Genomic DNA, 59,758 nt, shown 5'->3' with positions numbered 1-59,758 from the left:
GGGGTCTACTCTGCTGCCCCTCCTGGTGACCGACGTTTGGGATGACTTAATCCTGCTTCCCAATGTGGCTGCTCTATGGCCATCTGGAGGATGGCTGAACAAGAGTTACCAGCTCCCTTCTCCTTTCCCCTGTGGCCTCTACCCTCTCAAATCTTAAGTTCAAGATTGTTTTGCTCCTGTTTGTGAATGCCCTTGGTGGGCCAACCACTGGTACCCCTTGGGACTGTTCAAGAAGGGGTGGCAGCCTCTCTTGTCTGCCCCCTCACATCCAATGTGTACACAAACTCCTGCACACGCTTGTGCATCCTCACCTATATGCCTCATCTGTACCTATATCCATACCCATATCCCATTTGTGCACACACCTGCCTTTGGCCTGATTCCTCCCTACACAGATACACACTCACACCTCTGACATACACACACACCATGTACACCTGCACTTTCCCACTGAGGTAAGCTTTGGAGTGATCTTTTGACTCTAATTGTCCCAAAGGCTGAGGCCTTTCAGAGCTCTTACAGCTCAGGCAAAGGACTTGATACCAACAAGTTAGGAACAGCCAACTACGGAAAACTCAACCACACTTAGGGCTGAGGGGAGAACCAGAAGGTGGGCAGTTGCCTCCGTGTCCCATCTGCATAAACTCTGAGGTGCCTTGAGATGAATTTAGAAGATGAGGGGTCAATGGATAGCCATGAACCAGAGACCAGCTGGGCCTGCCCTATATACTGGCAAGGCACCTGTGAGGGACACAGAGGCTGATAGGCTACCTGTCCTGGCTGCATGCTAGCTATTGGGCACGTGGAGGCTGCAGGGTACCTGGCCAGGCCAGTAGGCCTATGTGCAGCTCATGTGACTTGGGGCTCACAGGAGCAGTGAGCAGAGCATGTCCACAGATCATGGGCAACACCTCAACTGACCCAGGGTCAACCTTGTCTGTCCAAGACTTTTGGAAGTGACCTTTGTGGAATAGTCTGCTCAAGTGACAATAGTCGCACATGAATAATTCACCATACAAACTGCAGCCATCAGACACATCATGCTTGATGCACACACCAATTCAGGACTAAAATGAGTCGTTCTGTCATGTCAACTTCAGATTATGGTCTGTTTGTCCCAGCCCAACCTGTGATTATCACAGAGAACTCTATGGTCAGAGTGAGGGCCTGAGATGCTCCGAAAGCTGTGCTCTGACCCAGCCTAGTTTCTGTAGAGGGAAGGTTGGGGTAGACACAGAGGGCAGAGGAAGGGCACAGGCGGGGCCAGGCATGGAGCAGGTGATCACAGGCACCAACGACCAACTCACGTGCACCTCATTGGTCTGTTGTGAGGTGCAGCTTCCAACTAAAACCATGTAAGATGCGTTCACCTGGCAGCCCATTCTGCTGTTGTCTGAGCCAGCTGAGGAGCTAGAACTCACCCGCAGGTGGAAGGTATCTGGCTCCGGAAGCTGAAGGGTCACCGGAGCCCTGTGGCTTCCAGGGGAAGAAGGCCCCAGCGCAGACAAAATGAGAAGTGTCTTAAGAGCCAGGTCACCCAGCTGGAGAGGATCATGGGCCCTGTGGATGACCATGAAGCCAGACACGAGAGGGCATGGATCTTGGAAAACTAGACACCACAACTCCAGAGTCAGGGTAGACTGGTGATTATGTGCCCACAGGATTTCTCTATGGAGCGATGGACTGTTCTAAACTTACAGCTGGGCTGGCTGCACAACATTATTATAATGTGCAACTGTATACTGTAAAGTGGTCAACGGTTAGTGTTGTGTTTTACCAAAACAAAAGAGGAGTTATTATGGTTTGAAGTCAACCATGGCAGGAAAGTCTGTGAGACTATTATCTCCATTAGCTACCAAAAAGCTGGAAATGGAGTTGTGGCTCAAATGGTAGAGTGCTGGCCTTGAGCACAAAAGTACATGGATGGCATCCAGGCCCTGAATTCAAGCTCCAGGACTGGCACACAAACATAAATAGGAGTAATTTTTTGAACAGTGGAGGGAGGGCACATGGTTTCCCTCCTTCCTTTGGGGTTGGTGGCTCCTGGCATCAGGAAGGCATGTCCACAGCTCCAGTTGTACCACAGAGAAGGAAGACAGAAATTGGGATGCAACCCTCCAGATGGAGCAGGCACGCTGCAACACAGGTATGGAGTCCCTGGTAGGCCTTGACTCGTCTAACACAGGCCATGTCCGCTGTGTGCAACACTCAGAGCTACAAGCTGGTGAGTTAAAGGTGCCAGAAGAGGCTCTGCCTCTGTGAGCTCACCCTGGGTAACTGTGGCAGACATGACTGCCTATGTTCATGGAACCCAGGCTTCAGGAATCTCCCTGAGGCTGGTGGATCAGTGGAGCTCCAGCTAAGGCTGAAAGTCCAGGCATTTCTCCAGCCTTTCCTGCAGTGGGGACACAGCCCAGACCCTGGGATGTGGGAGGCACAGCTCCAAGGGTAGCCTGGGAGAGGGGAGTGGCAGCCTTGAGGCCAGGACACCCCAAGTGAGGTGTGACTCTTCCAGGTGGCTACCCCTGGCCTAGGTAAGAGTTAGCTGAAGCCATTTTTCAGGTGTTAGATGCTCTGCTCTCTACATCGTGTACTGGGCCTCGGCCAGCACCACAGCACAACCTGTTGTCATGCTTGTGCCTGGATACTGCCCACTGCCCACAGGGCCCTTCCAGCTACATTCCTCATCCCCTAGGACCGAGCTTACATCTCTATCTGGTCCCTGAAAACTTTTATACTTCCCCAAGAGGGAAAAGGGTACTCAGCAATGCAGTGGGCCAGGGAACAACCATACTAAATCCATTTTTAGAAATCTCTTTATTAGGATCTGTGTTTACAGTATTCTGCAAATACAAGCAGGTACCCAGTAAACACATCCAATTACAAAACTCTTTTCAGCTCTGAGTACTTCACAATACCTCGCAGTCCGGCTCACAGTTTCCCAGTAGAACATCACCTTCCTCAGGCTCAGCCATCATACCAGAAGAAGAAACTGCCTTACTCAGCCTGCCTGGGCTCCCCATGGGTTCCCGTGCTGATCCTCTATCGTCTGCTGAGAAACGCACTATGCTGGAGATATGTAGGACTCTGACAGAATGAAGACTGGGCCTCATCTGTGCCCCCACACCAGCAAAGAAGCCTCGATCCACATGCTGGCCCTCAGCACAGCTGTGCGATCAGCTGCAGACCCTCTATGTGGTTTTCACTGCTTGGAACTCACAGGACTAAACAGTGCAGCTGTCCCTCCGCGGCTGATATGACTGCAGACAAGCCACCAACTCCCAGGACACTGCCAAAGGCCAGAGAAGAAAGACAAAAGTTTGTCTCAGGAAGAAAAAACTACATGCAAATAAAACTCAGGAAGAAAGAAAAACCCCGGGACTACCTACAAGTTAGTTCCTCGATGAGCCTGCAGGTTCTGGAGACTGGAGGAATTCGTATGGGTCATGGGTGACATCTGGCTGTTCCCCAACACTCAGGCGAGAAGGGCTTCCTGCAGACAGAGCTGTGGTGGACCTCCTGGACAGGAGTGGCCTCACTTTACACCTGACTTTTCAATGTAAGGTGAATGGGACCAAAAACACAAGTCCTTTTGGCTCTGGCCACACCCCCGGAATGTTTTTTCTCTGGAAAAGGTCAGGATTTACTCTGCCTATAGAACGTGGTTCCGTTTTCCCGTGGGAGGTAAAGCACTGGAGACTGGTGTAGCTGGGTGGTGACTATGTGCCTCATTCACATGCATCACCAAGCGTAACAACAAAAAGACAGAATGGCAGGACCTGATGTGTTCAAGTGCCTTCAAGGAGCCAACATCTGCTGCCACACATGGCCAAAACACTCATTCAGGTTCCCGTGCTGTGATCTCTCCCTTCTTGAACATAGTCTGATTGTCCCCTAGGAATACTAAAGCATACACACTGGCTAACACACAATCTGGGACAAAAATCTGGAATGGCACAAGGCCCTGAGGGACAGATCTGGAACAGAAATAGATACTCGAGTTCCAGCTGGCTCCAAGGCATGGTTCTGTGCCAGCCAGGGGTCCTGGGGCTGGTCAAAGGCCTGCGCACAAAGCCAAGAGCTTGTAAACTCCTACACCAAGACTGCACTCCAAGACCTGTGGGCCTGACCTACCACCACTCTTGGGCTCCTACCACCAGACCCATTGGCAGCATACCTGGGGGGTGCTGATCTCTTTCAGAGGCATTGGACAGGGAGCTGAGGTTGGATGATGGCCGGGAACCTCCACGCTCCGCCTGTGCCTCATGCAGGTCCTGCAGGAGTCTCGCTGTCTCGTCCAAGTTCAAGTGACCGTCGTCATGATCCAGCTCCTTCTTTACTTTCCCTGCAAATGGGGTTGACAGGATGCTGGTGAGGCCCTGTGGGTTGGCCTGCAGCTGGATACACAGCAGAGGAGAGCGGGCTAGGGATGCAAACTTCCAGGGAGTAAGACTCAAGCAAAGTGTCCCACTGAATCACAGCCTCTTGTTACACACTAGGCTGAGATCTGAGCCAATGAAGTAACATGACACTAGCCTCCTGCCTCAAACGAGGAGAGAGCTGCAGAGCATCCAACAGGGGTCAAAGAACAGGCCTTCAACCCTGCTCATGGCTTAGAGCCAAGGAGACCCAGCAGGATGTACGTCCTCTCCATCTCAGCAAAGCAAGACCTGAGCCTGAAGGAAGGCACAACTGCCAGGGAGGTCTCCAGAGGCTGACAGATAAACAAGGAGCTCAGGGACATGTCTCTGATGCCCTGTATGCCACCAACTAGGTTTCTGGTGTCAAGCCCTTATAAAGGTACAGCCCCACCAACCCAGACTGATGACAGATCAGCAAGGTAGTAGGTCAATGTGGCCAACTTCAGCAGCCCAGGGGGTCTTACACATAGAACTGGGGTCTTAGAAAAAGAATGGGCTGTGGGTAGTAAAGAAATTACAGGTGAATTATTTCCATATTTGACCAAAGCAATGTGGATATAGGTCTAAGAATTAATTTATCTAAAGAAAAACAAACCCAAGAATATTACAAACTTCTGAAAACTATAAGATAAGAAAAACTCCTATGAGTATCAAGAAAGAGAGTAACTGGTGTGCAGCCTGGTGACTGTCCTCAGGAAAGCTGATGCCCCTGTGGGGTTCCATAACCACAGGTACAAAACTGTGTGCACAGCCTGGACCACCCAACCTTTGTCCTGGAAGGAGATGCACCAGGCACTGGAGTCTACCTGTGCAGGTACTGGACACACCCCATGTACCTACTCCCTCTGCTGATTCTACCTCTTGCTGTAACAGATCAAGCCATAAGAATGACACCTCAGGTAGGCCACAGAGAAGACCAGTACGAAGCTATAAGATTCTACACAGGATGAGCCTAAGACAGCAGAGATCTTCCCAGGTAGCCACACATTGGCTGAAGGGTGCCCGGGGCCAAATATGGTAGCATGTAATTATGATCCCACCTACTTGAGGGGCAAGATTGTGACAACTGTGGTTGGAGGCCAACCTAGACAAAAGGTTAGCAAAAATCTCAAAAAATAAGGTAGGCACGGCAGCTCAGACCTGCAATCCTAGCAACATAGGAAACACAAAGAAAGACCATGGTCTAAGGCCAGCCACAGGTCAAAACATGAGACCCTACCTGAAAAATAACTACCAACAAGGGCTTTGGGCATGGCTCAAACGATAGAGTACCTGCACGGTAACCTTGAGACTCTGAGGTCAAACTCCAGTAACCTCCCAACAACAAAAAAACCCAAACACTAATGAATTATTTCATACTGTCTCACACACTATGCTTTTTTCCTTGGTGGTACTATGGATAGAACCCAGGGCACTCTACCACTGCTGACCCCCATTCCTGGCCCACCACAGCACCTGTGATACCAGACCGAGCCCAACTTTTCAGCACATAGCTGGACATCTCTAATTCAGCACAGCTGATACTGTTTCCCTGAGACAGTGTCAACTCCCAGGCTGAGGGTTCGGTTCCAAGATGGGTCCCCCTTTCAATTCTCAAAGAGTCCCATATCACTTTTCTATGCTTCTGACGAGTGTCTGCAAATTGGAGTCCCTGTGAGTCCCATTTGCCAGGGCAGCTCTCAGAACATAGGGAAAGCAAACATTTTGCTCTTTCTACATCACACACATCAGCCACATGAGCAAGTACCCAGGCATGACTCACCCAGAGAGCTGAGCATAGAGATGTCCAGAGAGACATCAGAGTAGGATTTCATGGACATGAAATCCAGGACAGAGCCACTGCCATCTCCCAAGGCATCGCCAACCTGTAGGAGTTGAGGTAAGCATTGAGCAACAGTGAAGGTAAGCTATAAATGAAGCAAGGGATAGTTAATGATAGCTGCAGAAATGACATATAATGTACTAATTTTGAGCTCATCCCTTGTCCTTGAAGCAGCAGTCCACAAGACCCAGGATTTGAGCTCATGAATAGATGCACAAATTCACATTAAACATCAACTCAGACTAGTGTCGCCCTTGGTAACTTTGCTGTCTACTTGGAGCAAACCATCCTTTGCTAACTTTGTACAAGATTCACAAGGCATTCTGGGGCTGTGGAAGGGAGCATGCCACAGACAAACACATAGACTCTAATGGGCCCATGACCTTTTTCAGGAGTGATGAGGCATAATTCAAAACCAAGACTTTCTCTTGCCAGCAAGGACCATTCTGAGAGTGAGCCTGCATTTCTTCAGGGTTCTGGGCTGCTTCTTGCTGCCCAGCTTTTGCCCTCAATCAATGCTCAGGTCTCTAAAATTTCCCAAGGGCCCTCACCCAGTCCCCACCTGGTCAGTGGAGACACTGCAGCATGGCCCACGGCATTGCCCACCATGCCAGACTATACTTGCTACTGGCTCTGAGTAGCTCAAGGATGTGAGTGGCCCAAGGCTGGCCTCATGGGGCCACTGTTCTGAAACTCCTGGCACTGTGCTTGGATCAATGTTCTGTAGCATAGAGCTCTCCTCAGGTCACTAAAGCAGAGGTGGTTCCTAAATGGACTGACATGAGTTCATCCTGCCACTCCCTGCAAGGGCTTATGAACAAACCTCAGGTCGGGCCTCTATTTCACACTGGAGACACCCACCTTCATCTCATCCACAGGCCTCATGGGAACACTTCTCCTCTGCAAAGGAATGAGGTAAGAGAGCAGTTTTTCCAACACAGTCTTACATTTCAGGGTATTCCTTCATGCTCTGCACACACACACAGCAACACTGCCCTGTTTACCGCCTCATCACATTTTGCTACGTGCAGGGACTGACTTGGGCTCTCATGACTCTTCCAGCTGGCAGTGAGGCAGGAGAAGCATTTGCTGTGCTAGCTGAATGCCCAGAAGTGCTCCAAGGAAGGTGCCTAGGGGTAAGTGGTGTGAGCAGGAGGATGTGCAAGGCTACACCTGTAGTTGAAGGACAACTTAAGAAGAACACAGGTCCAGCAGTTCAGCTTGGACACAACATGCTGGGGCCATCTTGACAGAGATGGAAACTCCATCCCTGCTGAGGTGGTCATCATTTTCTACAGCAAGCTGGTCCTGGCTCCAACAGGCTATGACCTTAAAAGTGCTCTAGTTTTACACACATTCTGCAAAAGAATCCAAAACAGTATTTGAGATGCCTTTGTGCTGTGATTTTCACCAACTCTTGTTAGAATGTGGCTATCATTTTGTTTCCACATAAAAAAGGCTACTAATTTTACATGCTTTAATGCTGATTATCATTTAATGTTGCCATGCACTTGAAATTATTCAACTCTAGTGCAATATGATCACCTAGAACTGAAGGGTTAGCTGACAGTGCAGTGTCACTTCAGGACCACAGCTAGCAAGTTCCTTCCTGTCTCACTGACAAAGCATAGAAAGGCGTGTGCCCAGGGTGGCTTCCCATCTGTTAAGAATCTAGAGCAGGAAGATGGCAACCAGAGCGTGGACTATGCTCACACTAGTAGGAAGGGTTCTGGAGAGACTGCAGGGTCTCTATACTCATCTGTGCATGTATAAAGCAGGCTGAGGCCAGGAGAACCTTGGGAGCCATGAGCCAAATTCCTCTCCAAGCCCATGTGGACAGAGCAGAAACTTTCTAGAAAAGTTGGGCCACTCCTCAGCATTAAGACTAAATTAGCTCTGGAGTAAGGGCCATCCTTGATGCTACCTGACAGGACAAGGTGATACCTGGAAGTTTACCTTTTTGTCAAACTGAACATCGATATAATTAAAAAGAAAACAGCTGGGTGCCAGTGGCCCATGCCTATATTCTTAGTTAATCAGGAGGGTGAGATCTGAGGACTGCAGTTCGAAGCTACACGGATAGGTAAGTCCATGAGACTCTTATCTCCAATATCACAGAAAAAGCTAAAGTGGCACAGTGACTCAAGTGGTACAGCACTAGCCTTGAGCAAAAAGAGCCTAGGGACAGTACCCAGACTCAGAATTCAAGTCCCAGGACCAGCAACAAAATAAATATATGTAAATCTCTCCCACGGCATAACCCCTGTTTTCACTGTATTTGATGTTGTTATGGTTTGTGGAGGGGAAGGGAAAAAACAAATTGTTTAAATAGGGATACAGGTGGACCCATTGCAATGAGATGTACAAGACGTTAGGTCGAAAAACGAACTTTACAACTTTGGCAGGGGGGGAAGAGTAGGGGTAGATGGGAAAGGATGGTAAGGGGAAACACAGGAGGAGGCAACAATGCTTGATAAGAAATGTATTCATGGGCTGGGAAGGTGGCTCAGTGGTAGAGCACTTGCCTTGCATGCCTGAGGCCCTGGGTTCGATTCCTCAGCACCACATAAGCAAAAAGAAAAAAGCCGGAAGTGGTGCTGTGGCTCAAGTAGGTAAAGCGCTAGCCTTGAGCTGAAGAGCTGAGGGACAGCGCCCACCCAGAGTTCAGGCCCCACGACCGGACACCCCCCCCCCCCAAAAAAAAAGAAATGTATTTACCTTGCCCATGTGATTGTAACCCCTCTGTTGGTATTTTCACAATTTTAAAAAAAAAAGAGAGAAAACATAAAATCCAACCAGCTTTTACCCAATAGAAAAATACTATAAGCACACACTAAATTTGAAATTTTCTAGCAGCTACACTTAAAATTATATTTGTGTGTATGTGTGTGCGCGTGTGTGTGCATGTTGTGTGTGCCAGTATTGGGGCTTGAACAGGGGGTCTTGGGCCTTATGCTCTCAACTTTCTGCCTCATAACTGGCATTCTACCACTTGAGTCATACCTCCAGTTCCAGCTTTTTGTTGATTAAATAGAAGTCTCTCAGATTTGTCTGTCTGGGCTGACTTTGAACTGAGATTCTCAGATTTCAGCCTCCTGAATTGCTATGTATGAACACCTGGTGCCAGTCTAAAATTCTCTTAATTTGCAATTATTTGTAACAAATTTTACCCAATATATTGTGAATTTTTTATCTCCAAGTTTTAAAGTTTTATCTTTTATTTTACAGACTAATGGTTTATTTATTAGTGTATATATTTTAATTATTATTAAATATTAATTATTAGTATATATATTTTAATTATATTTACTTCCTAATACCCATGTTGAGTACATTTTAATTCTAACATATAACTCATGTAAAAAATGTATATTTCCTGTTTTGTATTTGTTTCCAAAATTCTAAATTCCAGTTTACACTTTGGTCACATCTAAACTCAGGCTAGCCACATTCACATTTCTAAGTGGCCACACATGGCTGGTGGTTGTCTCCTAGACCATCAAGGCTAGATTCCCTATGAAATAAATCCAGAACTTCTGAACATACCACAGATCAGCGGCAGGCAATGAGCCATCAACAGAGACAGTTCTATAATGTCAGAGAGATGCTGGAGTCACTGAATAAAGCCTTCAATGTTACATATGTGCTCAGGTATTCACCAAAACATGAATACAATGTGAGAGAATAGATCTAAAAAGGACCAAATGGAATCTTAGAGATGAAAGACTAGTATTTTAAATGAAAATGTCCCAGGCTGTAATTAACAACAGGGTTTAAAAAAGGTAAGAAAATGGTTCTGATGAATCTGAAGTTGAAGCCATAGCAACATAAATTATCTACACAAAAAATGCAAGACAAACAATAAAAGAGAGTAGAGCATTTGTAACACCTGAAATGGTATCAAGTGTCTAGCACACCAAAGTCCCAGAGGGCAAATGCTGGGACCACTCCATGTATACATGCTTTTCACCCTCACATCATGCAAAGCTAAGAGTTTACTGTCTGCAAATCTGTGTGGTGAGAAATACCAAAAGGAAGTCCTCAAGACAAAGTAAAATCATGGCAGATGGAAGGGATTTTGATTTATGACTGCTGATGAAAACATGGCAAGCTCTTTGGAAGATAAGCAGCTGTTATAAGCTGGTCACCTAAATACAACCCATTCTAGAAGCCCAGCTGGACTAGTTTGCACAGGAAGCAACACCAAAAATGGGGCCCAGAGCCTGTGCACAAAGACACATGGTATACACAACCCACCTGCTTTAGTTGGAAGAGCATCCTTGAATGATCTCCACCTGTGATCTGATCAAGGAGGTCATCCACCATTTTCTTGCTGTAGCTTCCAGCATCCTTCACAAATTCCTGCAGGCTAGAAGAGGATTATGTGAGAGGATGGACCTCTAATTTTGAAGTTTTGTTGCCTTCCAGTGACTGAGTTCCTGACTTCAGAGCCTCCGTCAGATAATCCTCTAGGGATTGCCCAGAAAGGGTACTTTTGAAGAACAGAGATTTCCAAAGTGGAATGGCCAAAATTTCTTTAAAAGATCCAGGGAAGTAGTCTTTCTTTTTTTTTTTTTTTTTGGTCAGTTGTGGGGCTTGAACTCTGGGCCTGGACACTGTCCCTCAGCTCTTCAGCTCAAGGCTAGCGCTCTACCACTTGAGCTACAGAGCCACTTCCAGTTTTCTGGTGGTTTATTGGAGATAAGAGTTTCTTGGCCTTTCCTGCCCGGGCTGGCTTTGAACTGTGATTCTCAGATCCTCAGCCTCCTGAGTAGTTAGGATGATAGGCATGAGCCACCGAAGGCAGGGATGGTATACATTCACCAGTACCCAATCCATTAGAGTATAACTCATGCTATCTAACTTCTGTAAGACAGATGTTCAAATACACCAGCTTCAATTTAAAAGTACTGCAGCCTGGAAGTATACAGTGGTGGGTAGGACAGAGGGAAGGGAAAGAGATTCTGTACACACTTTTTGGTACCACCTTGGTTTTCAAATCCTATGAATACATTAGCTTAAGAACAATTAAGTAAAATCTAATCTAGGTAGGGAACAAACATCTACAACGCCAGGACAAAAGCACCAAGCATAGCCTCCCATGGGCTTTCAGACACAGAACATCACAGAGGAACAAGGAGGGCTGGGCTGGTCATGAAGCCAATGGACAAAGGAAGCCATTATTGGGAACACTGTGACCAGAGGAAGGCAAGGCCCAAGTACCCATCAGTCTACCCTCACCTGGACCACCAGGCTTTGTGTTGCTTCCTGTAGCTGTCAGGTAGTGCCATGTAGATCTTGGGTTCTGGGAGCACCCACATGGGGAATGCAATGGGATGTAGATGATCTGGGGACAACTTGCCCCTGGGGTCCTAAAGGAGCTGAGCTGAGCACAAATGAAGCTTGGGGACTGCGGCCTGCTGGGCCAGTCTGGGCCCTGAATGCTGGTCCCCCAGCCCTCACTTCTCTCCAAAAGAAACTCCTCCATTCTACTTCTTTTTTATACACACACCCCAAATCTGATATTCATTTATTTGATAAAAGGCTAAATATTTGCACTCTACCTTTGAAAATGAAGTTAGACTCTATGTGCTTATACTTTATACTTATCTTTAAAATGAATTTATACTTTAGCCATAAAAATTACTAGAATTATACAAAGATGACCCCAGAAAACAAAAACTACAAACAAAAAAGTTCTATGGAAATGTATCACTACATTTCTGGCTAAGGATTATTTTAGTCTCTGTTACAAGCTGAATTTTCCACCACCCTACACAGTCTATTGGCTACAGTCCTGACCCAGCGCCTCCGAATGGGAGTGTATTTGAGATAACTCTTTTCAGTCACTAGGCTGACCTCTGATCTGGCCTGTTGCCCCCACAGTGGCGGTCAGGACAGACGGCACACAGAGGAACACCACATAAGGACAGGGGAGAAGAATGCCAAACCAGGTCCTAGAGACATGCAGCCTCCAGGCCTCCAGCAGGGAGGTCTGCTGGCCAAATCTTGCCAATGGAGCCTTTTCACAGGGGCTCCAGCTGATGAACAAGCCACTGAGAAACATTTCTCAGAGTGAAATAAAACTTAGTGAGCATACACAATTGGACTAAACATGTAAAAGCACACATTCTCTCTTCTTTTTGTGGTAATACTAGGGCTTAAATTTAGGTCTTATGCTCTTGATTGGCTTTTTCAACTCAAGGATGGCACATTTCCACTTGGGACACCTACACTTCAGGCTTTTGGCTGGTTTACTGGAGATATGAGTCTCAGATTTTTTTTCCCCAATCTGGCTTCAAACCTCAGATCTCAATCTCCTGAGCAGCTGGGGGGTTAGAACCTTTAGGTGTTGTTTTGAAAGCACTTGGGCTTGAACTCAGTTCATGCTTGCTGGGCAAGCACTCTATTGCTGAGTCCTGCCTTCAGTCTTCTTTTCACACAGGTTATTTTTTATTCACTTTTTGTTGAGGACTGTACCAGGACTACGGTTCCATTTTACTCCCTCCACATTGTTAGTTTATTCTGTTGGCAACATAATACCTTGTAAACCTTTTGTCCAGGCTGTTCTTGAATAGCCATCCTCCCAAGCTCAGGCTCCAATATCGCTGGAGACTGAGCAGAATACATCCAGCTATTGGTTGACAATCTTGCAAATGTTTTGCCCAAGTTGGCCTCAAACTATAATCTTCCTGATCTCTACCTCCTCAGTAGCTAAACACGTAATTTTTAGTACACAATGGCCTGGATCATCATAAATGAAGTCCAAGTTAGCCTGAATTACCTCAATTTTAAGACTGGCTTGCAGCCAACCAGAATGGACAGCTGGAAATAATGTGGAAATTCCTACTACACTTCTGCCCCTGCTGCCAGCATTATCTATTGCAGGGCCCTGAACTATTCACTAGGAAATAGTTCACACCACACAGCAAGCAAGGGCTCCTGGACACTGCCGTGCACCTGCCTTACCTCAGCGCACATTGCACTCCTGTCTCGTCTCCATAGGCCGAGTACAGCAGCTCCATCTCATCTGATTTCAAGTCACCAAACACGGAGTTGTTCTGCATAGAAAGTGCAGTGCTGGCACTGGAGAGGAAGGTGACTGTGAGAGAACCAGGAGGATGTCAGATCCATACAACCAAGCGGTGTCTCCTTTAGGTGGTTCCCTGGCCCTCCTTTCCTCCCTCGCTGAGTCCCTACTGCGGTCCCTGGCCCTCCTCTGTTCCAGCAAGTTTCCACTGCTGAGCTAAGTGCAGCAGTGGAAACTGGGTGACCAGTAGAACCCATTCACTCTGTGGACCAGGGCTGCAGAGCAAGGGCTGCTCATTCATGCTGTAAGGGACATGCCTCCTGGATTAACAATGGGATGAGTTCATGGGATCCTCTCTGGCAAAAGCCACGAGGAGTTGAACCTACATAGGAAGGGTCTGCTCTTGACCCAGGGGATACAACAACGAGTCACAGTCTGTCTAGGCAGAAAGAGCACCAGGCTCAGTGGCCAGAGGAAGAGGCTGGGCAGAGGAAGAACACCAGGCTTGGTGACCATGGAGGTGGCTGGGCAGGGGAACAGGTGGACTTTTCCACTTCTTCAGTAATGCCATCATGGACTGTGAGTTCTGTTGCCAGTTGTGTTCTGTACTCTGAAGCAGCATCCTTGGCCTTTCCCCATGAGATGCTATGGTTTATCCTCTCCCTCTAGGTAGCAATACAAATGTCCCCTTGGGACAGAATGGCTTCCATTTAGAAGTACATCAGAGGACAAAGACAAGGACTCAAAAGCAAAGTGAAAAGTTACCAACTGCAGTGAAGGAGAGGCTGGGAAAGCAAGGGTATGGGTGAACTGTGCATTGTGGAAGACTTGATTTAAAAGAAAGCCAAACAGAGAGGATTTTAACAGAGCGGCAGAAAAACACATTCCAGAAAGATGATACCCATAAGCCAAAGTGTGGAGGGAACATCCAGCTATCCAGCGCAAGGAGCTGGTGTTTGTGGTAAAGTCTGGAGGGAACACCCAGCTATCCAGCGCAAGAAAGACCGTTTGTGGCAAAGCTGAAACAAGGATGAGAAGCAGAAGCACTCTCCATGAAGCGGTCAGTGCAGACTCCAAGTTGACCCTCTGAGGGCACAGTGTAGGCAGGAGTCATAGAAAGCAATAGAAAAAAGTAGAAATGAGAGCAGACAGAAATATATCCTGACCTTAAGGAAGGATGTTTCTGAAAAAAGGCTTCAAACAGAAAACACAAGGAAAAATCCAAAAGATGAAAATAAATGTGTTCATCGGGATTGTAAAACACTTTGTACCTCAAAAAATTACTAAAAGTTATAGAAGCATACTGAGCAGAAACAGCTATTTGTCCCGAAAAGTAAGGAAGACAGCAGTTCTCCCTAAGGCAAATTCATAAAGGAGCACCAGCCTGCCTATCCAGTCTTAAAATACACACATATATGCAGGTACAGACATACAAACATGTACACACCAAACTAACCCTCCTCATGATATACACACATACTATGCACAAACTAAGCCTCATGCAAAAAGCACCCACATCAAAGCAAGATTTATCATGTACATGCACACACACAAAAAAACCCCACATCAAAGCAAGCCTTACAATATTCATATACATATTAAAACATTGTATGTAGAAAAGCCTTAGGATGACGTGTGCACAACATACATGCCAAGCACCCAGGGCACACGCTCCAAGTGGATGGAACATGATAGGTCTGCAGCAGGACACTGCAGCTCCTCCTCAGCAACCACCTGCAGGCTCCCACCAGGGCAAGGTGGCCAGTCTTGCCCTGAGGAGAGCCTCAGGAAGCTCAGTCAGCACAGTTGTTACCAAGTGTGACTTTACCTATTACTTTTTTGGTTGTTGGTCATGGGGCTTGAACTCTTCTGGGCTGGAGCACTGTCCCCTCAGCTCTTCAGCTCAAGGCAAGCGTTCTACCACTTAAGCCACAGTGCCACTCCCAGTTTTCTGGTGATTTACTGGAGATAAGAGTCTCGGACTTTCCTGCCTGGGCTGGCTTTGACTGCGATCCTCAGATCTCAGCCTCCTGAGTAGCTAGGATGACAGGTGTGAGCCACTGGCACCTGGCTACCTATTATTTTTAACTGGTCTTAGTTTTAAAATATAAATGTAGAAACAGCAATAAAGCTATGTGAAGAAAATCGTATAGGAAGGAGCTGTTTCACCACTCCATGATCAGCAGAGTCTTGGCTGCCTTTCAGTTTCCATGGGCTCCCTCTCTGGTTACCACACTCACCTTTATTTCTTCTTTCATCTTTGAAACCCAGCGTGGTGAAGCCTGGGAGCAGCTTACTGGAGAGTGAGCTCAGATCCACAGGGTGCGTCTCTTCCTCTGTGGGAAGATGTAGGGCGATGTGAGCAGGTGGGACCTAACCCCACTACAGCACAATGGACGAAAGGGTGGATGGGGAGAGACCTAACTCTACAGTGACCACCTAAAAATAAATTTATGAGACTGACTACGTTTCAGTTCCATCTTACAACTACCCCAGACAATACAGTGAATGAAATTAAAATTCATGTCTGTTGACCATGACACCAGAAATACTTTTAGCATTTTGAAATTGCTCACTCAGCACCTCCACGAAATCTCCCTTTCCATGTTACTATAACAAAAAAGTGGCCGCTCCACTCACTCAGCTTATGGCCCATCAACTGTACCAGACTACCATGCAAACAATACTCAAGGATCAGAACAGTTCCTCCTCACTTTAGACTAGAACATCGAACTCCTAAGTGTCGATCACCTTGTCTCATCTCTCATGGAGAACATGGCCATTCCGACAGTCAGAATTTATGCACACACATCTTAGCACACACTGAGAAAATGAAACACCCCTGCAGAGTAGAGGAACAACACTAGAACAGAGACCAATGGAGGGAGCTGATAGGAAAAACTGCATAGAGGGCACAAAGGAGGACACCAGATACGGAAGGTGTGGAAGGGACTAGCATGAGGTCTGAGTGTGCTCACACTAGGAGGTGATGGCCCAATGTGCACTCACGCTAGGAGGGGACAGCCCCATGTGCACTCACGCTAGGAGGGGACAGCCCCATGTGCACTCACACTAGGAGGATATGGCCCCATGTGCACTCACACTAGGAGGAGATGTCTCCATGTGCACTCACACTAGGAGGAGATGTCTCCATGTGCACTCACACTAGGAGGATATGGCCCCATGTGCACTCACACTAGGAGGAGATGTCTCCATGTGCACTCACACTAGGAGATGTCTCCATGTGCACTCACACTAGGAGGATATGGCCCCATGTGCACTCACACTAGGAGGAGATGTCTCCATGTGCACTCACTCTAGGAGGAGATGTCTCCATGTGCACTCACACTAGGAGGAGATGTCTCCATGTGCACTCACACTAGGAGGAGATGTCTCCATGTGGACTCACACTAGGAGGAGATGTCTCCATGTGCACTCACTCTAGGAGGATATGGCCCCATGTGCACTCACACTAGGAGGAGATGTCTCCATGTGCACTCACACTAGGGGATGTCTCCATGTGCACTCACACTAGGAGGATATGGCCCCATGTGCACTCACACTAGGAGGAGATGTCTCCATGTGCACTCACTCTAGGAGGAGATGTCTCCATGTGCACTCACACTAGGAGTAGATGTCTCCATGTGCACTCACACTAGGAGATGTCTCCATGTGCACTCACTCTAGGAGGAGATGTCTCCATGTGCACTCACACTAGGAGGAGATGTCTCCATGTGCACTCACACTAGGAGATGTCTCCATGTGCACTCACACTAGGAGGAGATGTCTCCATGTGCACTCACACTAGGAGATGTCTCCATGTGCACTCACTCTAGGAGGAGATGTCTCCATGTGCACTCACACTAGGAGGAGATGTCTCCATGTGCACTCACACTAGGAGATGTCTCCATGTGCACTCACACTAGGAGGAGATGTCTCCATGTGCACTCACACTAGGAGGAGATGTCCTCATGTGCACTCACACTAGGAGAACATGGCCCCATGTGCACTCACACAAGGAGATGTCTCCATGTGCACTCACACTAGGAGTTGTCCCCATGTGCACTCACACTAGAAGGAGATGGCCTCATGTGCACTCACACTAGGAGGAGATGTCTCCATGTGCACTCACACTAGGAGATGTCTCCATGTGCACTCACACTAGGAGGAGATGTCTCCATGTGCACTCACACTAGGAGATGTCCTCATGTGCACTCACACTAGGAGATGTCCTCATGTGCACTCACACTAGGAGATGTCCTCATGTGCACTCACACTAGGAGGAGATGTCTCCATGTGCACTCACACTAGGAGGAGATGTCCTCATGTGCACTCACACTAGGAGGAGATGTCTCCATGTGCACTCACACTAGGAGGAGATGTCTCCATGTGCACTCACACTAGGAGGAGATGTCTCCATGTGCACTCACACTAGGAGATGTCCTCATGTGCACTCACACTAGGAGATGTCCTCATGTGCACTCACACTAGGAGATGTCCTCATGTGCACTCACACTAGCAGGACATGGCCCCATGTGCACTCACACTAGGAGGAGATGTCTCCATGTGCACTCACACTAGGAGGAGATGTCTCCATGTGCACTCACACTAGGACATGGTCCCATGTGCACTCACACTAGAAGATGTCTCCATGTGCACTCACACTAGGAGGAGATGTCTCCATGTGCACTCACACTAGGAGGAGATGTCTCCATGTGCACTCACACTAGGACATGGTCCCATGTGCACTCACACTAGAAGGAGATGTCTCCATGTGCACTCACAGTAGGAGATGTCCTCATGTGCACTCACACTAGGAGATGTCCTCATGTGCACTCACACTAGGAGATGTCCTCATGTGCACTCACACTAGGAGGACATGGCCCCATGTGCACTCACACTAGGAGATGTCTCCATGTGCACTCACACTAGGAGGAGATGTCTCCATGTGCACTCACACTAGGAGGGGATGTCTCCCTGTGCACTCACACTAGGAGGGGATGTCTCCATGTGCACTCACACTAGGAGGAGATGTCTCCATGTGCACTCACTCTAGGAGGAGATGTCTCCATGTGCACTCACTCTAGGAGGAGATGTCTCCATTTACACTCACACTAGATGTCTCCATGTGCACTCACACTAGGAGGAGATGTCTCCATGTTCACTCACACTAGGAGGACATGGCCCCATGTGCACTCACACTAGGAGAACATGGCCCCATGTGCACTCACACTAGGAGAACATGGCCCCATGGGCACTCACACTAGGACATGGCCCCATGTGCACTCACACTAGGAGGACATGGCCCCATGTGCACTCACACTAGGAGGACATGGCCCCATGTGCACTCACACTAGGAGGACATGGCCCCATGTGCACTCACACTAGAAGGACATGGCCCCATGTGCACTCACACTAGGAGGACATGGCCCCATGTGCACTCACACTAGGAGGACATGGCCCCATGTGCACTCACACTAGAAGGACATGGCCCCATGTGCACTCACACTAGGAGGACATGGCCCCATGTGCACTCACACTAGGAGATGTCTCCATTTTCACTCACACTAGGAGGAGACGTCTCCATTTACACTCACACTAGGAGGAGACGTCTCCATTTACACTCACACTAGGAGGAGATGTCTCCATGTGCACTCACACTAGGAGGACATGGCCCCATGGGCACTCACACTAGGAGAACATGGCCCCATGTGCACTCACACTAGGAGGACATGGCCCTATGTGCACTCACACTAGAAGGACATGGCCCCATGTGCACTCACACTAGAAGGACATGGCCCCATGTGCACTCACACTAGGAGGACATGGCCCCATGTGCACTCACACTAGGAGATGTCTCCATTTACACTCACACTAGGAGGAGACGTCTCCATTTACACTCACACTAGGAGGAGACGTCTCCATTTACACTCACACTAGGAGGAGATGTCTCCATGTGCACTCACACTAGGAGGACATGGCCCCATGGGCACTCACACTAGGAGAACATGGCCCCATGTGCACTCACACTAGGAGGACATGGCCCCATGTGCACTCACACTAGGAGGACATGGCCCCATGGGCACTCACACTAGGAGGGGATGTCCTCACATCACTCACACTAGGACAGGGTATCTCCACATTATTCACACCTCCACCAGACCTTCCAGAAATACTGGCGAATGTTCCTTCTATAACAACTGAGCTTCAAAGCGCCCAAGCTAGCACTCTGGCTGCTGGTAAAGTGATGTAAACACAACTCAGGTGGCTGATGCCACTCCAAGAACCTGACAGGCCTGGCTGCCACTTACTCTTGACAACACCTACTGGCTTACTCTGCACATGGACATGTGCAGAAACAGGAAGCTGGGCAGCAGTGTCGCTGTCCTGTGTACACAAAACACGTGCCCTTTGTTACACGCACAGAGCTCAGAGGACTATGCGGCAGCAGACAGACAAGCCCTGCAGGGCACTCACCATCGGCATCTGGCTCAGCTGCATTCACCACGCTGTAGAGCAGGCTCCCATCTGCCAGCTTCTTCAGGTAGCCCATCTGCAAGCAGGTAACATCTGAGTATTGTTCCACAAGGGAACTGTGGCCTTTTACTGGAGCACAAATGATGTGTTAACCAGAGAGAAGGCTTTAGCTTGGGTAAATCCAAGGACCACAAGGCCACAATTCTTCCAGGAACAAACAGCAGAGATTCTCTCTCACATGTCCTCTGGAGTCAAGGACTGACCAGCTTGCAAGTGAAAACACCTATTTATATCTATTAAAAAAAAGAAGTCTCAAGTTCCTTGTGACCCTTTTGAAAGAGGGTACTTTTCAAGCAAACACTCTGACCTAGATGTAATTAAAAGTTTATGTTTGTACAAAATGAGGGAAAGCAAGCATTGTACCAGCATCTGATGATTTACAGCCTCCATCTAAAGCACATAGAAATTAGTTGTACTCAACACTCACCACCCAACAACTTGTTCTGTCAAAAGCTATCAGAAGACTCAGGCAGACAAGACACTAATGTGCTGACATGTACTGTGTTGTGGGGTAGGGGACATAGCTATACAGGGACAGATGACACCTGAGCACAGGAGGAAGAGGTGGGTAGGGTGTAGGAAGGGGGAGGGGAAATCTGGCACAGCAGAGAAGTGGGCTTGTGGAGTTGGATGCAGGTGAATGGGACAGAGGATTGGCAGAGGGCAGGGTTTTCAGCAAATGCAAACATGAGTGTGGACAAAGTTTTCTTTCTAGAAGCCACAGGAGTACAAGTACGTGTACATACACATGTGTACTTCCTGGTAACATGAGTGCAGCTAAAGGTTTCTGCCCAGAAGCCCCAAGAATACTTGGTGTGCAGACACATGTGTAACTGGTTCTACCTGAGAGTGCTTCAGATTCACTGAGAGTGGGGGGTCTGTTTCTAAACAAGGTTCTTCATTAAAGGAGCCAGAGTTCACTGGAAAAAGAGCTGAGTCCAGGAAAAGGAGAAAAAGAAGGAAACTCCATGGCTTACAGACATGAAAGGTATTAAACAGACTGAGGGCTACAGGTAAGGCCAGCAGCCAGGTTGTGGGCCAGCTGGAGAACGGTCCTCAGCACTGCCCAGGAGCAGAACTGCCGTGTGGGCACAGATGACTCAGACTTCTAGTAGGCATATTCAAAAAAGAAAGGCAGCCAGACACAGTGGTTCACACCTTTAATTCCAGCCACTAAGGAGGTGGCAAGCAAGAGAATCAAGTCAAGGTTTGAGATCTCATCTCAACAAGCAAGGTGTGGTAATATGCACCTGTCACCCCAGGGATGAAGGAGGCAGGGAAGGAAGGGAGGGGTAGGCAGGAAGATCTAAGGTCAGCCCAGCAAAAACACGAGATGAAAATCTACCTAGAAAAAAAAAGTAAAAAAAGGGCTGGGGAAAAAAACAAAGAAACCAAAGAAGCAACATATTTCAAGTGGTAGATCAACAACCTAGCAAGCAGAAGTGAGTTCAAATCATAGTACCACTACCAAAAAGAGGAGGAAAAAAAATAGGCAAAATGAACCTTCAAGTTTTGTAGCTGTTTCTGTGGTGCTAGAACCTAAAACTCACTAATGCTAGGCAAGCAACTCTACCATTAAGCCACACCCTCACCTACTTTAGTAGAGCAACTTTGGCCTGGACTACTCTAGCATAAAGGGTGGCACGGGGTCCCCATGGTGCTCATGATGAAGACCTGTGTCTGGCTGTGAGGACACACTGGAGTTTGGGGCTGGGGCTCTCCTTAGTGGCAGAACCACGTGCACTACCTTGCTGCCAGGGAGGGAGCGGCTGATCCTGTCGCGAGCCTCATCGGCGGCGTGCTCCACGAGGGCCAGCACGTGCTCCTCTGCAGTGCTGTCTGTCAAGCTGCAGGCATTCCCTTCAGGCTCGAACATGCAGCTGCAAGCAGGTATATCAAACATCACTACAAGCACAGCCTGCCCTGTTTAGTCAGAACCTAACCTAGCCTCTGCTGAGGTGCCCCTCACAGAGGCCGGCTGGGCAGTGAGGGGTAAAGCTAACCTCCCTTTCACATTCTAACCACAGCAAGATAAAATGCTGTCATAGTGAAAAGCACAAGCCAAGCAGACCTGTGCTTTGTATGTCTCAGTTAAACACTGTTATCTTAGGAACAGCAACAGAAATAAAGAAGGAAATGCCATGGCTTACAGGTATTAGAGTGAGAGCTACAGTTAAGGCCAGCAGCCAGGTTGTGGGCCAGTTGGAGAACGGTCCTCTACACTGCCCAGGAGAAGAAGCACAAAGGACTGGCTAGATCAGCGGGTAGCCTGGGCTCCCCTGGAGGAGTTGCCACCCTCCATGGTGCCAGCTTCTCTCTAGACCCTCTCTGGGCATGGGTCTACTGGCAAAGGGATAATGGAGCAGGAGCAGAGCCTGCTGGGAGGATGCTCTGCTCTATTACAGTATGCTGAGAAGCCAGGACAGGAACATGCTATTGTGAGTTGTTGTCAAGGCTCTTCAGGGGAGGGCAGAACATCAGCACGACACACACACACACACACACACGTGCATGCGCATGCACATGCACACACACAAATACACACAAACTGCAACTCTTTGCCACTCTATCCTAAAAACTCTCAACTCCACAAACCAAGTGGACCATTGTCCAGCACCCAGACTATTGCCAAGCAAGACTCAATGGACAGACTCTGTCCTCCAGATGGAGGACTGAGAGACCAGAGGGACAACATGAAGTTCAGTGGCATTTGTGGAACTTCATGAAGAAACGCATTCTCCTCTCTCTCAACTTCATGCAACCCCAGGCCATAAGGCACGACCTGGACTCAGCTATCTGCTAAAGTGACGTATGGAGAGTAAACAGAATCCTCTTCCATCTTCTACATGGCACCCTATCACTCCTTCTGTGAGTGACAGAGTGAGCCCACAACAGTTCAAAACAGTCAGAGGAGCCACACAACCTTGGGAAAATGGAGTTATGTAACTGACCGGATTTCATCAAAGAGCTTTCAAATCAGCTCCTGAAACTCTGTGCAGTTCAGATACTAACAACAACAAAAAGTTAAATAAAATAGAAGAAATGATTTAAGAAAAAAATATAGGTACTGGTAGTTCATACCTGTAATCCTAGCTACTCAGGAGGCTGAGATCTGAGGATCATGGGTTCAAGCTCAGGCTGTACAGAAAAGTCCATGAGACTTATTTTCAATTAACCAGCAAAAAGCTAGAAGTAGAGGTATGTGGTACATGGTATTCTCAAGTGGCATAACATCAATCTTGAGCATAAAAGCTAAGCAAGAATACAAAGTCCTATATTGAAGTTCCAGTACCAGCAATGAACAAAACAAATAAAAAACCCTCAGCTACTGAAGAGACTTCACTTCTGTCTCAATAACTGGCCTCTATGAAACAAAGGGTAGACCGGAAGCCCTGGGCTGTTACCTATAAAAAGGAGTAGGGGCTCCTGAAGGCTTCTACCAGTTATGGCCTGAAGAATGGGGAGCTGTTCAGAAGTGTCCACACATTCTTAATGCTGATCTCTGGGCTGCTCTTCCCTCTAGTGCTGAAAAGGCCAACTCAGGCATTGTGTCTCCTGAGTGTGGGTGCCAAATGGGCCACAAACTTCCTGTACCCTGGACAGAGAAGAGCTGGAGGGGGGCAAGAAGGCTCTCACAGATGCTCTGCATTGAGAGGGGGTGGGGAGGCTAACACTAGCAAATGGCACTTACATACAGCAAAGATCAGATGCTTTCACAGACGCTGTGCACTGAGGAAGGGGTTAACAAACACTAGCAAACGGCATTTATACACAACAAAGACCAGCTAATGGCCAGAGGGTTGTCTTGATGCTCTTGTGCCCCAGATCCATCAGTACACAAGCTTCCAGGGATAGTGAAAGGAGATGGCAGGAACTTTCCTGTGGTGTCTGGAGTCTGCAGATACCTATGATAACAGTGCTGACATCACCTATGCAACCCTCACCTCAGAGTGGGCCAGAAAGGACAGCCACTTCCCTCTCTCACTGTAGGTTTGGAAAGGCCTTCGGCCCAGTGACACCAGGCTCCTCTGCCCCCTCAGTGCACGCTGTCCTCCTGGTGGCTGCCATAGAGCCTTACCTGATGACTTCTCTACTCGGCTTTTTGGATTTCTTGGCAGTCTCTACTTGCACTGGGACAACCTCGGGGACAGTCTCCTCAACTGCTGTGTCTTCACTGCCCAAGAGAGCGGCCTGCTGAGAAAAATCCATGTCCTGCATAAACGACATGCTGCGCTTCAAAGCTAACAGCCGCTCCTAGAATCAGAAAGGACAGAGCAGCAGGAGTTTACCTCTCCCTCACAGCCACAGCACCGTGACGATGGATGGCATGAGATGGCCACAGCCTCACCTGGCCTAACCACTACCAGGCACTGCAGCGGGAGTGGCTGAGGGTGCTCAGTACCCAGAGGTATAGCCCAGAGCTGGTGGAGGGGTGTGATGGGGGCAGAGGAGCACAGCAAGTGTCCCTGATCTGCAGGAGACACATGCAGCCTGGCTCATAGCAGCAATCTGGAAAGCCAAGGAGGATAAGTATGTGCTGCCAAAGCTCAGCGAGGCCACCACACAAAGCAAACCCATAAAGCTGCTGGCTGTGATCCAGCAAGACTGACCCAGATCATGACCATCCACCAACCCTACAGGAGACATCCAGCTACACTGCACCCCGCAGCAGGAGGGCTGATGCCTGGAGGAGAGGGTGGCCTACAGCAGGGGTCAGCACCAGGGTCAGCGTGGCAGATGGATGGAGCATGTCGTTCTCTGTGAGCCTAAGAGTCACAGAAAGTTAGAACAGAGCTCTGGTTCTCTGGCTCACTGTTAGTGGTTTCCTTACTTTGCTCATCATCTTAAAGCCCGCATGTAGGATCTTCTTGGCTAACTTGTAGTACACAGTGTCTGGTCTATTGTAGGTCATTGCATTATCGCACATCAGTTTGAAATCTGCCTGAGAAGGAGAAACAGAGAATCCATCAAGCCTTGAGGAAACATACACACAACAGGGTCTCGGTTCTTGTCAAAATGGGCCAAAAGGGAAGGGCTGAATTTTGAGTAGAAAACAATTAAACTTGCTAACTTTGAACTAAAGCAATTTTTAAGAACTCAGAGAGGTTTTCATAGGTCTTTACTTACATGAAGTTTTCCAGTGAGAGCTGGTCAGTCTCTAACTTTCTTTTGAGTGTAATACATTTATTAGGAGAAATGAATACATTCTGTGCTTCCTTCTTTCTTCCAGTCCCCTCTCTCTCTTTGGAAGGAACTAAGATAAATGTCTAACGCAACTTGTCTGGTTCCTTTAAGTAAGGGTAGGCACAAAGTGGTATCTTTTTCACAGAAAAGAAACTGAAAATTCTGTTTATAAATAGTTGTCTTTGTGAATTAGAAAAATAATCTCCCTCAAATAAAGACGGCCTTACGGACGAATTTGTCACAAAAGGAAATTATTTAGAAAGTTAATGTTGTAATATCTTACCCAATTCCTCAGCACATGCTCCCCTAGATGAGCTCTGTGTGACTGAAGTCAGCCCCGCTGTTGACAGCAGGCTGCAGTACGCATCTACCAGCACTGGGCCAGCACCCTGGGCTGGGCCAAGCCTAGGAAGCTTGTCCCTCTCTAGTTATGTATGTAGTGGCGTGGATGCTATTTACCTCATAACTCCATTGCTTGGAGAAGGCTCACAAGGGGGTCCACAGCTTGGACCAGAAAGGATTGGGGTGAGAATTAGAAAACTAAATTATGGCCTTACCAGTCCATCCTAAAAAGTGCCTCTCTCCTTTGATATACTGTGGTTTTGAATCAGTGAGTAAGAATAGAAAAGTTAAGCTTTACCAGTCACTCAGCCTGGAGAAAGCAGCCTGATGCCCCTTTCTATACACTAATGCCAATGTTAGCAAGCATTACTTCATCTTCTCCCCTGTTCCTAACTCATCCAGCCAGAACAAAAAAGCAGAGTGTAAAATACTCAACAGAGGTAACAATATTAAACACCAAGACTCAGCTAAACATTAGGAAAATCATAGATATTCTTTGATATCTATTCTCAAGCCAGGACATATCATTGCCTGGAAGAAGTTCTGTCTATGCCCGCACAGACACTTCAAAAAGGGAAAGAAACAAGCTGGATACCAGTAGCTCATGTCTGTAATCCTAACTACTTGAGAAGTTGAGATCTGAGGATCACCGTTGAAAGCCAGCCCAGGCAAATAAATCCAAGAGATTCTTAGGTCCAATTAACCTGAAAAAAGCTGGAACTAGAGGTATGACTTAAGTGGTAGAACTCCAACTTTTAGCTGAAAAAGCCAAGCAAGACTGCAAAAGGCCTCGAGTCCAAGCTCCAAAACTGGTACATTAAAAAAAAAAACAACTAACCAAACAAACCATATTTGTACATTTATAATAGCACAAAGCATGTAGTCTAGCTTCTAGACTACAAAATACTATTATAAATCAGGACAACCAATCTATCTTACATTGTTTTGTGAACCATTGTCTAAACACAAAATCATCTTCCAAGAATGTTTTCAACTGGAAACAACCCCAAGTGAACAAAGTGTTTACCACCCACGCCCACACCAACAGATTTGCAACAATTATTTTGGAAAAATAAAACTGAGTTACCTTAAATTCTGTCACTGACTTGTATTCATTAGCTGCAATCTTGTCTTTCATTGTGCCAAAGTCCATTGGGTGTTTAATTATCATTGAATACCCAGGAGCAATTGCATCGGTGACAGGAAATGCAAAAAACCCATGAGGATCTTTTCTGAAAGCAAAAGCATCTTTGAAGTGGAAAGATTCTAAAATCTAGATTCCTAAATCATACAAAACTCTTTACAGTCAAAATTTGATCTAACTAATCAACTTTTAAATTTGCTTTTTTTTGGTGTGTGGCAGTACTCAGGGTCTGAACTCAGACCCTTGTACTTGCTAGGTGCACATTCCACCATTTGAGTCGTGTCCCCATTCCTTTCTCTCATTAATTGTTCATTTAGGGTCTAGTCTTTTTGCCCAGGATGATCCTTAAACTACAACTGTCCTATCTTCACCCTCCAGCTGTAGCTGGAGTCTGAAGTGCCAGTACTGTACCCAGTTATTGTGATAGAATCTCATTAACTTTTTGCCAGGGCTGGCCTTTGACCTTGATTTTCCTTCTCTCTGCCTCCTAAGTAGCTAAGGTTATATGCATAAACTACTGTGCACAGTTCTAAATTTGCTTCTTAAAAATAAAAAATAGTTGGGCACTGGGTGACTCATACTTGTAATCTTTAGCTACTCAGGAGACTGAGATGTGAGGCTAATAGTTCAAAGCCTGACCAAGTAGAAAAGCCTGTGAGACTTTTATCTTCAATTGGCTGATAAAAAGTTGGAAGTGGAGCTGTGGCCCAAGTGGTAAAACACCACCTTGAAAGAAAAAGCTAAGCGTCCAGGCCCTGAATTTAAGCTCCAGTATTCCCCATCTTCCCCCCTTCTCTGCCTTACAAAAGTAAAATATAAGACAAACATGGTAGTGTACACTTTTATCTCAAGTGGTTAGGCAGGAGGGTCTTGATATGAGGCAAGCCCCAAAGTTAGATTCTATCACAAATACAAAAGAAAAAGAAAGTAATTGGGAGTATAGCTCCAAGTGTCAGAGTATTACTTAGCAAGCCTAAGGCCTTGAGTTCAATCCTCAGTATCACAAAAAAATTGTAATTTTAATGCATTTTAAAGTTGTGATAGGAATTTTGAATACAATAAAAAATATGCTACAACCAGTCCCCCAGCTCCATCCCTGACATGCAAGTCCAGTAGAAATCCTGGTCCAACTGCACTCTGGCATAAGCGCTGTCTTTTACTTGCAGTTTGCCCACCCTTAGAGGAGCTGGGAATGTCTACAGAGGTGGGTGTCTGTGATGTAAATTGGGGGATACTTGGGGTTCAGACTTGACTTCTACAGGCGGATGTGTGTACAGGTGGAGGACATGCGGCTTAGACTTCTGGAGGATGTGGGCATAACGACAGGTGGAGGAAACTTGGGGTGGAGATTTCTGGAGGTGGTAGGTGTGTACACAGGTGGAGGATATGAAGTTCAGACTCCTAGAGGAAGATGGGGTTGAATTACCTCTGGAGCTGGCGCAGGAAGTGCTGCAGGAGCTGCTGCATGGGTGTGCTCTCATTTTCAGCTGCCAGTTAAAAAGAAAAGCCAAGAACATAACGTCAAATGCAAAGACTGGTTCTCTTCCTCTGAAAGCTTCAACGTCATCTGTTTGGAGCTCACGGCCTTTAAAGCTTAAGTGACAATTGTCTTTGGCTCCTATCAGCTCAGCATATCTCAAGACTCCAGAAGCTGGCCACATAAGGCTACTGCCCACCAAGCTGCTTTCAGCCCCCAACATGTTTTAGACGAGATAGGAGGAAACAAAGATATGACAGAGCTGGTCCTGGATTTCTTGGTTATTTTTTTTACCAGACTCCTCCTCTGCAAACCAGGGATGAACATGTGCAAGCAGGAAGGACTTATAAGGCTGTTTGTCAACTGCATCTCTGGCCTACAGTTGGCCTTCAGGGCCTTCCCGATTGATCATCCCAAATTAACTCCTGAGGTCACTGGGGCTGTGCTGGGTGTACAGAACATAATATGTAGATAAGGCTAACCAATGAGCAATGATGCTGGCTTGCAGACTCCTGTTCACTGTCTGCCCTGATATAACCAACAACATGCCCAGTAACTATCATGGCTCTCCACAGCAGCAACCTCTGGTTACTACATGGCCACTAACCTCAGGGTGTTCTACTTGGAATAGGCAAATAATTCCAAATTTTAGACTAAAAATTGGCAAATTGAAGCTAGGAAAATAGTCTAGATGATGCAGGCCTTGTATCATTGGTCTCTCTAGCATGTGCAGTTTTGCTCCTTTTTTGAGGTATTGAAGAGTGTTTAAACCACTCTTCATGAGTTAAAGAAAATCTCTGCAACTGGTTTACCCCTGCTTTAGGTGAGGCAGAAACTTCAAGTTCAGGGGATACTACCACAGACCCTGAGAAAGTCCAAGGAGTTACACCACAGCAGTGAGCTACACTGGGCAGTGAGCTACACGGGACAGTGAGCTACACTCTGCAGTGAACTACACAGAGCAGTGAGATACACTGGGCAGTGAGTTACACCACAGCAGTGAGCTACGTTGCAGTAATGAGCTACTCCAGGCAGGGCATAGCCCCACCTCCTAAGGACCGCAACATACAGTAATATCATTAGCTGACCTTTGAAAATGGAAGATGGTTTTCATCAAGGGAAAAAATCCTGAAAAGAAAAATGGCCATAGAGACTCAAAGGGCATGGGGATTCTGGAACTCTCTATCATGTGGTTCCTGATGGCTTGAATAACTAATTCCAGCACTGATTTCTCTTTGTCCTCTTTCCTGAAGTTCAAAGTCTCAATACTCAGTTACTTCAGTTTCCCTGTCATCTGCAAACCAGAGGATGCTGCAAGTCATAAGGAGACACACTTACCCAAGTGCAAAGCCCCAGGAATAGAATCCCATGCAGAAACTGGGGCCAGCAAATCCAAAAGGCAAAACTTCCAGCTGAAATGCCATTCCTGGCAGACACTGCCCAGGATGAAAATATACTGAAGACTTCCAGCCTCATTTACTGCAGCCTGTAGTGGGTGGGTCACTTTAGGTGATTCCAGGCCTCCCAGGTGAACCTGGCAGTCCCTTCTTCCCAAGAGAACTACCTGTGTTTCCACTGGTATACTTGCCTCTGGTTACTACATGACCACTGACCTCAGGGTGTTCTACTTGGAATAGGCAAATAATCCTAAATTTTAGACCAAAAATTGGCAAACTGAAGCTAGGAAAATAGTCTAGATGATGTAGGCCTTGTATCATTGATCTCTCTAGCATGTGCAGTTTTGCTTTTTTGAGGTCTTGAAGAGCGTTTAAACCACTCTTCACGAGTTAAAAAAAAAATCTCTGTAACTGGGTAACCCCTGCTTTAGGTAAGGCAGAAACTTCAAGTCCAGAGGACACTACCACAGATCTTGAGAAAATGTCAGTCCTCAAGGACAAGACTGTGGTACCACCACAGGTCAGACAATGCACTGACTGGGATATTTAAGGGGCAGAGCCTTGCCTGGCTGTGTCCGGCATGCTCTCACGGGTCGATCTGGGGGTGGCTCCACTTCCACCTTCTTTCCTGGGTCAAAGGCATCAGCCTCTCCTTCTGAGTCGCAGTGTTCCTTCTCCCGCTTCCGCCTCTTCTCTTCCTGTGAGGGTCAGAGGCCAAAAGGTGGTGGGCTCACATAGGCCAATGCTGCATGAGCTGCATACTTCTGTCTTGTCCAAAGGGAAGCCTTTTCCCAGGGAATTAATCAAGACCCACCACAAGGGTCAGCTAAGAAGGGATGTCTGAAGATACCAGAATTATACAACTGGCCCCAGCTTTCTGAAGGTTCACGGTCATGGTCTGAGGGCTCACTGGCTACAACAGTCCTTACCTTCCGCTTCCTCCTTTCCTCATCATCGAGGTGCTTTTCCTTCTCAGACTTCTTCTTCTTTTTCTTCTTCTTTTCTCTGTGTCTTTCTCGCTCATGGTCTGACCTGTCGTCATAGTAGCTGGAGTCATGGCCAGATCCTGAGAGCTCAGTCACTTCGCTTCCGCCCACCTTTAGTACCAGCTTCAGAGGCTTCTCCAGTGGTGTGTCTGCATAATCTACACACAAATCCTGGGGTCAGCCTGGACTTGAGCAAACTACTTGAATTGCCCGTCCCCTATGACCACCATAGGGGAGAAACCCAGATCCAAGAGTGGGGGACGGGCCTTACCAAGATGCTCCACAGGGAGCCCCTGAAGCTTGAAAAGATGGGACATGGAGTGTCAGGTCCCACTTTCTGCCCCCTCCCTCCCAAATACATCCTCCTCACCTGGGTACCAAGGCTGTTCCTGGGTTCTCCCTCCCAGGACCCCATCACCCCTCCTGAGCGCCCTTCCTTTGGCTCCGACTGCAAGTCCTCCTGAACTGATGGCAGGAAGACAGGACCCAGGCAGGGCAGGCAAGACGGGACCCCAAGGAATGTAGCCCTGTGAGCTGGTCCCCAGCTTCCTTCCATCTCCCCAGTCAGGTGCCACCCTCCACTCCCAGCGACCTCTCCCAGGACCCCTGGGCATGGCCTCAGTGTCCTCTCTCCCGGGAACCCTGTCCCCTCGGCCCGGCGTCGGCGTCCCCTCTCCCCGTCCCCTCGGCCCGGCCTCTCCTGTCCTCTCCCCGTCCCCTCGGCCCGGCCTCTCTGTCCTCTCCCCGTCCCCTCAGCCCGGCCTCTCTGTCCCCTCCCGGTCCCCTCGGCCCGGCCTCTCTGTCCCCTCCCGGTCCCCTCGGCCCGGCCTCTCTGTCCCCTCCCCGTCCCCTCGGCCCGGCCTCTCTGTCCCCTCCCGGTCCCCTCAGCCCGGCCTCTCTGTCCTCTCCCCGTCCCCTCGGCCCGGCCTCTCTGTCCCCTCCCGGTCCCCTCGGCCCGGCCTCTCTGTCCCCTCCCGGTCCCCTCGGCCCGGCCTCTCTGTCCCCTCCCGGTCCCCTCGGCCCGGCCTCTCTGTCCCCTCCCGGTCCCCTCGGCCCGGCCTCTCTGTCCCCTCCCGGTCCCCTCGGCCCGGCCTCTCTGTCCCCTCCCCGTCCCCTCGGCCCGGCCTCTCTGTCCCCTCCCGGTCCCCTCGGCCCGGCCTCTCTGTCCCCTCCCCGTCCCCTCGGCCCGGCCTCTCTGTCCCCTCCCCGTCCCCTCGGCCCGGCCTCTCTGTCCCCTCCCGGTCCCCTCGGCCCGGCCTCTCTGTCCCCTCCCCGTCCCCTCGGCCCGGCCTCTCTGTCCCCTCCCGGTCCCCTCGGCCCGGCCTCTCTGTCCCCTCCCGGTCCCCTCGGCCCGGCCTCTCTGTCCCCTCCCGGTCCCCTCAGCCCGGCCTCGGCGTCCCCTGCTCTCGCCGGCCCGAGCGACGCACCTTCGTAGGACGAGCGCCACTCGGCCTTGTGCTTTTTGTGCTTCTTGCCCATGGCCGCGGCGGATTGGCGGCAGCGCGGCCGCCTCAGGCCCGGCCTGCGCCGCCGGAAGTGGCTCTGCTGCCGCCGAGCGCTTCCGGGTCAGAGGTTGGCGAGCCGCGCGCGGCAGATTCGAAGCGCGCCCGGGCGCGGGCGGCGGCGGGGCGCGGGCGGCGGCGGGGCCCGGGCGTGGCGAGCGGCGGGGCGCGGGCGGCGGCGGGGCCGGCGACGGCGGTGGCGCCGGGGGGCGGGGAGGCGACGGCCTCGCTCTGGCCGAATCCCCGCAGCTCCCGGCAGCGGCGCCATGGACGAGGCGGTCGGGGACCTAAAGCAGGCCTTACCCTGCGTGGCCGAGTCTCCCGCGGTGCACGTGGAGGTGCTGCAGCGCGGCGGCAGGTGGGCGCCGGGGCCGGGGCCGGGGCCGGGCGGGGGGCCGGGGCCGGGGCGGGGTCAGCGCGGCGGGGCCGGGGCCGGGGCGGGAGTCAGTGCGGCGGGGCCGGGGCCGGGGCGGGAGTCAGTGCGGCGGGGCCGGGGCCGGGGCGGGGTCAGCGCGGCGGGGCCGGGGCCGGGGCGGGAGTCAGTGCGGCGGGGCCGGGGCCGGGGCGGGGTCAGCGCGGCGGGGCCGGGGCCGGGGCGGGAGTCAGTGCGGCGGGGACGGGGCCGGGGCGGGGTCAGCGCGGCGGGGCCGGGGCCGGGGCGGGAGTCAGTGCGGCGGGGCCGGGGCCGGGGCGGGAGTCAGTGCGGCGGGGCCGGGGCCGGGGCGGGAGTCAGTGCGGCGGGGCCCGGGGCCGGGGCCGGGGCGGGAGTCAGTGCGGCGGGGCCCGGGGCCGGCGGGGGGCCGGGGCCGGGGCCGGGGCGGGGTCAGCGCGGCGGCGGGGTCTGGCCCCAGCGTGCACAACCCCACAGGCTGGACGGGGCCCCACCGCGCCCCGCCCGTCGGGGGTCTCCGCTTGGGCCGGGCCCGCCGGGCAGCCTGCTTGCTTGGTGCTTCTTTTGAGCCACACTTCCAGCTCTGCTTTTGTGCTGGCGACTTTGGAAATGGCGGGTAGTGAACTTCCCTGCCCAAGCTGGCCTCCAACCACAAACGTCCAGGTAAAGTGTTTAACCGTGGTCTTCTCTATATGTTTTGTTTTCTTAGCACTGCGAAAAAAGAAGATATAAAGCTAAGTGTACGGAAGCTTCTCAACAGGCATAACATTGTATTTGGAGATTACACTTGGACTGAGTTCGATGATCCTTTTCTGATCAGAAACGTACAGTCTGTGTCTATTGTTGACACAGAATTAAAAGCTAAAGATGTTCAGGTAACATCCTTGTTCAAACAGCTGAGTACAAAGTTGGTATCAGGAATATCTATTGCTCCTTTTCGAGCCCAATTATTTGGTTTGGTTTCATTTGGATGACTACGTAGCCTCTGGCCATCTATCCTACAGCCAGATGGCCGAAGTAGGGGTAGTCTTCCTGATTTAGACTGAATGAGGACAGATTAGAGTCCAAGAGTTGGAGGGTGGGGCTGTGGAATAGTGCGCTATCTCCTACTCTGTCATTCAGCAGGAATACTTTCATGGAGTGCTCATATTGGATGGGTCAGGATTGAAAGAAGTATGGCAGTTATTGAAATAAGCTGGGTTTATGAAACCTTATGAAGTGTTTTTTTATTGTGTCCTGCATATGGCTTGTCCCTAGTGTAAAAACACTTGGAAGTCTGTCTCTAAGGAAGAGACATCAGTGAGTACTATACAATTCATACCCTATAAAGAATTGATTTTCAGGGCTAGAGATGTAGCTAAGTTATAGAGTGCAAAACAATAAAGTAAGTAAAATTGTTGTTTTTGGGGCAACAGGCTTGGCCCTAGAATTTTGCTAGCAGTACAGACCTTGTCATTCATGTTAAGACTAATGCTTATGGGTTATGACTTATGAGGTGTTATCCATTCTAAGATCTGATACTACTGTCTTCTTAATGTCCTTTCTTGAAGGCAAAGGACAAGTTTTCAGAAATTCCTGGGGAAAACAGCAATGGAACAGAAGGTTCCGTTGGTTGGAGGGCACTAGGGCTGTCCAGGAAAAGTTTTAATGCTCTCTTGGACTACATACAGGCTAACCTGTGAAAATTATCTAAGCTGATAATGAAGCAGTTCTGTAGATGTATACGAAAAACAAATGTTTGTTGCAATTTTTTGTGGCACTGCGGTTTGAACTCAAGGCCTTGGGCTTGCCATGCTAGTGCTACAATGCCCCGTTCCTCTTTTGCTTTAGTTTTCATGTTTTTACCCAGGGCCTGCATAAACTGAAGTCCTGCTTGTGCCTCCCACATGACTGAGATCACAGGCATACCACCACATCTGGCTTATCTTTCCACATCTGGTTGAGATGGCAGTCTAGCTAAATACCTCCTCTGACGTCTTTCTGGACTGGCAATCTTCCCAATCTTTTTTTTTTTGGGTGGGGGGGGGGGGTCCGGTTGTGGGGCCTGAACTCTGGGCCTGGGCGCTGTCCCTCAGCTCTTCAGCTCAAGGCTAGCGCTCTACCACTTGAGCCACAGCACCACTTCTGGCTTTTTTCTTTTTGCTTATGGGGTGCTGAGGAATTGAACCCAGGGCCTCATGCATGCAAGGCAAGCACTCTACCACTGAGCCACCTTCCCAGCACAATCTTCCCAATCTTCACCCCCTGAATAGCTAGAATTTCTATAAGCATGGCTTATCAAGTGTCCTGATTACTGACAGTACTGCATATTGTTGATAGCCAGCACTTTGACATTTTAACTTGATTGACCAAATTGGCAAAACAAATTTGATAATGTACGCCAAATATGATATAGTTATTTAAAAAATAGCAAGTTTCTACTTACTGACATAGAAATGTCTCCAAGTGTAGTAAGTGGGAAAAGGCCCAGATAGAAAACTTGTCTCGGTATTCTTCAGTCTACCAGTCCACTTTGGCATCTTTCTGTAGCACTTAGTTTTCAAACTAGATCATGTTTAAGGAAAACAGTCTATCCAGAAAAAAATGCTCAGTGTCCTTGACTTGAATTTTTTTTAACTTAAATTAAGGGACCAACTAATTAAGTTTTATCTCAATATAAAATTCTTTCCTTAATTGCTGATTGAGTCACTCCAACGGAAACCCTATATCCTATAATAAAACAAATGTCTCCTTATCAACTACCAGCTCAAGTGCAATTTCTCTCATTCCTGTGTATCTTTTTGCATCAACTTAAAAGGAGCCATGATCGCTGTCTGGCACATTGTTAGGATGTCAAACACTTCTAGGGGCAACCCCCTCACCCCCCTTTTCTGGAAACTCAGGATCCAGTCACAAGGAAGAAACAACACAGCCATTTGAACAGGAAATAGTCACTATAATGCAAGATTAAGCTTGGAAACACAAGTAACAAGATTGGCTAGAACAAAATAAAGAAAATTTTGAAGAATATTTGCCATATCAGGTGATAGCAGACACAGCATGCAAAGTTACGTACAGTAGCTGTTATCTCTTGGGCAGCATCTTTATTCCTCTTAGCATTGGTATCTGCTCAGTTTCTTGAATGTCTTTTCTCATATTGTTACTTTGCAGTTAAAGCCTAAACATTTGGAATGCAAATTATGAGATACTATATAACCTTCTTTTTAAAAATTTTAAAATGATGTACAAAGGGGTTACCATTTCATAAATTGGATAATTTCTTTTTGAATAGTGGCACCCCTTCCTTCACTCTCTCCCAGTATATATCCTATTTGTTTCTCTATTCATAATTTATTAGTATAAATTGGTTGTATAAGAGAGATTTCATTATGACACTTGTATACATGCATAGTATCTCCTGATCAGATTTATCTTTTTCCTTTCTTAAAACAGTTACGGTAGATTTCATTATTTTGTATTGTCCTACATGCATAAGAAGGACTTGGACCATTCTTGCCCTCCTTTACCCTCTCCATTTGCCCTCCCCATCCCCACTTATAGCCCTATAACTGATAAGAAAATGTGAGTCATGTTGTAGTACCAGAAAGTAATAAAGTGCTCAGAAAAGAAAAGGTGAGGACTTGTCACCTAAAAATAGTAGCCAACCTGAATAAGCTCCCAGTGGGCAAATCTGGAACAAGCAGCAGAGTCGTATTAGATTACTGCACAGTACATAAAACAGATGAGCCAGAGAGATGTAAGTAAGTGGCCAGATAAGTATATAAGGAGATAGAAGTATTCTCCGTAGGATATTTTCAGATGACATGTGTGTCTAGTTTTGTTCAGGAGGAGGCCTGTAGCCCTCCTCCCAGTCCTATGGGAAGATATTATGCATCTTCCCAGCTATAGAAAGGGAGCATGCATTAACTTCCCAGTGTGTGTGCTTGACAGTACTTCCACTGCTTCAACCACATGAGCAGGTCTGACAGGCAATCATGTTGTGTGTGTGTATCATACCCAAACCATGTAAACACATTACAGATGGAAACCAGTCCAAAGATAAAAAAGGAAAAGTAGGACTGGGAGGGTGGCTCAGTGGTAGAGCGCTTGCCTTGCAAGCCTGAGGCCCTGGGTTCGATTCCTCAGCACCACATAAGCAAAAAGAAAAAAGCCGGAAGTGGAGCTGTGGCTCAAGTGGTAGAGCGCTAGCCTTGAGCTGAAGAGCTGAGGGACAGCGCCCAGGCCCAGAGTTCAAGCCCCATGACCGGATAATAAAAAAAAAAAAAAAAAAAGATAAAAAAAGGAAAAGTATACATGAAAAAACTCATGCCTAGCTAGGCTTGTATGATTGTTTTTTGTTGAATACCTAAGTTTGGATGTAGGTCCTTTCTTCTATACTGCTTGCATTTTTTTCTCAGTATGCATGTGCTTATTTGCAATGATTTGTTTTCTTTTTTAATAGAAATAAGGGTCCAAAGGAGAAGGGATGAATACACATCTTGGAAAGAACTGAGTCTGAAATTAAAGACTTTCCATTTACTCTGAAAACTTGTTTTTAAATGTACTATGTACTTAGCATATTTTTAGACCTTAGCATCTAATTTGTAGAGCCAATATTAAAAGGGATGGCATTTGAATTGTGTAGCTTTATTTGATTTTGCCTTCTCATTGACAGCCCATTGATTTGAATGCATGCACCACTGCACTTCACATTTTTCAGTTGAATGAAGATGGCCCCATCAGTGAAAACTTGGAGGAAGAGACAGAAAATATAATTGCAGCAAATCACTGGGTTCTGCCTGCAGGTATAGGGTGTCAGTCATGATGTGGGGGCTGACAGAGACTACTGGGCACTGCCTGTAGGCACGGGGCACCAGTCATGGCTGAGATCAGAAGATGGTATGTGCCAATGGTGTCAATCCACTTTGCTGAGGAAGTTGTTCTGTATGATTTTAGGATGTTTTATCTCTTCATAAATGAAAAATATATCACAGTGGTAGTTTCTATAACTGTAACAGTTACTTAAGATAATTAGGTTACAAGGAGAAGGGTTATATTTTGCTCTTAGTTTTACAGGTTTTAGCTTATTCCCAATTGGCTCCCATTTTATGGCCGGAGGGTGCCGTAGTATGGAAATGCATGGCTGAGTGGGCCTGTTCATTTCATGTTCAGGTACATGGAGAACAGAAGATCCATGTCCTAGTATTTCCTTCAGGAGCACTCCCCACAGATGACCTCATGCCTCCTCCCACACACACTAGGCTCTACCTTTTTAATATGATAGCACTTCCCAACACCACCAAGCTGGAGACCAGCCTTTTAACACAAGTGCCTTGAGGGTCGTTCTAGACCCAGAGTGTGTAGTCGCAGAGGAAAGCATGAGCAGGCACTTCAGCAGCTCACTGAGAACGTTGCTGTGCTTCGCGTTCCGCCTGTGTGGTCCTCCCTGAGGAGCTGTTCCTTCTTCCTTACCCTGTCCTCTGGGGGCTTTTGCTCTCTCCTCGGGGAGCTTTGCTGCTGGCTTCTAGCAGCTACTTCAGCCTGCTCTGTAAGGAGAGCTGTTAAAGCACTAATCCACAAAAGATGACTACGTGATAAGACAAAAGGATCTGTTCACCTCATTTTATCTGTCACATACATTCTGGCACATACATTTTGTATCTCTAATTTTAAGAAGAAAACTGAAATTTGAAAGTACTGAACTTTCTGTTAGAGTCTCAGTCTGAAGCAATGGAGCAGGGGCAGGCATTGGATGTGGATGGAGCTGACCATGTGTTTACTCACTTCCTAAAATTAGGGCTTTGTTTTATTCTCTCCCACAGCTGAGTTCCATGGGCTTTGGGACAGCCTAGTGTATGATGTGGAAGTCAAATCACATGTAAGTGTTTGTGACTCCCACTGCCCCACAGCATTGCCAGCTCTTGGGCTCATAGCCGTAGGGAAACCCTGCTACCAACAGCACATCATGATATTTGTCCTGCAAGGTCCCAGCCTGGGGATAGTCTCTGAGGGAGGAAGGGTAAGGAAAAATGATGAGGGCAGCTTGTTTTCCTGAAGGAGACAGAAGGAATGAGGTAGGCAAGTCCAGATGAAAACAGGTGCATCTGACTCCCTTCATGGGCTTTCTGGGACTTCGGGGTGGCTGCTAAGACTCACAACAGGTACCTTTGTGTCTGCTGTGCTGTTCCCGTGGGAAGCTTGCCCCAGGAGCAGTGCCTTAGCCACTGGTTTCATGCTGACCTTTTAAGTAGGGTGATTAGTTTGTTTCTTCTCTTTTTTGTAACAGTCACAGCCAACATGTACCCTTTTACCTTTTGAAATACCTTCTAGAATGGAAGGCTGTGACATGAGATGATCACTGTTTAGAATGACAGGCCCTCAGAGGTGGCAACACTGCCCCTGCTCCTTCTCTAGAAGCAAGTCCTAACAGCATATTTATTGGGAGCCTTTGCCATAGTGGTTCCTTTACTTGTTCTCTTGTTTTTGCTTTTTTGGTTAAGCTCCTTGATTATGTGATGACCACCTTACTCTTCTCAGACAAGAATGTTGACAGCAACATCATCAGCTGGAACCGAGTGGTGCTTCTGCATGGTGAGATGTGCAAGTGCTTATGTGACAAGATGGGCCACAGGGGCCCGTACCTGTTACTCTGTCCTTCTGCGCCGTTACAGCTCTTTGTTCGTTTAAAGAACCTCATCCTGTTCTTTGACATAGACATTTCTTACCCAGATCTTCATGATAGCTGATTATTACTGCCTTAGGACTCTGTTTGTTTTTTTACATTAACTGCCTTATTTCCCAGCTGGTTATAATTCCTTACACTAAAATCTATCTCCTACTTCTAGGGGTTCTTAGAACTTTACTTTGTAAAAATAGTTTACAAAAGACATTTAATAAATAAATTATGTGTTTTAAATAGTTGTACAAACGGATGTCAATTCCAGAAGTCAGGTTGTGAGTATACTACATCTTAATGTCACACTTCATCGTCCTCCATCCCATCCCTACCCTCGCTTATGTCATATAATTTTTACATAGTGTACATTAAATACATTGACTGCATTTGCTCACCCTTCTTCCCTCCATTTTATAACAGGGCTTTGGGGCTTTTTGGTCCTTCAATTATAGTGGAGAGAAAAACAAATTGATGACAGTCAAGGGAGTACAAAATGACAGCAAGCAGGAGGCCAGAGTAAATTACATTATCCTCTTTATGTCAATAAGATTTTATGATTTTCCATGATCTTTTTGTTTTTTAATGTAATTTTGTTATTAAGGTATTGTACAGAGGCAGTTTATGTTAAGTAATGAGTACAATTCTTTTGAGGCAGTGTCACCCCTTCCTTTGCCTTCCTTCAGTTTCCTGCTCCCATATCTGCCCCGCAAGCTGCATAGTTCATTTTCCACATAGTGTGTACTCAAAGCCATGACTGCATTTGCTCACCCTCCCTCCATTTCTAAGCTCCTCCCTTTGCCCCCTCCTAAAAAGACTCACAAAAACAAACCAAAAGCAAAAATACCATCACCAACAATAACAAAAGAACCATGTTGCCCATAATCTTTTCAAAAAGGGTCTTGTGTCAGATGTCACCAGCATACCATCCGCCTCAGAGAAGGCAGTCACTGAGTATTTTAGTTAGTTTGGGATTGTGTATGATTTCTCGTTCTTGGCAAAGCATAAGAACGCCTAGTTAAATGTGTCTCTATGTTGTGCTGGGGCATTCTTCCTTCCAACTGTGTGCACTTCAGTGTATCCACAGGACCAGAAAGAGACTTAAATGGAGTGACTGCTGTATCAGCTTCCATTATAATGAAGCCCTGAGATGATTGTCTTAGCAAAGGAGAAGCTTTCTTCTGCCCTGCAGTCCATGGTCACGGCCTTCCAGTTTGGGCCATGGTGAAGCAGCCCCTTCTGGCAGGAGCCCATGGCAGGGCTAAGTCTTCCATCCCAGCACTGGGAAGGAGAAAGAGGAAGAGATGGTTCCCAAGGTGTCTTTCAAGGGTCATGCTCCCAATGCTAAAACCTCTTGCAGGCCCACTTTCAAAGATCCCAGCAGCATCTTTTTGGAGAATAATCCTCTATGGGACACTTGAGGTCTAGACTGTATTACTACTTTCCTGATCTAGTGCAGTGTGCAAACAAACCCTCAGGGTTATCCACAGTGAAGATGGTGGTGCTACAGAAATACAGTCCTAGCGAAGTGGCATGCTACATCCATTTATCAGAAAGGCACGTTGATGAGTGGACTTCATAGAGGAAGGAGAGGACAGAGATGGATGTAGACAGGGAAGTGCGGTGTTTGCTTGGAAGGCTGAGAATGGCAGCTGGTCAGGAAGCAGTGTGCTGGATGCAGGTTGCATCCCGATAGGAAGAAAGAGTTGAAACTGTTGTGGTAATAGCTCCTAGCCTCTCCAGTGTAAGCTAATAGTAGTATTTCTAGTAATTTTTTTCCCCTCTGTCCTGTCAGTATTATACCTAGTGTTTAAAGAAATGTGGCGGCACTGGCTTAAAAATGGGTATGCTTTGCTTACCACAGGTCCCCCAGGAACTGGAAAGACATCTCTGTGCAAGGCACTGGCCCAGAAACTGACCATCCGACTGTCTAGCAGGTAACTGGTGATCTGAGGAGGGAAAGCCACAGAAATGGGATTCATGTAGTTTAAAGCTCTTTTTATTGCACGAGTCATAAATCACTTTATACTTTGCTCCTTTGCTCTAGGCCACCTCATTCTCTGTTCCCAGCATGGTCTCCAGTTAGATTGAGTCGCATCAAGGACACCAGCTCTCCTGGTATGGCAGCCTTGTCTGTCCTGGTGCACTTGGTCTGTCAAGGACACTTGAAAGCTGGTGCTTGTTAATGTGTGGTTGTGCTGTGCAGTGGCGGAGGGTGCTCCACAGCCGTCTGTGTTTTCTGTCTGCCTCTCGTTTTCTCACATACTGAGAGAAGAAGCCTAGATCGTGTGATCGATCTTGACTGCTTTTCCTTGAGATCTTCCAGTTTCAGGATTTTTACCACCTTTGGAAAACATTTCTTCAGGGGCCAGTGATTGATAAACTGCTTGATATGGTATCCACAAGCCACTGATGTGCCTTATATAATTTTTTCAGATTTTTTAAAATGTCACTGTTTAGTATTGAGCAACATCTATCACTACATGTTCAAGTTTACTGATTTTCTGCAGTGTCTAACCTGTTTTAAATTCCATTTGGTGATATTCTTATTTCTACAATGTATTATTCTTCTCTGAAGATATTCTATTTGGTTCTTTTTATGCCTTCCTTTTCTCTCATGTGCTCCTCAGAATCCTGAATAAGTTGATAATAACAGTTTTGGTATTTTTGCCTACCAGTCTGTCTTTGTAAGTTCCAAGAGCAGTTTCAGTGTTCTGTTTCTGTTGATTTGCCTTTCCCCAGTTCTTGATCATGTTTTAATTTTTTATTGCTATGATAACGGTGATGTACAGAGGAGTTACTATTTCCTAAGTCAAGTAAAGAATACATTTGCTTTTGGACAGTCTCATGCCTTCCCTCACTGTCTCCCAGTTTTTGCCTCCTGTCCGCACCCACAAGTTGTTTAGTGTGAGTGCTCTTCTGGGTTCCTTCCAGATCTCTAGCTGGAGATAGCCTGGGCAGGAAGCTGGGCCAGCACGAGAGCTTAGTCTTGTGCCCTTTCTCAGAATCACATGCCTCTGTTGCTTGTGAGCAGCATCCTTACCAGATGTCACTTCACTGGTTTTGTCTAGTTTCCTCATTGTCCAAGATAGGGAGGTATATCTTGTACCTACTGGATGAAGAGCAAGCCCTGTGAGAGGTATGGTGACATACTGTTGCTGGTCTATCTTGTTTCTTTTCAAAGATTTCTTATAAATATTTTTACATAGGGACAGTGCTTTGGTTTTACTCTGTTGTTTTTGAGATTTGGCCCTTATTTTGATACATTGAGATGCATCTGTGGTTTTGTTTTTGTTTTTGCTGGTCCTAGTGCTTGAATTAGGCCTGAACTGGCCCATCAGTTTCTTTGTGCTCAGGGCTAGCGTTCTGCTGCTAGAGCCACAGCACCACGTTCTGCTCTTTCTGGGTAGTTTATTGGAGATAAGAGTCTTTCTTGCCCGGGCTGGCTTTGGAGCATGATCTTCAGTTCTCCCTGCTGAGTGGCTAGTATAACAGGTGTGAGCCATTGACACCCAGCTGCATCTGTGTTTTAAAGATCTCCTGAAACAATTTCCTAAAGCACCAAAGAGGGAAAATACTATTTATAAGAAATGTAACTTTTTAGTTAGAAAAATGTAGATGTGTATTTCAGGACTTAATTATTTTTAAATACTAGAAATGTTTTATAGTTAATTTTGTTTCATATTCAACCCTACCTTTGTTAGACTCCTTTTATAACCTAATATTACTTTAATATTAACTGTTAACCATATAGCAATAACAGTGACTTATGTTTTCTGTTTAAATGTACTGCCAGTGATACTGTTAGTACTTCTGCAGTAGACTTGTGACATGAGAAAACTAGAGGTCTTGGCATTGGCCAGCTTCTCACCTCAGTCCTGTCTCCTGTTTGCTTATGTGGGAGAGTATATGCTAGTCTCCTGAGAGGTAGACTTGAGTAGTCAGCAGGGGTCAGGTGTGCTCTATGGTCACCTTAGAAAAGGTATTGTTACACTCTTCACAGTTCTGTGGAAAGAGGAAGAAAGGCCCAAAATCTCTGGATGCTTCTATTTTGTTATGTTTGCAACATTAGTATTAATAATTTTTATTTTTTTATTTTTTTTGGGTCCGGTCGTGGGGCCTGAACTGTGGGCCTGGGCGCTGTCCCTCAGCTCTTCAGCTCAAGGCTAGCGCTCTACCACTTGAGCCACAGCGCCACTTCCAGCTTTTTTCTTTTTGCTTATGTGGTGCTAAGGAATCAAACCCAGGGCCTCAGGCATGCAAGGCAAGCGCTCTACCACTGAGCTACCTTCCCAGCCCTTAATAATTTTTAAACATGAAATGCAAATTATAAGTAGATTGAAGTTTGAATTTCTGCTGTTTAGTTCAAATGAGATTATAGAAAAATTCAGTTGTGCAATCTAGGGTTATTGATTGCAATTGTTGCATTTTTCATAATTATGTAGAACACAGCTGGCACTATTTTTTAAAATTTTGTCAGCTATGTGATGACGGAGTTTACAGTCCCAGAATGTGGCAATGTGGGGTTAAACAACACAGGTTCCTGGTATGAAGTTCATGGGGCTGGTTGTAAAGTATTTTCTCCCCATGTTCTTGTCATCTTAGGTACCGGTATGGCCAATTAGTTGAAATAAACAGCCACAGCTTGTTTTCTAAGTGGTTTTCAGAAGTAAGTATTAATTACTTGTTGGAATCGTTACATATGTGCTTAAAAAACAGTATCTTGTGTATTAGACAAATATTCACAAAAGCTTCTTAGACAAATAGGTAAAATGGGAAGTGAACAATGGAGCCAACTTTGATCAGAGGACTCAGAACTACATCTGATTGGAAGCACATGGAGCCTGAGAGGCCCCATTGGCCATATCCCCAACCTCAGGCTGGGTGGGATGGGACATTCCGCACACCTGAACAGTCGGCAGGTTTTCCACCCTTCTGCACAGCAGCACGTGCACAGAGTGTCACATTGGGTACTCCTCAGTTCTTAAGGCTGTGTGCCCAAGGAATCTCGTATCAGCATCTGGTGGTGGTGGCAAAGCAGGACACAGTCAGTGGGCAGAGGACTCGTGTGGAGTATTCATGGTCACTTTCTAGATTGCCATCTATGATGCTCTCATTCCTGGTTGTAAGTTCACAGGTGACCAGAAAGGGAGCCACCTGTGTTGGACAACATTGGGCAGAGCAAGTGGTGTGCTTAAGTCCAAGTGCCCTGGCACAGGAAGCGAGCTAACCTCCCTCTGTGCTGGCCTGGTTCCTTGGATCCAGGGAGGCTTCTGAGGGACTATCAGGAGAGATGGTCTCATGGGGCCCCCAGGGGGAATATGTCCCAGCAATGCCCACATGCCCCTATAACATCTCAACGCCAGTCTGCACTGCTCACAGAGTGTTTTGGTTCCAGAGTGGGAAGCTGGTAACTAGGATGTTCCAGAAGATCCAAGACTTGATTGACGATAAAGAAGCACTGGTGTTTGTGCTGATCGATGAGGTGAGCACTTGGAAGTACTCAGCCTGTGCCTGAGGTACCTCTTGCTATGGCTAGTACCCAGGTGGCTTCATGCTTCTGCCTGCCCGTTAACTCACCTACTGCTGTGTCCTGTGCTCTGTACTGTAGGATCCTTTCCCCAGATAGCCCCAAGCATCAGAGTTCACTGCCTGCCAGCGGCTGGTGAATTGCCAGGCACTGACCTCTGTGACCTGTTACTCTGTTCCACAGGTAGAAAGTCTCACAGCTGCTCGCAGTGCCTGTAGGGCAGGTGCTGAGCCATCCGACGCGATCCGTGTTGTCAATGCCGTCTTGACCCAGATTGATCAGATTAAGAGGTAATTTTGGGGTTGGCAATGAGACTTCTATATGAGAGATGATGGAGAGGTGTGATAACCACACAACTTAGCTCCTACTCCTGTCTCTTTTAATTCAAAGTATATTTGCTGCACAGTGGCTCCGGGGCGGCTTTGAGGCCAGGCCCTAGCCAGGGGCTAGTTAAAGTGATCAGGGTGCCATACAGAAGTGAGCCCTTCACCAAAGTTGAAGGAGGTAAGGGAACAAATAGGGTCCATTGGGCAGGATCTCATAATGCTTTCTAGAAGCAAAGCAGCAGTCAGTCTTTTCCCTGGAGATAGTCTACTCAACAGTGTGTTACAGCTAGAAGAGCCCCTCTCAGAGGCTGGAACTTTCATACTGACTGTGCAGGTCTGTCAGAGATGGCTCTCTCAGACCATGGTCATCAGAAGGAAGCTACTGAGCCTTTCTCAAACCAGAAGCCCAGTGGCCAGTCCTCCTGCCTGTCCCCTCACTCTTGGGCAGGGCCGTGCACGACTTAACCTCAGGCAGACAGTGACAAGTCCTTGTGGCCACCACAGGCATTCCAATGTGGTGATTCTGACCACCTCCAACATCACCGAGAAGATCGATGTGGCCTTTGTGGACAGAGCTGACATCAAACAGTACATCGGGCCACCCTCTGCGGCAGCCATCTTCAAAATCTACCTCTCTTGTTTGGAAGAACTAATGAAGGTGCTTTATTATTTCTTTCCTTCTTAATCCCTGGATTGCTTACATATTCTTAGTTAATTGACATAGTTAAAACAATTTGAGTTTTGGTGTAGAGTAAGGCATTTCAACATAGGCCTTAACTGTTGTTGTTTTTTTTTTTTGTCGGTCGTGGGGCTTGAACTCTGGGCCTGGGCGCTGTCCCTCAGCTCTTCAGCTCAAGGCGAGCGCTCTACCACTTGAGCTACAGCGCCACTTCCGGTTTTCTGGTGGTTTATTGGAGATAGGAGTCTCACGGTCTCTCCTGCCCGGGCTGGCTTTGAACTGCGATCCTCAGATCTCAGCCTCCTGAGTAGCTAGGATTACAGGCGTGAGCCACCAGCGCCCGGCTTTAACTGTTTTCTTAACACTGAAAGTCTGCCAGGTTGAGCTAATGACCTAAATTGTGCCTACCAAGTCAGTATTGTTCTTTTGACACAGTGCATAGCAGGTGATTGGCTTGCTAGGCCAGCTTTCCTTACAGTGGCTGGTGTGGTTCACAGGGCATCATCTGACTCATAGTTCACAGCACTGTCACTGACTGAAAGCTGTGATTCCCTGGCATCTAATGTTTCAGACATTTCCTGCTTTGAACCTGGAGTAGGGAGCCTGGGTATTGACCAAGCGGGTTAGCCAGCGGGCATTGATAATGCTAACTGGTAGAGTCTTTGCCGTCAGCTAGCAGGGTGGAATTCCATGAGCCCTGTCTGACACCACAGGATGGAGGAGGCCTCCTTGTGCAGGGATAGGAGCTGGTTTGGGCAGAGGCCCAGGAGGATGCCCAGGCCAGCACTGTCGCACACAGACATCCTGTCCTGGCTCTGTGGGTCTTTGATTCAAGTGTGTGTAATTGGAGGAAATGTAAACAGTTCTGCTGAGGACAGCCAGCATGAGGCAGGCCCTGTGTACTGGAGGCCATCCGCACCTTTGATGTGGTCTTCAGTCATCGTATGACCTGGGCACTGGCTCTGGGAGATGATGAGCTAAGGACTGACCTGAAGGTGCAGACCTTTTCTGGAAGCACGGAATGTCTGCAGTGGACATTTGTTCAGTCATAAGAGCCACTGGGAAGCAAGTAGGCCCTACTCTTTAAAGTGTTGTCTGGCCCTTATCTGACAAGCACAAGGCCCAGTGAGGCCTGGGACACTTGGAGTGGGTTCTCCACCACCCCACCCACTGGGTCCACCACGTTGCTTAGTGAGTCAGCGGGGGGAGGACACTGCTGCTTAACACTACCAGAACCCTCACTTAACCCCCAAACGTGCAGAAGGAATTTCATGGTCGTCCTTGGTCGTGGAGACCGTTCGGTGACACTGCCTGGCAAACAACAACTACAACTGACTTCTAGGCAATGGGTCTAGTTTCTTACTGTGTCATTCTGCTAACCTCGATGCAGCTGAAGACACACATCAGGCAGAACCTTTGTAAGCCTTCAAGGCCTTGGCTCCACGTGGTAGCTTTCCCCCTGGGTTCAGCACACCTTCTCTTTGAAGAGCCTGAAGTACAGTGAGGGACCCTTTTGGCAAAGGGCTGCTCCTGGTTTCATTATCTACAGCATCTTTTTTTTGAAGAAGCAAGGACGTGTATCCGTGAGGAGTCCTTGCTAACCAGATTGCATAAGTTAGGGTGTGATGGCACTGCCTTGTACGTGCTGTTACCGGCTCTTTTGCTGTTTTGCGTGGACTGTGCTATAACTGCATGTGCCTCTGTTCCTCAGTGCCAGATCATATACCCCCGCCAGCAGCTACTGACCCTCCGGGAGCTGGAGATGATTGGCTTCATTGAGAACAACGTGTCAAAGCTGAGCCTGCTTTTGAGTGAAATTTCAAGGTGTGAATCAAGGGTGGTATTTTTGTGGTTGATGAGTGTGTGTGTGTGTGTGTGTGTGTGTGTGTTAATGGCAAAAAAGACATTTTCTGAATTAATTGATGTTTCCTTGGGAGGGTCAAGGAAGTAAGTTCTTAACACACTGTAGAAGTGAGTGGGTGTGCAAGTGCACACCTATGTATGAACACAGCCACCTCAGTACATGAGCATGAGACCAGCTGGCATGTGCACCAGAGGCAGAGACTGATGGGAAAGAGGTGAGGGAGAGCCTTGGTGCTGAGGGAGTGTGAAAGACCAAGCCCAGGAGAAGAGACTGAACAGAGTGAAGTTGGAGAGGCTGCAGTTGTTGGTGTAGGCCTCACTTGTGGGTGGTGCTCGAGGCTGCAGCGTTGAGGATATGCTGGGAACAGTCAGATCTCAGGCCAGAGTTTGAACTGTATTCTTAAACAATTAGAATGTATGGGAGGCTTTGATTGAAAAAATGCAGTGTTCCTAGATTTGGATCATCTTTCGAAAAGACTTAATTTGAAGATAAGGAAAACAGTATATTCCTGCAAAAGTTGAAGTTACATCGCTGGTGCCAGTGGCTCATACCTTTAATCCTCTGCTCAGGAGGTGGAGATCTGAGGATCATGGTTCAAAGCCAGTCAGGAAAATCTACGAGACTTCTACTTCCAGTTAAACACCTAATATTGAGAAGTGGAGCTGTGACTCAGGTGGTAAATCTCTAGTCTTCAGCAAAAATGCTCAGGGACAGTACTCAGGGCCTGAGTTCAACTCCAGGACTACCACACACACACACACAAAACATTGGAGTTGTGAACCTGCCTGTGTGCTTGGGGGATCTCCTGGTGGCTGCCTCCTTGTGACGTCAGCCCTCGTGTCTGGAGAGCCTCGCCAGCCCCCACTTGGAGCTGGAGCCCAGAGTGAGGGACAACCCGTCTAAGGGGCCCAGTGGCTTGTGCTTTTGGGTCACTCAGCCAGCCTTTGGGTGCAGGCTTCACAGTAATGAGTAGAATTAGTCCTGAAGTGTTTGTGTTGCTATGTGAAGTCGTGTCTCTGAATGTAGCTACTTTTATAGGAAGAGCCAGGGGCTCAGTGGCCGGGTCCTGAGGAAGCTCCCTTTTCTGGCTCACGCACTGTATATCCAGGTGAGTCTCCCACCCCATCCTCCCAGGGGCTCAGCTTTCCCACATGCTTGTCCATGGGCCCTGGTGCCTCAATGGTCCTGGGGCAGTGAGTTCTCAGAAGGAAGTAGCTCTACCACACAAACATGCCCACACACACACGCACAGTGGGCTCAGGCCATACCTCCTCCTGTCCAGTCCTGGGCCCCTCAGAGGGCTCAGGCCCTTCCACCCAGGATGTTCCTGGCAGTGGCCAGTGGGCCCCTTGAGTATCTGACATCATGGACAAGAAAACATGGATCTTGAAAAGGTTCTTTTAGGTCAGTGGCCTGGTGTTCCACCCAGCCAGTAGCAGCCCCTGTTCTGGGCCTGGGGTTCAGCACCAAGGTAACAGACAACCACGAGGTATGAGTGGTTCCATTTGACACAGGACACCAGAGTCTAGTGGCTCTTGGTTATTAAGAAGCAGGGCCTGGGGCCCCGCAGCCCCAGTGAGTTGGTCGTTGACTCCTGTTGTCAGCTGTTTCTGTTTTCCTAGAAACAGTTGTGTGGGTTAGTGTTCCCTTCATCTGAAGAGAACAGATAAAGTTTGGGTCCCTGCGGTGGGCCTGAGCTTCATCCTGACGGGTGTGGTACAAACCGGACCTGAGCTTCCGCATAGTCTGTATGTGGGTGGGGTGTGGCTGCCAGGTAGAACCACCTAGCCCTGACTGTCCTTCCAGGCACCCACCGTCACCATTGAGGGGTTCCTTCAGGCCCTGTCTCTGGCAGTGGACAAGCAGTTTGAAGAAAAAAAGAAGCTTTCCACCCACATTTGACTCTGCAGCCCTCTGGTTTTCTCTGAAGAACCAGAGCGTGTGACGCTCCAGAAGCACTTCTTTCTGCAAGCCACCAAGGCCTGTGGCCGGAGCACATTGTCACTGGAAGGCCTGTACTTGCGCTGCTTTAAGCGCATATTTAGAAGACAATGGCTTGTCATTTCTAATTTTTAAAAGAATGCAAATTCTGTGTGCCACTTAAATATGTTTATTCTATCCTGCCTTTAGCCCACCAGACACAGGTTGTTAACAAGATCGTTTAAAGCAAGCAACATAGCTCTCATAGAAATGAGAAAGACAGTCCACCTAAGTAAGTGTGTAGTCACAGCACGAAAGGTGGGCAGGTCACGGAGGAATCTGCTTTCTGATATGAGCTGGTTTTATTCAGTGGGTAAGGAAACTTGTTCCTATGATACAACAGTGGAGAAAAGGTCCTGGTGTGCTTTCCCGTAGCAGTCAGATAGGATCTTCAGAGATCAGGCCCTCCGTGGGTGTGTGAAGCGGGGCAGTGTTTGCCAGTTTCTGCTCTTTTTCTGCTCTTTTTTCAATGTGCCAGGTGTAAAATGAGCAGGTGCATTTGATAGAATATCGCATCCTTTTCTCATGGTAAAGTAAATTTTACATTAATGCTTTGTACAAAAAGCCCACTTGTAAAGGGAGTGATGTCTGTGTCATAAACGTTTTAAATATTAAACCTGTTTTTAGAATCTTCTTGTTTTGGTTTCAGTATCTCTCTCGACTTTGCATTTACTAGAGATTTTCATGAGCACTGAGCCTGCTCCTCCTCCTAGGACCTTGACTGTAGCTTGGTTATGAGATACCTACCCCAGGGTTAATGTGTTTACAGCTGTCAGAATTTAATGGACTAGGTGTGGTGGTAGTCCCCTGTCCTGTATGTTGGCTCTGTGGGAAGTGCTTCTACTGAGACGGGGGATTTTGTCTTCTCTTTGCCTTGAGTAATCTCAACTCAAGATTTATATGTGTTCATCCTTTCAGAAAGTCAGCTTTGGGGCTCATGGCTTTTCTCTGTTGCTTTTATTTCATTAATTTGATACCTTTCTTGGACTTGTTTTGAGTTTAACCTAGATTCTTAAAATGGAAGCTTAGCTTCTTGGTTCAGAAGCTTTCTAAGCATTTAGAGCTGTAATTCTTCCTTGAGACAGCGTTTGAGTTGTGTCCCACATATTCAGATGTTTGTTTTCATTTCTCCTAACAGTTATAATTCCTTGGCAAAGGTGTTCCTTAGAAGGCAATCTGTTTCCAGATATTTGGACATTTTCCAGATTAGCTCTGTTACTGATTTTTTTTTCCCCTTAAATCATTTGTGATCAGCCAACAATGTTGTGTGAATCTAAACCTTTCAAGTTTGTCAGACTTGTTTCTTGGTCTAGCATGTGGCATGTTGTTTTTTAAAATTGTTGTTATAAAGGTGATGTCACTATAAATCAAGTAAACAGTATATTTCTCTTTAGACAGTGTCACCCCGTCATTCACCTGGTGTGTTTATAATGAACTCTGTGTGTGTGTGCGTGCGCACGTGTGTGCGTGCACGTGCACACGCGCATGCACACTAGTTCTGTAGCTTGAACTCAGGATCTAGGCACTGTCACTTAGCTGTTTTGCTCAAGGTTAGCACTCTACCACTTGAACCATAGCTCACTTTCTGGCTTTTTGGTAGCTTAATTGGAGGTAAGAGTCTCAGCGACTTTCCTGCCTGTGATGGCTTTGAACCTTGATCCTCAGATCTCAACCTCCTCAGGAGCTAGGATTTCAGGTGTGAGCCACTAGCAGCACCCAGCTTCTTGTGAACTCTTGAGTAGAAAGTACAGTAGTATTACACAGTTGTCTCTTTGAACATACTACTATTTAGTAAGTCCTCGGCCTCACTGACTTTCTTTCCACTGTTGTACTACTTGCCAAGAAAGAGATGCTGGAATGTCAGCTGGGACTGGCATTGGCTGCTAGGTCCACAGGCCTGATGGGTTTTGAGCTGTTGGGGGCGTGAGGCATGCCAGATTGTTTCTTCATTGCAGATTGAGGCTCTGTGCCAAGGGGATTCTGCCTTCATAGTCATTCTGATGCCTGCTTTGGTACCAAGGTGAACATTTACTGAACGTTTACAATGGGGTCAAGCACTGACAGACTGGAGGGCAACCTCGGTACACAGCTCTTTAGATAACAGGAGCAGCCACAAGGATAGGTAGGTGCTCCTCACAGGACACTGTCCAGCAGATAGCCCGCTGGCCTGTGACGGCTGTCCCTAGTAGCTCCTAACACAAACTGCAACAAACTTCCAAAACCTCTTATAGAGGGTAACATTTCTCCTTTCCCTTTGCAACCTAAGTCATTCCTATGCTCCTGGGACTTGCCAGACACTAGTCTGGCACCCACAGATGTGTGTGCCATCCCAAACCTGTCTTTCTGCTGGAGACTGATGCTGAGGTCACCCACTTCTCCTGTGGTCACTGTCTACTTGAGACATCTTTTCCTCTCCTTTTGCATTGTCTGCCATTTTGTTTAGGGTGAATTTGTGGCAGATCCCTTAAGAGTTAAGCGTTACATTTTTATCCATTCTGACAGATGGCCTTTGACTTGTTTTTTTTTTTATTTTTATTTTTTGGCTTTTTACTTGTATTTGCCATTTTTGCTTCTTACTACCTCTACATTGTGTATTCTTTTTAATGATTGCTATAGGGCTTCACGGTCTGATATGCCACTAAGCACATATGGTTGTATAAACTGAAGTTCCATTCCTCTATTACACTGGCCACATATCAATCAGTTCTGTTAGGCTGGCCTGCTGTAGATTGGATCTTCTGTGTTCCTAAGCTTAGTCCCTTGCTAATGCTGGAGACAAGAAGACATGGCCTGGGAGGAGTTAGCAGAGCTCAGCCACTTCCTCTTCCTGGTTATAAGACGAGCCCCAGCTGCTTCCTCTTCCTGGTTATGAGATGGGCCCCAGCTGCTTCCTCTTCCTGGTTATGAGATGGGCCCCAGCTGTTGCTTCTTCCTGGTTATGAGAGCCCCAGCCACTTCCTCTTCCTGGCAATGAGGTGAGCCCCAGCCACTTCCTCTTCCTGGCAATGAGGTGAGCCCCAGCTGCTTCCTCTTCCTGGCAATGAGGTGAGCCCCAGCCACTTCCTCTTCCTGGTTATAAGATGAGCCCCAGCCACTTCCTCTTCCTGGTTATAAGGTGAGCCCCAGCTGCTGCTTCTTCCTGGCAATGAGGTGAGCCCCAGCCACTTCCTCTTTCTGGTTATGAGATGAGTCCCAGCTGCTTCCTCTTCCTGGTTATAAGGTGAGCCCCAGCTGCTTCCTCTTGGATTATGAGATGAGGTCCAGCTGCTACTTCTTCCTGGTTATAAGATGAGCCCCAGCCACTTCCTCTTCCTGGCAATGAAGTGAGCCCCAGCTGCTTCCTCTTCCTGGCAATGAGGTGAGCCCCAGCTGCTTCCTCTTCCTGGCAATGAGGTAAGCCCCAGCTGCTTCCTCTTCTTGGCAATGAGGTGAGCCCTAGCCACAATGAGATGAGTTCCCAGCCACTTCCTCTTCCTGGCTCTAAGCCCCAGCTGCTTCCTCTTCCTGGCCTTAGAACCAGAAGCTTTGAAGAGCTGTTCCTCTTCTCACCCACCATGGAGTCTGGAAACCTATGGCCATGGGAAGGCCAGGGAGAACCCACGCCTGGTGCCCAGCTCTCAATGGCTGTTGGGCAGAGGGTTCTGTTCCAGGCTCTGCTGTCTGATGTCATTGTCACTTTGTCTGAGCCCTCCTGCTTTCCTCATGTAGATACTGGCCCTTGAGTTAGGACCCAGCCTGCATCTAGGCTAACCTCCAGGTCCTCGATCCATCTATGAAAACCTCACTTCACAGACTCTAGGCGTTAAGCCGTGGACGTATTTTGGGGTACTGCCATTCACCGTACTCGCTGCCCAGTTCCCACCACGTCTGTTTCAACAGACTGGAGAGTCCTGACCCTGTTCACTGGCCACCACTAAACGGGGCGACTTGTCTGCAAATAGTGGTGGGGAGATGCAGCATGCCATAGTCCCTTCCCGCCTGAGGCCACGCTGCCCTGCCTGCTGGTCTTGGCAGTCTGCTAGCCCACCCCACCGGGTTTAGTGGGGGATTAGGGAGTTCTCATTCCCTTCTTGAGTATGGCTAGCCCCTCCCACCCAGGAACCACCTGTCATCCTGGCCCTGGCCTCCATCTTGGCCCCAGCCTCCTAAGGTGGGTGGGAGGTGTCATGGTAGGTCCCTGGCCCTGATGGTAGGTTCCACCTTGGTACCTTCCTCATACCTGTAAGGTGTGAGGAAGCCACTGACCCCCTGACCTCCCCCTCCCCCGGTGTGGTCCCATTTGACAGGCATGCGCATCGGCAAGCCACACCCTGGAAGTTGCTGGCCCCACCATTGTCCTGGCCATCATGACAATGGCTGACTCCAAGTTCACAGGGACCACTCTCGGTCCCCCACAGGGCAGCCCAGGCAGGGACCCATCCATATGTCCACTTTCCTCCTGGCACAGGAATAACCCCAGAAAGGGACCTGAGGGGAGAGACCTCTTAGGACCCTGTGCAGAAGATGAGGGGCAGTCCCTCCCAGGCCGGAGCACACAGCGGGAGGGCGCCAAGTGTGGGAGCTCTGACCCAATCAGGGCTGGGGCCCACGAGGTTCAGGGACAAAGTCAGAGTGGGAGTGGGGCACAGGGTGATCACAAGACAACGCCTCAGTCCCCACAGGTGCGGCAGAGCAGTTAGTCCCCTGGAAACCGAGGTGAAACCCCTGGTGGAGAGGAGGGAAGCATCCTGCAGTGGCTACAGCGAGCATCTGTGGACCTGCTGCAACAGTTCCCGCTTCTCCACTATGGCTTCTTTGTTCTACTCTAATACCAATGTGCAGGGGTTGCCACACCTGTGGGCCTCTGCTTCCTTACTACGCTCCTCATCATACACACACAAAACCATAACTTTTATACTGTCCTCTGGTGAATCTATCTGGTGTTTGTTTAATGTGACACACACAGGACCCTGAGAGAGTGTTTGCACAGAGTCACTTGAAGAGGTGAGAAGAGCATGTGCCCATTTTAATGAACCCAATGCCTGGGCACCACCCTCAGAACCACCCAGGGGCTCAAGCCGGACTCCCGCAGAGGCTGGCAGGGCCCTGGGCACCCTCTCCACTGCCTGTAGGACCTGTATCTTCCAGACTCCAGCAAGCGCCCTGGAGCTTCCAGAAAAAGAAAAGGCACTGGATAAATCTGAACCAGCAGTGGCAGCAGTCTGGGGTCTGGCACACAGGATTCTGAGACTCCAGAGACCCTGGAAGCTGGTGAGGGCGCCTTGGCAATGGGAGACAGCCAATTCCCAGGCCCACTCAGTCCACTCGCCGTCCCCACTCACAGCCAACTCCCCATCCACACTCACAGCCCACTCCCCATCCACACGCACAGCCCACTCCCCATCCACACTCACAGCCAACTCCCCATCCACACTCAGCCCACTGTCCATCCACACTCAGCCCACTGTCCATCCACACTCACAGCCCACTCCCCATCCACACTCACAGCCCACTCCCCATCCACACTCACAGCTCACTGTCCATCCACACTCACAGCCCACTGTCCATCCACACTCACAGCCCACTCCCCATCCACACTCACAGCCCACTCCCCATCCACACTCACAGCTCACTGTCCATCCACACTCACAGCCCACTGTCCATCCACACTCACAGCCCACTCCCCATCCACACTCACAGCCCACTCCCCATCCACACTCACAGCTCACTGTCCATCCACACTCACAGCCCACTGTCCATCCACACTCACAGCCCACTCCCCATCCACACTCACAGCCCACTCCCCATCCACACTCACAGCTCACTGTCCATCCACACTCACAGCCCACTGTCCATCCACACTCACAGCTCACTGTCCATCCACACTCACAGCCCACTCCCCATCCACACTCACAGCCCACTCCGCATCCACACTCACAGCTCACTCCCCGTGCCCACTCACAGCCCACTGTCCATCCACACTCACAGCCCACTCCCCATCCACACTCACAGCCCACTCCCCATCCACACTCACAGCTCACTGTCCATCCACACTCACAGCTCACTCCCCATCCACACTCACAGCCCACTGTCCATCCAAACTCAGCCCACTGTCCATCCACACTCACAGCCCACTCCCCATCCACACTCACAGCTCACTCCCCATCCACAATCACAGCCCACTGTCCATCCACACTCACAGCCCACTGTCCATCCACACTCACAGCCCAATGTCCATCCACACTCACAGCCCACTGTCCATCCACACTCACAGCCCACTCCCCATCCACACTCACAGCCCACTGTCCATCCACACTCACAGCCCACTCTCCATCCACACGCACAGCTCACTCCCCATCCACACTCAGCCCACTCCCCATCCACATAGCCCACTGTCCATCCACACTCACAGCCCACTGTCCATCCACACTCACAGCCAACTCCCCATCAATACAGCCCACTCCCCATCCACACACACAGCTCACTCCCCATCCACACTCACAGCCCACTGTCCATCCACACTCACAGCCCACTGTCCATCCACACTCACAGCCCACTGTCCATCCACACTCACAGCCCACTCTCCATCCACACTCACAGCCCACTCTCCATCCACACTCACAGCTCACTCCCCATCCACACTCACAGCTCACTGTCCATCCACACTCAAAGCCCACTGTCCATCCACACTCACAGCTCACTCCCCATCCACACTCACAGCTCACTGGCCATCCACACTCACAGCCCACTGGCCATCCACACTCACAGCTCACTGTCCATCCACACTCACAGCCCACTCCCCATCCACACTCACAGCTCACTGTCCACACCCACAGCTCACTGTCCATCCACACCCACAGCTCACTGTCCATCCACACTCACAGCTCACTCCCCATCCACACTCACAGCCCACTCACCATCCACACTCACAGCTCACTGGCCATCCAAACTCACAGCCCACTGTCCATCCACACTCACAGCTCACTCCACATCCACACTCACAGCCCACACCCCATCCACACTCACAGCTCACTCCCCATCCAAACGCACAGCTCACTCCCCATCCACACTCATAGCCCACTGTCCATCCACACTCACAGCCCACTCCCCATCCACACTCACAGCCCACTGTCCATCCACACTCACAGCCCACTCCCAATCCACACTCACAGCCCACTGTCCATCCACACTCACAGCTCACTGTCCATCCACACTCACAGCCCATTCCCCATCCACACTCACAGCCCACTGTCCATCCACACTCACAACCCACTCCCCATCCACACTCACAGCCCACTGTCCATCCACACTCACAGCTCACTGTCCATCCACACTCACAGCCCACTGTCCATCCACACTCACAGCCCACTCCCCATCCACACTCACAGCCCACTCCCCATCCACACTCACAGCCCACTCCCCATCCACAATCACAGCCCACTCCCCATCCACACTCACAGCTCACTCCCCATCCACACTCACAGCCCACTCCCCATCCACACTCACAGCCCACTGTCCATCCACACTCACAGCCCACTGTCCATCCACACTCACAGCCCACTGTCCATCCACACTCACAGCCCACTGTCCATCCACACAGCCAACTCCCCATCCACACTCACAGCCCACTGTACATCCACACTCACAGCCCACTCCCCATCCACACTCACAGCTCACTCCCCATCCACACTCACAGCCCACTCCCCATCCACACTCACAGCCCACTGTACATCCACACTCACAGCCCACTCCCCATCCACACTCACAGCCCACTGTCCATCCACACTCACAGCCCACTGTCCATCCACACTCACAGCCCACTGTCCATCCACACTCACAGCCCACTGTCCATCCACACTCACAGCCCACTCCCCATCCACACTCACAGCCCACTCCCCATCCACACTCACAGCCCACTCCCCATCCACACTCACATCCCACTGTCCATCCACACTCACAACCCACTGTCCATCCACACTCACAGCTCACTCCCCATCCACACTCACAGCCCACTGCCCATCGACACTCACAGCCCACTGTCCATCCACACTCACAGCTCACTCCCCATCCACACTCACAGCCCACTCCCCATCCACACTCACAGCCCACTGTCCATCCACACTCACAGCCCACTGCCCATCCATACTTACAGCTAGAAGGGCTAGATCTCCGGCAGGAGGTAAGTGAACGACGCGCACAAGGAACACAGGTCGGCAGAACCGGCTTAAGCAGGTTTCATTTATTCTTGCACAAGGAGGGGATTTTATAGCCCCAGTTTTCCTAACCTCCTGAGTCCTTCCCACCAATCACTTAGCAGGGAGTTGATGTAAGGCACTTGTGAGGGCACTGCTTGGTGACAGGCACTGATTAGTCCCCGGGGGCTTGTAGGGAGCGTGGACAGCTCATGGCTGGCAAGCTAGGCAGACGTGCCTGTGGGTCACATCTCTATGAGCACGAAGTGTGCTTCAACTGCTACTCTAGCTGACTCAACCAGATCTGACCGGGTCTACCCACAAATTCCCCCTTTTCTTTTAAAAGGACCGTCATTATGGTGACCCGTCATTGGAGGCGTTTTTGCCAGGAGTGCAAGCACTTAATAATTCCCAGGAGAATAAGCCCTAACAGTGCAAGGCCTCCCCAGATGGCCAGAGAGGATGGTGAAAAACATTGCTGTAACTTTTTAAGTACATCTTCTAAAAAGGAGGCAGCGGGAATAAGCTGTATGGTGGTCTGGTTTAGGCGGCAGGTGGTGGGTGAAGTTTAAGTACTTAAGGGACCAAGGGCCTTTGATGTAGTTACTAAGTTCAGTGACCCTGGGCACTGGAGTGGAAAGCTGACAGACAGAAGTAGTCATAGTATTACATAGTCTTCCTTGTTGTAATCGAAGAAACGTAATCTGTTCTTGGAGCAAGTCTATTTGTTGTTGGAGCACAAGGAGGCCTCCCTTAAGATGATTGGCAACTTGCAAATGTTGTAATTCTATGGATGACAGTTGAAGGATGAGCTGGTTCATCTGTTGCACGGTGGACACACTTTGGGACAGCGATATAGCGGCGGTGGTAGCTGAAGCCACTGTAGCGATGATCGCCGACACGATTGCAATGATCAATCCTACTGCTCTTTTAGGGTGCGGACGAATCAATTGAACCTGGGAAAACTGAGAGTCATTAGTAGCCAGAACAATTAATGTGGGAACACGTACCAAACCTGCAAAAGGATCTGAGTCATTGGGTTGCCAGTGATTACTGAGAGTGCAAGTAGTGGAGGAGTTGTCTCCTAGACAAAAAAAGAGCGGGCTCTAACCACTACCATTCCTGACACCTGGTTGCATGCAGAATGGTTACAGCAACGAGTATTGGCCAGTAGGAAAGGGGATAAATCCAGGCAGGAATGTGATGAACAAACGATTGGCATGGGGGGTACTAGGTCTCCCAATCGTCCTCCTGAAGAGTCATAAAACTCCTTTAGATTTTGAGGTTTGGGATCTTTTTCAGATTGGTTGTATATAACCGGGTAGAGGGACAACGCGAGGTCCCCAAACACTGTGCCCTGCCAGGAACTGGCACAAAGGCTAATCATTAATTCCTCAAGAGGAGTGGAAACATTGCCAAAGCTATCAAATTCCCTGTGTGGGCACAACTGCATATGAAAAGGTATGTCAGTAGCCTGAGTGCAATTTTTTTCACTGTGTAGTGCCATGCATTACTGTTGCCAGGGGGATGGTACGGCCATCAAACTGCTTTACTTAGCCGGGCGCTGGTGGCTCACGCCTGTAATCCTAGCTACTCAGGAGGCTGAGATCTGAGGATCGCGGTTCAAAGCCAGCCCGGGCAAGATAGACCATGAGACTCCTATCTCCAATAAACCACTAGAAAACCAGAAGTGGCGCTGTAGCTCAAGTGGTAGAGTGCTCGCCTTGAGCTGAAGAGCTGAGGGACAGCGCCCAGGCCCAGAGTTCAAGCCCCACGACCGACAAAAAAAAAAAACAACTGCTTTACTGTCTCGTTTGAAAAACAAAAAGAGATGGTTCCCTTCCATCCAAAAGTAAGGTTTGTTTTTTGATGCCATAGGGCATTTGCCAAGAAAGGAAGGCCAACCATGCCATTGGAAGAAAGCATTTGAGGGAAGATTGTGATATCTTCCCCTACCATCATCAAGATTTGGGGGCTGAGCACTAGCATTATCTTATCCTGCCCTGCAACAGATTGAGAATTGGCTGTAATAATGGCACACATTAGAAGAAATAGAGTACCATACCCCGGGTTAGGGTCTGGGGCCATAGCCTGGACTTGTTCTACCAATTCTTTTAGGTCTCCCCAAGTGATGGCATGGGCTCTAGCTCGAGGTCTGTGTCTCCTCCTCCTCGGGCTGTTCAAGCATAGTTGATGCATCTCGTTCGTAGGTGGTGATGGTTGGTCGGACATCTCAAGCTGGGATCCAAACAGGTTTATCACTCCTGTCTGGAAAGATACAAGCAAATCCTCTCCCTTGTGCCATTAAGGGAGCAGGGCCCTC

General features: G+C 48.6%; 2 protein-coding genes across 5 annotated transcripts; one reads left to right on the top strand and one right to left on the bottom strand.

Annotated features, from left to right (window-relative positions):
- Positions 1 to 2,798: 2,798 nt before the first annotated feature.
- Brd9 (bromodomain containing 9) lies at positions 2,799 to 31,868 on the bottom strand. 4 transcript variants are annotated; one of them, XM_042695184.1, is made up of 17 exons: positions 31,768 to 31,868; positions 30,284 to 30,498; positions 29,920 to 30,052; positions 27,907 to 27,967; positions 26,424 to 26,568; positions 24,642 to 24,752; positions 23,889 to 24,064; positions 21,558 to 21,690; positions 19,751 to 19,826; positions 15,514 to 15,609; positions 13,213 to 13,345; positions 10,501 to 10,612; positions 7,105 to 7,143; positions 6,184 to 6,286; positions 4,178 to 4,345; positions 3,386 to 3,493; positions 2,799 to 3,289 (listed from the first exon to the last, which is right to left on the bottom strand). In XM_042695184.1, exons 1-16 carry the CDS (start codon positions 31,817 to 31,819, stop codon positions 3,393 to 3,395), a joined length of 1,854 nt encoding a protein of 617 aa, XP_042551118.1. In that variant the 5' UTR covers positions 31,820 to 31,868; the 3' UTR covers positions 2,799 to 3,289; positions 3,386 to 3,392. The 4 variants fall into 4 exon arrangements, with proteins under 4 accessions (XP_042551118.1, XP_042551117.1, XP_042551119.1 ...); XM_042695183.1 differs by having other exon boundaries at positions 3,390 to 3,493; XM_042695185.1 differs by having other exon boundaries at positions 3,390 to 3,493; positions 23,889 to 24,004.
- A 165-nt stretch (positions 31,869 to 32,033) lies between these two features.
- Trip13 (thyroid hormone receptor interactor 13) lies at positions 32,034 to 49,893 on the top strand. The gene is made up of 13 exons (XM_042695187.1): positions 32,034 to 32,200; positions 32,943 to 33,108; positions 36,888 to 37,017; positions 38,035 to 38,090; positions 38,713 to 38,803; positions 40,750 to 40,822; positions 43,491 to 43,554; positions 44,284 to 44,370; positions 44,599 to 44,705; positions 45,246 to 45,399; positions 47,132 to 47,244; positions 48,323 to 48,392; positions 49,091 to 49,893. The coding sequence occupies exons 1-13, from the start codon at positions 32,109 to 32,111 to the stop codon at positions 49,184 to 49,186; spliced, it is 1,299 nt and encodes a 432-aa protein (XP_042551121.1). The 5' UTR covers positions 32,034 to 32,108; the 3' UTR covers positions 49,187 to 49,893.
- Positions 49,894 to 59,758: the final 9,865 nt, after the last annotated feature.

The sequence above is a fragment of the Dipodomys spectabilis genome, unplaced genomic scaffold (assembly GCF_019054845.1).
Source record: "Dipodomys spectabilis isolate Male_0828 unplaced genomic scaffold, ASM1905484v1 ptg000179l, whole genome shotgun sequence".
NCBI lineage: Eukaryota > Metazoa > Chordata > Mammalia > Rodentia > Heteromyidae > Dipodomys > Dipodomys spectabilis.
This window is presented reverse-complemented; position numbering and strand designations above follow the sequence as displayed.

Coding starts and splice junctions, on each gene's coding strand:
- Brd9 (XM_042695184.1), bottom strand. CDS start 31,819: ATGGGCAAGAAGCACAAAAAGCACAAGGCCGAGTGGCGCTCGTCCTAC. Junction 21,691..23,888: donor CCGAGTAGAGAAGTCATCAG/GTAAGGCTCTAT, acceptor ACCTGCTTGCAG/CTGCATGTTCGAGCCTGAAG. Junction 6,287..7,104: donor GGCCTGTGGATGAGATGAAG/GTGGGTGTCTCC, acceptor CAACTCCTACAG/GTTGGCGATGCCTTGGGAGA.
- Trip13 (XM_042695187.1), top strand. CDS start 32,109: ATGGACGAGGCGGTCGGGGACCTAAAGCAGGCCTTACCCTGCGTGGCC. Junction 33,109..36,887: donor TAAAAGCTAAAGATGTTCAG/GTAACATCCTTG, acceptor TCTCATTGACAG/CCCATTGATTTGAATGCATG. Junction 38,804..40,749: donor CCGAGTGGTGCTTCTGCATG/GTGAGATGTGCA, acceptor TGCTTACCACAG/GTCCCCCAGGAACTGGAAAG.